The sequence below is a fragment of the Pieris rapae genome, chromosome 18, assembly GCF_905147795.1.
Source record: "Pieris rapae chromosome 18, ilPieRapa1.1, whole genome shotgun sequence".
NCBI lineage: Eukaryota > Metazoa > Arthropoda > Insecta > Lepidoptera > Pieridae > Pieris > Pieris rapae.
Window position 1 is genome coordinate 7399263 of NC_059526.1, and position 72089 is coordinate 7471351.

Below are 72089 nucleotides of genomic sequence, written 5' to 3' on the forward strand. Positions count from 1 at the left end.
TCAATTGCTGGATTATTACCAAATTGACAGGATAAACGGTTAACCGTTGTGCGTGTATGAATTCAATATGACTCCACAACAACACGCGTGTTCAGTGACTTAGGAAAATGACAGCTGACAGTAATCAGGTTTCGCGTATGGTGACAATAAGATTAAGTTCCTAATTTATAATTTACCTTTATCTAGGTATCAGTGTAAAATTATGAGATAAATATATAAAAGATCGGCTTTACACACAACTAATTTATAGCAGAATTCTATGTTTAACAAACCAATCATTTAATTACGTCTTGATATAATACAACTGGGCTTTTTTTAATATTAATTATACTATTTACCTCGGAAACTGTTCAGGTGTTGTTCAGATTAATAGATGCAGCAAGTTTCATCATCGGACATCAAAGTGATATGGATGGAGTTTCGTCGTGCCACAACTGAGCGTTTTTTAAGGCAGATTTGCCGCGCACCTCCACTTTGTAGAACGGTAATGTCACTTGGTGGGCTTCCTATCTATTAGGCCCCTGTTTTATTTCTAAATTTAAAAAAATATGACTATATAAGATACACTGGTTTCCTCGCAATGTTTTCAGACCATTGGATATATTATAAAAAATATATATAAGACACTTAGAAGACTGATCACGTACTGATCTATGTCTAAAAAGTGATCAATTAATGGGTGTAATCTGAGGTCCAGGCACACACAAAGACATAGATACACACACAGTGAAAAATCACTTATAGAATTGCGTATTTTTTAACGTCTCAGATATAATGGTCACCCTACGAAGATAATAATTCTTATTTGTACATGATTCGCACAGTTAAGCTGCATAGCGCTAAGGCGGAATTTATTCCTCCCGTTCAGTTTATTGGCGTATTTATACATTCGCTGTAACGAAATCATATTGACTTGGAATATTATGGGGTTTTCTTTGTTATCTTTTGCGTAACGATGACACATTAATAAGGTTATTGCCACTAGGCGTTTGCTTGTGCCATACAAAAACGCACAAGCTTGTGTGGTTTTGTGTACCTAATCATAAAAATTCATATAAGAAACTTATCGCTTAGTCTTTCTTGCGTACGTCAAAAATGTTAAAAACATTTGCCGTGACATGAAAATATTTTTTAATCGTCGTAATTGTTTTGCACATATTAAGACATTGGTTGGCTCAGGGTAACGCTCACAGAGTGTCATTGCAGATAAAAGACCTACTTAAATCTTGGGTTTACAGTTGAGTTCAAACCTACTAGCGACGGACATCCGATATCATTTTTCAATACAAAACGATCCAATGCACAAACTAACGATTGAGAATCGCTTGGCAAACTGGACAAAGTAAAAACAACTTGATATATCACGTTTTAGTAATTGTTTATGACTATACTACCATATTAAAATAACATATTAATTTAAACAACAAATATCCGATTTATGTTAAAGAATCGATTCATTCATAAAAAGCATTTTTTCTTTTCAAAGCGGAATTCAAAGCATTGCATGTTTGAGTCATAAAACCGCCAAAATTGCTCGTACGAGCTTTAAGTTACAATATGAAGCCATGCTGCAAACGTGCTCGCGGTAAAACATTAGGGTATATTCAGACGAGACGCGGTAATTCTGCGTCCCTATATTTTTTATGATATCAAGTGCTTTTCTTCACAAGTTTTGGGTAACGCCACTCGGCTAATCAAATAGGAAAATCCTAGAAGGGGTACGAAATATACTTATTTAAATGCTTTTAAGACAGATTAAAAAGATCAAAAAAATATTGTACAATATTAATAAATTATAATTGCCCATTGAGACAGTTGTCTACATAGAGTTTGATTGAATATACGGCGTACTTGCTTGCCTTTGCTATTTATATTAACTCCTTATCTACTCTACATCTTCATTTGCACGTCGATAATCTTTGAGTCCAATGAGGTTACGCAAACCTTAGATTCTATAAACACTGATCTGCCCAAAGTAGTTGACGGCTTTTTTCAATTTCTCCTTCTGTCATTTTTAGACTACACTGTTTTTGCAGCAGCCTGAAGGTCACGCTCTTCATATGTTATATTCCAACCCTTCTTAAAAACTTCTTCTTATCAAAAAGAACGATTTTAACTTGAGCTCATAGTAAAAACTGTTATCATGGATAAAAAACGCTACCAATATGAAATTGCCTTACAGATAACGTTGAAAGCACGATAACTAACCTTAATAACTACCATAAATATTCTGCTTTCGATTATACACAGCGTATCTCCTTTATGTATTCAATATCTTATGTCTACACTGTATGGTAATATAGATTAAGCATAATCTACGTAGGTATTAACAAGCTGATAAACAAACGCTTGCTTGGGACGTGACTGTGGTCCTGTGGTTCGTCCATGCATCGGGTTGTCTCTCTCCCTAAAGTAAGCCGATGGCTTGCCATGCGTCATACTCGTGAACTGGGCCACTCGTACCAATAGTAGTACCACCTTGTGGTGACTGGTCCGACTTGAATTGTCTTGCCAGGTGAAGCGTGAGTGCGGTAAAAACTAAGAAATACCGCTTTTTCATATTGATTTTTTTTATTGAAATCCATTAACTGTGGTGATAATTTTGCACCAGTTAGCAAAGAGGTAACGAGAATTCAAAGACTTCAATGAATGAAATTGATGATTGGCGGATTTCTATATCTACGGTGGTATGTGTTTGGTAGAAGCTATGTATAGCTACTGAGAGTTCTGGAACACGGGCATAGTTCTATTTTCAAAGTATTCAAAAAATATAAATCTTTGCGTGTCACTATTTTAAGCACAGGCATGTCATTGTTTTGATAAACATGGCCGCGTTCTTATGGCGTTTTCCTTTAAGCTAGTGGTAATTGCACAAATAGATAAAACAGGTGTACGGACGTACTACAAACGTCCTTAAGACGTCCTTCTTTTAAGCCCTAATTATAAGCGTACAATTTTTAATCATACGTTACACGTTAACTCTTCTCATCTCTATATTAGGTTTCCCTCATTTGTAACACTTTTCTGTGATGATATATAAGATGTTAATTTATAATCAGCTTCAAAAAAAACGAATTATGAATTGGTATTTCTGGGAAGTTATAATTCGTATTGTAACTTTGACAGGAATCCCAGAAATACCCTACTAGAATTTTCATACCCCTTTATATATTTAATCCTCTTACAACCAATTAATACAAATTAATGCTATAATTATTTAATACGTTTTGTAAAAAGCAATTTATATTTAAATTTGGAATGAGAATATATAACCGCTAGTCGGCCGCGGCGCACGCAATTTCGTCTCTGGTCTACCGCAGAGGCTTTTTCGTGAGGAGAAAATCTTTTTTGATCTTTTTAAGCAATCCAAGGCCAGACACTAATTAAAATTGGTTTATCAATGACAATATGGTTCTGTTTGACGTGTTTTAAATAAAAAGTATTATTTTTGGATTAGTTTTTAACTTAAAAATGGTAACAGTTAAACGTAAAGTGTCTTAAACGGTTAAGTTATATTCGATTTTTAAAGTGAATTTTTTTATTGGCTGGCAATACCGTTTCAAGATAAAGGAATTGAAATGGTAATACTGCAACAGCTGTACGTATGCAAATGCAGTGGACTATTTAAATTTCGAACACTTCAGTCGATGAAGATCTTGTTGGTTAAGGAATTATTTTGAAGTGCGATTAAAACGGTTCCGTGCCTTGAGGGAAAGCTTTCATTTGTTAGGTATTTTATGATAAGAATATAAGATAGATTTTTTTTATAGAACAGTGGGCAAACGGGCAGGAGGCTCACCTGATGTTAAGTGATACCGCCGCCCATGGACACTCTCAATGCCAGAAGGCTCGCGAGTGCGTTGCCGGCCTTTTAAGAATTGGTACGCTCTTTTCTTGAAGGACACTAAGTCGAATTGGATTATATATTTTTAGATTTACAACGAATTTAGGAGGCAGTTCATAGAAATGTCACTTTGCGTGGTCACTTCAATAATGCCACTGGGTTCCTAGACTTTAATAAGTTTGACAGCAGGCGTGGCCGAATATGTTCTACACACATGTCACACAGCTCATTTGCTATTGACACGTCACAAATATGACTCACGCTAAATTGTTAACTATAAACAAGAGCTAAGACATTTCAATATTATATAGTTAATTATCCCAAGAAACTAATATCTAAGAAACCGTAGACTAAAGAGCATAATATTTCAAAGTCTCAGCTATCTTCAGTAATTGTTCGCATCTTACACACGATACAGCACGCTCAAACTGACTTAGTCAATGTTTCTATGTAATGAGCCCGCATACAATACGGAACAAGGCAATCGATTTAATGTCTGAGTAATCTGCGAATTTTTAAGCAGAGTTTGAGACGATAGAGTAGGGAAATTATGTTATATTTATTTGTGATAATGGGTTCGTTATACGCCTCTGATTTTATTTTTTTATTAATTGTCTAATACCCATTAAAAATGTTAATATAACATACTAATATATAGTCTACTATCTTGATCAATCGTGACTTGTGTAATTCTTGTATTTCCTTTGAAATCATGGAGCTACGAGGTGTAACTCTCTTCTTGTATATGGTAAGATTTCTTCTTTTTCTTCCTCAACAGGTAAGCCATTATAAGCTAATTAAATATTTACTATTATCTCCTACTGTCTCTTATTTGTATGCACCATCCAAATTCCAACAAGGAAGGCAGAGATAGCGTGCGCGAGAATTAATTAGCCAACTAAAAACTTAGCTCATTTTGGCTAATACCATCTGAGAACAAGACGAAGGACCACTGTTACTTGAGGTTGGAGTTTTAAATTGCCCAATTAATCGTCGGATTTTGAATGACGAATGTCTCAAACTCTGTTGGCGTGTTAATTTTAAGGATTATTTAAATGTAAATGCTAACACTACTTATTCAAACGAAAAAGAAGGTATTAGAGAATTCGACTTAGGGTTCTTCAAGAAAAGAGCGTACAAATTCTTAAACGGCCGGCAACGCACTCGCGAGCCCTCTAGCATCGAGAGTGTCCATGGGTAGCGGTATCACTTAACATCAGGTGAGCCTGCCCGTTTGCCCCCTGTTCTATAAAAAGAAAAATTGTGCACAGATGTCGTTAGGTGGTTTATTTTTTTATTACAAAAATATCGGTCGGTAACTTTAGCCCTTTTCTGACCCTTTAATTTGATTTATACATTTTAACTCTTCAACTTAGTAAAGTTCTGCTTAACTCTATTAAGCTACGGTAAAGTTTACGATAAAGATTGTGAAGTTCTGTGACCGCGATTTAAAAGTTTATTGTAATAAAATAAACAGTAGGAACTTTGTTGTTAACTACCTGCGCTCTGCTGTTCTACTTGAATTAATTCGGTCGCAGCACGATGATCTTGCCGATGCCTTAACCTTTTCTCGATAAATCAAAAATCATTTCATTTATATAAATAGGTAGGTAGAAATTTGTTTTTTTTTTGCTTTAAGAACCAAAAACATTCTCTGAATTTTATTTCATTGTGTGCTTATCTTATATATTATGTTTTAGTTATTTAAAAACTTATGTTTACTTTAATTGCTATACATTTTAGATGGAAAATTTTGTAAAATAATCAGTAGATTAAGTGCTATGTATGTCGTAAACTTAATAAAAAGAAACACTGTGTATATGAATTAAATAACATAATTACGAGATTGAATTGTTAAAAAGGATACATGAAAAAAAAGATCCACATTAATCACGATATTTTTAAGTCAGTTTCACATCAGTTAGTACTAAAGTACAGTATGAAGTACAGTACAAAGTACTAGTATGAGCTGTAGGACCCCTTTATAAATAATACATAGAACTTGCTTGCTCTTTACGATTTAGTATAAACATTAAAATATTTTTGTACCAACTGTTTATGTTATACTATGTCCGATATGAACTCACCAAATATTCTCACGTCTGGAGACTGGCGGTTACTAAGTTTTTATGCAAACGTGGAAGTCAGAGTTCCTTTGAAATAAGTTTTCTAAGGTAAGAATTGTCGAAGTTTTTAACCTGACCGGCATACTGTCAATAGGAAACTTACGATAAGCTCACTAAACTATGGTAATTTAGTTCGATTTTCTCTTATAAGAATGGAAAAAAATGTAGTAAATTAATTTGGAGTTGGAGTAATAAGTATAGTATGTTATGAACCTTTTGAGCAGTATTCTAGAATGCTATTAAAACTTAAATCTAGTAGTGAATTAGTGAGTAACCTAACATTAACTAAATTGCATAAGTATATTTTAGTTAATAATATAATAAAAAAGCTATTTGATATGTTTTAAACATAGACATGTATATATTAATATTATTTGTACGGTTTTATTTACTTTATTTGGTTTATATTGATTATGAAATATGAGTGTAAAGAGCGAAGAGATTGCATTCCATCCGTCGCCAAAAATCGATTGTCTTCGTAGGGTTTGGTTATTGGGATGCAGATAGGAGATCGATCGACTGTCACGGTCTGATCTAAGATTGGTTTTAATCTGAGATTGTGGATTAATTATTGGGTTCGGACGTAACAGGTAAGTTTACGACAAGTTTAAGGCATCTTTCAGTCACACACGCTGTAGATTTATTTGGTCTAAACTATGTCAACATTGTCCTTTGTCAAGGTGCCTGTCAATTAATATTCTTATATAAGTGTATTTTTTATCTACATATAAATTATTCGTCATAGTGATATCTACTAACTATCCAAATATTAATTATTTTCTCATTCCAGTAAATAATTGTCTTTGAGTATGCTAATATAACGTATATAAACGCGAACATTATTTCTCGACGTTTCGAGTGCTTATTAGTGATACTCAGCGAGACATTTAGTTAACAGATGACATTTAGCAATGTCATTGTAACGTTATACGCCATCTATTGTCGCGTTTCGTACCTACTCTACGTTTATTCGTCTTTTGTTATACACACACATATATATAAATACAAACCCCATTATCTAAAATGACAACTCGTCTTTTTGCAACAGTTACATCAATCAGGACTATTGACCCCCTATAAAATATATGTATAACAAATTACCGGAAAATTTGAAGAACGCAACAAAGAACTTGCGGTTTAAAAAAATGTTAAAGGAGTTTTTATATTATAAGAAATGTTGTTACACTGTTACATCTGAATGATAGATTTTAATTTATTTGTAGAAAGTTTATTAATAATGTTAAATACACTCCCCTTCCGTAATGTGAAGACAAAGCAAGTCAAAAAAATAATATATCTTGTAAGAAAAGAAATATATAACTATTGAGGAAACATACCCTCTTACAACATTGCTGTGCCCAACCAAGATCCTTACTGTAATAAATAATGACGTGTCACGTGTAAAAATTTAATATAAGGAATGCAATAAAAATGTGAGTTTGAGTTTGCCAGCAACACTGCCAATAAGCAAACCGGCATTCCAACACATAATTTTTAAATTTTATTATGAAATACGTAATATCTTGGATGTCGCGGATTGCAGGTTGTTCAAACACTTAGTTGCATTGAATCCAAAATAACTACGCAAAGACGCTTTTCTGTGTTTGGACAGATTAAGCAGTTCATTTATTCCTTACGCTTGATTTCGATCGCATTCTGGTTCACGATAACACTAAATAGTAGGAAATATGACGTTTTTCTAGTCATAGATGTAATTAACGTGATATCGATAATACATCAGGCAAATTCTTTATGTCATTGTGATTTTTTTATATTTAATTAATATTGTGCCAGTCATAAAATTAATGCCATATTCCTGTTCCAATAGAAACCTTGGTGCAATAAATCATTTGAAATAATTGCATACACAGACAATAATTCTTTATTCCACTGACCAACACGCGCAATGCATTGTCGGTGTATTTAAAAGATTTATTATCTGTCCATGTTCTCTTTTTGAAATTTTAAATTATAGAAGCAAAGTAGTTCAACTTAGCGTTTTCCGAAGAGGTTTTATAGGGTTAAACTTAGTCCCATTATACTTTGTATTGTTTCTGCCTTCGTTGATTTGTTTTTTTTTAATTTAGACGGAAAAAGGGCATGGTCACACTGTCAGGAGTATTGCGTGGGCGTTGCCGGCTTTTAAGCCCTTTACATTTAAGTTAGTTAAAATGCGTTAACCTATGTGGTATATTGATTAAGGCACATGAAGGTTCAGGGTTAGTTTGTTTTATACTATGTAGTGATTCAGTTCATAGTTGGAAAGCAAGCTGGGTAACTTTAAATTTTACATACATAACGTTAAGCTACCTCATTATATAATTTTAATTAAACGTCCGACGGTGCTATGAATAAATTTCGCCTTTTCAACACTTGCCATTTGCATAACGTAATAACTTCACTCTATTTTTGATACAACTATTACAAGCATTTATCAAAAATAATCAGCTAGTAACGGGTTTAACATATAAATACATATACCTATATATCTAATTATATCTAAAAAAGGAGATTGTTCCTTTCCATTTTTCGTCATAATTTCATGAAGTAGGGAGAATGAAAAATTGTATGGTGGAGTTGGGTAGTTTATGTATCCATTTTTAAAGGTACATGATTTAAATAACTTCGCTTGATAGAAAAACATCCAAACATAGCCAATTTAATAATAATAACTGTCAAATGGTTTTTCGTAATGTACCCGTTTCTTCTACTAAGTGATCAGCAGACCCATGCCATCGATGTTTCGATTAGATTCAGTTTCCTTACGATGTTTATTTTCAGCGTAGCAGCAAGTACTAATAGCGCACATAGAAATAAAATTCAATTTGTGCACAGCCGTGCTTCGAACCTCAAGATGAGGGTCGCCATCTTAAGCCACTACGCCACCACTGTTCTTGTGCTTTAATTATTCTTATTGCTTCTTGAAACTCTGAAATTTCTAGCAATCCAATGGAAATTATAAATGGATATAATATTCACAAGGGGCTAACGAACCTGTTTCTAAATTATTATTTAAGCAGTAGATGCGTTGCCTTCCCTTGAATATGGAATACGGTATTTTTAACAACTGATTAGATTTCTTGACAAGACTGCTACTGTGGAAAATGGAATGATTTTGAAGCCTGTTTCTGTATTATAATTTAGGCGGTAGATGTGTTGCCTTCCTTTGAAAGGGGGATCAGATTTCTACTTTGGAAAATGCAAATACCTAAAGAATCAAATCATTCTTTCTTATAATAAAATCTTCTTAAAGTTTCGTTGTTCGTTGATTTGAGCGATTTTCTGGCGTACCTAATAATTATAAATTATTATCTTATAAAATTCTCGTGTCGCGGTGTTTGTGGTTAAACTCCTCCGAAACGGCTTTCCCGGTTCTCTTGAAATTTTGTGTGTATATTGGGTATGTCTGAGAATCGGACAACATCTATTTTTAATCCCCCTAAATGTTAAGGGTCCCCTAAATATTTTTTTATTTTTATTTTTAGATTAATTTTTAATTTTTCATCAACTGTATAAACAGCATTAAAAAATACATACTTTTTTTTAACCCTCTGCGATCAACCCCTATTTTTTATTATAAATGATATACATGGCAAAACGACGTTTGCCAGGTCAGCTATATATTTATAAAGTAGTTCAAATCTATTGAAGTTACTTTTATCGTTACAGAGAGACTAAATATTTTCCTCCATTTTCCATTTGCTTAAATATAATTCGTCCACGTTAATTCCATCCGGTTTGCCCGTTTTAATATACACATGCAAATGAAACTGAGAATACTTAGCAACTTATGCATTAGCATAATCGTGGGATTGTTATGCCGTAGTTCTCTATTTTAAATATCTTATCATTTTAAATGGTAAAGTTTGTACCGGGAAACAGAAATTTAAGAATATTTCTTTAATTGTCAGTGAATGAGTTTTATGTTTAGTTCCCATGCGTGGCGAAAAGGGGGCTACACGGAAAAAATTAAGAGGAAAAGTTGTAACGACGAAGCTAGCGACATCTCTGTGATGGAACGGAACTTCTTCGTAAAAAATTACATGGGTCTCAATAGATGTTTTCAGATTTATTGACAAAATGATAAAAAAAATTCAGCCTACTAATTAAGATTATATTACATGTTATTATTTAATTACAAAACAAATATTATTATAACTTGAAAAAAACGTTTACTGGGGCTTTTACTAAGTAATAATTAATTTACAAAGAAGTTCCCTTTGACATGTGTAGTTTGTTCGCACGCACTTTTAATTTTATTTGTATATTATTATTTGTTTCCAGCTCTTCAATTTAACATTATTTCAGCTGGATTACGTATAGAAGCTTACTTATTCGTAAATTCCAATGACCGAGCCTTCCTCGTGTGAATTGGATGCATTAGAGGCGATTAAATCGAGTGTAACTAAGCAATAAAATTGGCGCTAACACTCCGAGTGACGTGAAGTGGCGCGGAAAGCGATAAGAGATATTTATGTGATCGCCACTGGTGGGATTAGTATGTTTTGGGACGCTTTTGTAATGAAACGTTTCACCCAAATTGTGGATAGGTAAAAGATGTATGCGAAATATATATTTATTTATTAACACTTCGTTGCATTACAATACAAAAAATTTTACATAATTAAATGAACTGCAACTGGCGGCCTTATCGCTTCGAGCGATTTCTTCCAGGCAACCACTGTGATTAAAGGAAAAAATGTATTAAATTACATAAGGTAGGCAAGAAGTGCAAATATACATTTGACATATATATAATAAGAAGAAAAAAAATAACAAGAACAAAAAAATAAACTAAACTGATACAGGACACTAAAAAAACTAAAAGTAGAAAATGCACATGAATCATCATAATTTAATTCAAGATCAGTCTCACGTCAGTTATTAGTTAGTACGCAGGGATATGACGTGGACAGATAATGTTTGTACAGCAGAAATTTATTTGTCAACGTCAAAATGTAAACACGAAGGTAACTTAAAGTTGCGGACTTAAAAAAAATACAACAAAGACATAACTTAATAATAATCATCACTGTGTAATAATAATCATCGTTTAATACATTTAATTATCTTGGACAATGAATTATCAATAGAAATAAGGATATTGTTATTTAATACTTTATAAAAATATTTTATCAAATAGATTTAGATAATTAAATGCAATCATTTACTTTTATTCAAGCAAATCATTTACAACCTATTTCATCATTATATTGTATGAAAACTCGTAACTAATCGAAAAGGCTCTTGTAGACTATATTAGAGACTTTACTATGTAACTTCCAATAGTGATAAAGAAAGCGTTGACAATATCAATAAAATGTATCGCATACCTACAGATGACAACATAAATTACCAGCAAATCGATATATCTAGACTAAAAAATTCTTAAAGAAATATTTAAAAAATTCAGGTATATTTTACTAATAATTGCTTTGTTTGTTCCTTCATATTAAATATATATTTTAATCTACAAATCAATCAATCTTACAACTGTGTTTTGTTAAACTGTTTTTTATGTTTCTGTTTCAATGTGTATTCCGTTTTGGCTTTTTGTGTGTAATGTAATTGTTTGGATATTGTTTAGTGATTAGCTGTACGAATACTTAAATAAATAAATAAATAAAATAAAAAATAAATATCAATAACTAGGTATTTTGTACGGCGAAATCGACATCAATCAAGGCGACATCAGGGCTATGGATATAACATACACAACACAACATCAGGGCTGGAACACCTAACTGCAGGGCCGTATTTATCTATAAATTTGGTCAAAGTAAACATGTATAATATTTGTTCGTAAATTCAAGCGAGTCGCTGATATCAAACGTTTTGAATTCCCAAGGAAAACAGAGAGAGAAATTAGAATATAAAGCTGCCGTGAACATTATTATCACCAGAAAATTCTGACCCAAAGCACTACTTTCAAACCGTCATAGCCAGAAATGGATGACCAAATGTCAAGTTACCAATAAAATGACTCTTAAACCGGCATAAATCTCAGATATTAACAATTGAGAAGAGCCGAAGCCATGACTATTGGAGGACTCTTTTCGCCAGATGTTGGACACTTAAGGCTGCCAAGCTATTTTCAGTTATAAATTATGGACATAAAGTCTAAATTAGCGCTAGTTTTAAATGTTAGAAAAATGAATATTACCTTTAAATTCAATAGAGTAGTATATTTTAATTTGCATATCTGGGTTACTATACTTAAACTATCTACTAAATATTAGAGGTAGTTTAATTATGTAACGATTTTCTTTGAGTGCTTATACTTCTGTTTTCTAACACATACAACTGTATTAAATAATAAAAAATAAAAAATCAGTGGCGCTACAACCTCTTTAAGTCTTGGCCTCGGATTTATGAATCTGTTTCATAATAATTTTTAAATCTAATAGGCAAGTAGGTGATCAGCCTCCAGTGCCTGGCACACGCCGTCAACTTTTCTGGTCTAAGACGTGTCGGTTTCTTCACGATGTTTTCCTTCACTGTTCGAGCAAATGCTAAATGCGCACATAGAAAGAAAGTTCATGCCGGGGATTTAACCAACGACCTCTGGTATAAGAGTCGCATGCTGAAGCCACTAGGCTAACACTCCTCTGTATTAAATAATATGTCGATGTTAATCCGCATATAGTGGCACCTTAGGCACCTTTGGTATGCTGAAACTATACTCTATGGATGCCGAACCACTCGATTCTGGTGATTGTTAGCTAAGTGGCTTTGTAATTAGAAGCATGGGCTCTAATTCCATTTAAACACTCATTTATGTGCGCAATTCAGCAGTCGTTTTTATGACCCTTTTTTACGGATATCTTATGAATGCACGTATGTATGTTGTAGGTACTAGGCCACACATTGTATGTATTGTCATAATTTGTATAAAAATAAAATATATTTATTATGGAATATAAGATACAGATATCACTTATTCCACGTCATTCAACTTGTTTTGGCATACCTCTACTCATTGGTAAAGAAGACAGAGGGTGTAGTCCGAGAGAAAAAGCCGGTGTAAAAAAATCTCTCGGTTTAAAATAGGAAATCATCAAACAAAATGGCAAACAACACTTATTTTAAAACAAATATCGCATATCAATTATTAGTAGCCTGTCAAGTACTATTCCCAGGGCCAAGTCAATTAGATAATCGTTAACTTAATCGTAAGCATTTCTACACATATTTTCTTTATAACTAATTTCTTTCCTTTTATCGTTTTTTGTATTATGGCTTTGTTGGTGCGGCTACAAATTAATTAGTGTGCACGATCGTGAGGCCCCAAAATCTACAGTTTTTGACATAGATAATTTATTATCTGTATGCCAAAATGCAATATGTTTTTGACCCACGGAAATCTTTATGTCTCGTTTCTGAATCTTACCTTCTTAAGTAATTTATTATGTTAGGCTTTAGCCTACTTACTTATATCTAATTGTCAAAAAAATACTACATCAATTAGCACTTGAAGTGCTTAGAATTGTATCAAACTCTTTAGGATTGAGCAGAAATAAAATCAAAACGGTCAGTTTAAAATTACGTAACAGTCTTAGTAAACCTATCTTATACAGCCCTATATTTGGACGAGAAGCAATTTGCGATGCGGTTTTCCCCACAGAGCCTAATTTCAACGCGTAACGCTAGCCGCTAGAGCCTTCCGTTTGTGCAATAATTACCCATTCGCACAGAACTAAAACAAAGATTTATGTATCTCCTTATTTCCTATTTTGTACAGTAACTTAATACTAATACAATAGAAAACTAAGCTAAAAAAAATACAAACATAACAAATAAAAATTTAAAACCTTAACCATTTTATTACTACATAATTATAAATATTATTAAATTCGACTTAGGGTCCTTCAAGAAAAGAGCGTACCAATTCTTAAAAGGTCGGCAACGCACTCGCGAACCCTCTGGCATTGAGAGTGTCCATGGGTGGCGGTATCACTTAACATCAGGTGAGCCTCCTGCCCGTTTGCCCCTGGTTCTATAAAAAAAAAAATGCAATTCTTGTGAATTCAGCCAGTGTGCAACTAAATACGTCTGTTTCACACGTAATATTTAGGGTGCGCAGGACACTTACAAATGGTGCTTCTCTGTATGTTTGTACGCGCCAGAGGCACTGCCAGCAATTGAGATCGCTTACAACGAGTGTGGATTTTTGGCACACGCAACCCCAGTCTCTCTAACATTTATGCATTATAAACTTTATCTCTAAGGACCTTAAGATACATTTAGATAAGGTGAGTTCCCTAATATAAGATGAGCCTCCTGCCCTAATAAAAAAAATATGAAAAACAGAAGCGTCGTTACGCTCTAAAGAATAAATTGCCCTTGCTTTTTATTATGTTTCTTATTAAATTTCTTGTTAAATATGTTTTTTCATAGTTCGTAACAGACCAGCTTTCTTTGCCAATTTCAATTTCGAAATTTGGGTGTAAATTGTAATGTTCTATAAAGAAACACACATGTTGAGCTGATAATCGCCTGTTTTTATTTATTTTTATTTTTAATTATTTAAGTTTTAAAGAAGGTGGTACATCCGGGTTTTAAACACCTTAAGAGTTGCAAAATAAACCACAGGCTTCTAGAGTAAACTGTTCACTTTATGATGTTAACAGATTATTAGGAAGTTTGAATTGGCAACCCGCTGTGCCATATCGGCTGTTCCCCAGTCTGCCAAATTACGGAATAATCCCTCGAGTGTCGGCATTCTGGCTTCGAAGCCTGATTTACCACGTAAAGGCCACTCTGTGACACAGTAACTTATGTAATGCCCTGTGAAATTTCAGTTCCTGTGGTTTTATCGATGCTTTAAACGTTTTTTTAAGAATGTAGGGTGTGTGTCTAGTCCTCATTGGAATGGACGAATAATGTATGAGGTTAAATATAATGTTTAACTTTATTCCTCATTACAAAAAAATATATTTAATATATTTTCTACAGAAATGTATAACATATAAACGAACTAGAAGCACTTCGCTATCAGACAGTCGTCCTAATTTTAGTCTACTAGCCTCATTCTGCTGTATATGTTTAGTGCCCTTTAAATTTTTTAAATTGATTAAAAAGGCTAATACTATATATAAAAAGTTGTCAAAACAATTTGAACGCTGCTAATTATACGGAGAAACATTTCAAAAATAGGAAAAAATACTTGGAAAACAAATATGGCCTGTTACATGGGGGCAATGTAAATTTCTGACGCTGAAGTATTCTTTTAAATCTCCTTCACAGTAGCGTAAATAATTGCAAATTTCCTGTTATATAATATCATTTCTACCTAATGTTATGTTTTTTTTATCTACCAAAATATTTTCAGTGTTCATAAAGCTATATAATTATTTATATATTTTTATTCAATGTAACTGGTCCATTACCATTTTTCTCTGTTGTGTTAACGGGTTTTTTTATCGTGAGTCGTCGTGTTTTGTTTTTCACTCGGTCCTGAATTTTCAGCCTTGGAATCATTTAAATAATATTTCCGTTTTTATTATGATTAAGCACTTCAACGGTAATGTAATCAATTACGTGTAAAGTATGTAATATTATCATAGATTATTTTGTATATTTATAGAACTGTAACAAATTTATATGATCTGTATCTGTGTATAATATATATGTGTAGATAATATATAAAAATTATGAATTCTTAGTTATTCAATCCAAAATATTCAATAAGAAACTGTTATCACAAAGTACTTATTAGGGAACTTTTTAGAAGCAAAAAATTAAGTTAAAAACAATAAAATACTTAGAAAATTTTTAATGGTTCATGGTCTCAACTTTTGTATCTGGCGTAAGTCTTTCACAATTGGATCATCCATAAATTTTCCGAATAATTATCATAAAATTTTTGTTACCTAAGCGATTGTAACGTTTAGTAAGTATAGATAGAGTAATTATTTAAATGAATAAAATAGCAGTATTAGTGTAATCTATGCGAGTTATACCGAACCATAAGTCGCATGTGACTTCCATGCAATCATGCAGATCTATGGCCGAGAAGATAAGCAGCAAAGGATTGTGAAATCTCTCCTCTCCTAAGGGACTTTATTTACCAACCGGCGACAACTACTCCGGATATCCTCATGATATTTATGGGCGAGTTTGTCCGATGGCCGCCTGTACTATTCATCTTGCAGACATATTTGACAATTTTGTGGGAGAATTTTTACAGCTGTTCTTCCGGACGTTTTCGTAAATATTTTTTTAGATATCGATTGTTTTTATTTAAAAAGTTATATCGCTAAGTCCCATCTTTTAATCGTTCTTTAGTGATACTCCAATATGAATCCGTGCCTTTGAAATACCGGTTGCATGTTCTTACACACAATTAAGTTTATATTTATCATATATTTTATTATTAGTTATTTGTATTTTTGTTTATTTTGTGGCCGTTTCTTTTGTTTTTCATTTGATATATTGCTTAAGTTCTAATGTAATTGATGTATATGTGTAAGTGTGTTAAATTTGTGATGTCATATTATTTTCTTGTATTTTTTAGGCATACACATTGTTTTAGAATGTATATATAAATAAATAAATAAAAAATTAAGTCATACACGCAATCTTTAGGTCAAAAATGCTGATTTAATATTAAATAAAAATATAAAGTTTCCCAGATTAAATATTATAAAGTTAAAGATTAGGAATGGATCTCATATGCTTCATTGAATCAGTCAAATAAGAGAGTCAGTAATCTCTATCAACAAATTTGATATAAATCAGCGATAGTTATAATGCACGTTGAATTGGATGGACTTAGTCCAGATTTTCAAGTATTTGCAATATTTAAAATAATCATTAATTAGATTTCTTGTTATTTATTCAAATTTTGACGCTTGATAATAATAATGCATCCTGTTAGTAAGCGATAGTCATTTTAAGTCCCGTGATTACTTGATACCGAATGAATCATTGCCGGGAATTCACCCGAGCTCCTATAAAAAGGAAAAATATTATCTGCTATATTTACTGTGCCTTAGTAATTGTGTGTAACCAGTGCTTTTTTATTACAAAGAAACTTATAATCAAGAAAAAAAATATTTAATAAAAATGTCACTTACGGGAAATGCTTCAGAAAATTCGGATAACACGAAAAATTATTCAATAACTGGTATTAAAGAAAATGGTAACAATACCATGACAGCTAATGCATATGTTAATGGATATAGAGATACCCCAGACCCCACTAAATTGGGTGTCCCACATTACTCTGTCGCTGGAGGAAGCCTGACTGTTGAATCGTAAGTACATGTTGAATCGTAACAACTGTGATCTTAAATGAAGTAGGTATTAGTCACTACGAAAAGAAATGCAATTGCTCAAAATATTTACCAGGCGCTATTTTTTTTCCAGACGTGGTCATTCAGCAGGTTTAGCAGCTCAACATATATAGCCCAGTCATATTAGGTAAGAAAAGGGGTCAACCTCGGAATGAAAGATAATAAGCTGCAAATTGGTATGAACCTTTGTTTTGTCATTCTAAATGTTGTCTCAAAAGTCACAATCGTTATCGTGTCCGCGTCTTAAGATATTCAAGGTCAAAGGTCACAAAAATCGGTTTTTCGCGAATATCTGGCTTCCTATCGGTTGAATGAGATTTGCATTTATTATAAAAGTTGTAGGTTATAAAATTCCCTACAACTTTTGTTTAAACTTTTTTTTCATACAACCAACCGTTTTGAAGGTAGAGCGCGAAGTGCACATCGTACAGTCATATACGGCCTAATGCAAGGTCAAGCGTGAGTTATGGTTATCAGTACGTTATAAAGTCAATTATTTACTTGGAAATTATAATTATTAAACAATGCCTATTATTTATGTACTAACTATTAATTATTTATATTTAATTAAAGTAAGTAACTTGATTATTTATATATAATTATTCATATTTAACTATTTAAGTATAAAATATTATTAATTCTGGATTATATATTTTAGTTTTATTTGCGCTATTTAAAAAAGGAAAAAAAACTGTTACTAGAGCATTGGAAAAAATTCCTGATTTAGATAAACTGGTGGAAGTATTTCAACAAGAAAACTGCCCAAAACAAACATTATTAGAAAATGGAGTGCGCATCTTGTTGGCATTATATAATGCTCCAAAATCTGAGGACAACATTGATCATTTCCGCTACACGCAATTCATCAAATTTACAAAACTAAATAAACCTGTACAACTGTCAACACTTCCACCAACAAGTGTAGCAGCTCATCAACACATAAAACGTGTCTACTACCAGATTCAAACGTGGTTAGGGAAGGACTTAGAACCTCAAGAATGGGGCTGGATGCTTGAAAATGAAATCCTGGAGCCCATACGAACGTTATTACCTCCAGCACCAGCCGAACTACTAAACGTAATATTTTGCAATTGCAAAAATGGTTGTGGTTCCCGCTGTGGATGCAGAAAATCAGGGCTACAATGTTCTTTAGCTTGCGGCCAGTGCAACGGACAAGCTTGCCTCAACGCTTCACTGTATCCAAGTAATCCCGATGAAGAAAATACATATGATCCCGATATTCTGGAAGGTTTAGAGATGAACATGACAGATAATGAGGATGATGACAATGAATCGAACATTTTTGAGCGACAAGAAGAAGAAGAAGACGAAGAAGAAGAAGATAATTAGCTTCCATTTCCAATTTCATTACAATTAAAATCAACAAAGATACTTTTGATATTTGAACTCACATTTTGATAAATGTATATTATGCCGTATTTAATAATAAATAAAAATATGTGTAAAATATATACTCTTACTATCATTTTAACTTAAAATAAAACTAAAATATATAACCCAGAATTAATAATATTTTATACTTAAATAGTTAAATATGAATAATTATATATAAATAATCAAGTTACTTACTTTAATTAAATATAAATAATTAATAGTTAGTACATAAATAATAGGCATTGTTTAATAATTATAATTTCCAAGTAAATAATTGACTTTATAACGTACTGATAACCATAACTCACGCTTGACCTTGCATTAGGCCGTATATGACTGTACGATGTGCACTTCGCGCTCTACCTTCAAAACGGTTGGTTGTATGAAAAAAAAGTTTAAACAAAAGTTGTAGGGAATTTTATAACCTACAACTTTTATAATAAATGCAAATCTCATTCAACCGATAGGAAGCCAGATATTCGCGAAAAACCGATTTTTGTGACCTTTGACCTTGAATATCTTAAGACGCGGACACGATAACGATTGTGACTTTTGAGACAACATTTAGAATGACAAAACAAAGGTTCATACCAATTTGCAGCTTATTATCTTTCATTCCGAGGTGAAAGCCCTAATATGACTGGGCTAATACCCAACTTTGGCGATAGAGTGACTGGTTCAGCAAATTTAAACCTAATGAATTCCGAGACACATAAATTGGATGCCCATGCTTTTAGCACCCAAACGATACCAAAGGCTCATCCGAATTTTGCAACCCATGGCGGAGGAGTCGATTATACCTATATGTAAGTTATTTAAAGTTTAAAGATTTATTCCGATTAGTTCACACATACGCGACCGGAGAAATTGTTTCACCGCTATGTGGAAGCAGCTGCCCACTGAAGTATTTCCGAAACAATTGGACTTGGAATTGGGTCCAGCATGAAAAGAGAGTACCATTTCTAAAAAGGCCAGCGAGTCCGTTCGCGAGCCTGGTATTGAGAGTTGAAATTAATTTGGATCAGATGAGTCATCTTTACGTTTGTCTTTTTCCGTCAGTTCTCCCTATTTTTAATTCGTTATTCTTAGAAACAATTCAGATTTTAATTACTGACTCCATAAGCTGTATCTATCGATGAGGAAACCTATTTCTGTAGATTCAGTCATAAACCAGTTACATAAATTAGAAACACTTTTATAATTTTATAAAATTGTAAAATAAATTTTGAAATAGGTAATTGGATTTCGAATTGATGAAAATTTATAAAACTAAATCAGTGGCGCTACAACCACTTTAGGTCTTGGCCTCAGATTTCTGAATCTGTTTCATTATCATTTTTAATTCTAATAGGCACGTAGGTGATCAGCCTCCAGTGCCTGACACACGCCGTCGACTTTTTGGGTCTAAGACATGTCGGTTTCCTCACGATGTTTTCCCTCACCGTTCTAGCAAATGTTAAATGTGCACATAGAAAGAAATTCCATTGATGCACAGCCGGGGTACACACATCGAACTCGATGAAATTTTATCTCGCAATATCGCTGATATTTTTCCAACATGATAGTTCGGTTTTGGGTTTATTTCATTGTGAGAGTATTTTGATCATCAGTTAAGACAACGATTATAAATATTATCTGTTCTTATTATTATGACACATCCATATCTACTATCTATCTCGTATTTTAATATGTCGGATTGTGCGGTTTATATATTATGAATCAATCTGAATCATATGACCCGTCAAAGCCACCGAATTATCAGTAGCGACACTTTTGCGCGTATTTAACTTTTTCCTTTACAACTCTCCAAGATGTGAACCCAGGACTTATATCAATAGATAATGGTCTGCGCCAAGAGTCTGTCCTTATTAAATAAGCTTTGATCTCTTTCAGGAACAAACACGGTGCAAGTGCATCTGTGACTCATACCCCGATGTTTAACAAGACAGATCACAATGTGGGGACACACTTTAATCTCCATAAAACACCTACTTCTTCCCTAGACTTCAATATTGGGGCATCAAAGAGCAAATCTCCCTTTTCAAATGGTAATTGGGACAAACAGGGTTCGTTTATATTCAGAAAAGATTTTTAATATTAAAAGTGTACACGTACAATAATAATTCTTGCTTAATCTTTTTATTTCTATTAAAAAACAACTATAAACACCCATTAATTATACATAAATTGTAAAGAATTAAATGCATTTTATTTTCATATAAGTTTTTTATTTATACGTTCTTTAAAAACATGGTTAAAAATAAAAATAATATGGTCACCAAATTTACACACATTAATTAAATTAGAACATAGAAATCACTGAGCAAGGAAAAGACGACAGACAAGTAAAAACTAAAATTATCTATCTATTTAACTAAAAAGGGATGATTTGATATGTGTATTATAGTATTATACAAATAAAGCTCAGAAACCTTACACCCTCGTATCCTCATGTTGTAATATAAACATAGCAATAAATATATATATATACATATATACAATTTGATTGGCGTGCAAATAAATTAGAAGCACAATTTATATTTTTTGCCATGTTTATATTACATACATACATATTATATATATGTTACGCGAAGTAACGTTTCTCTGTACCCAATAGTAAAACGTTTCTATACCACCCAGTGACTCATTTAAACTAAAAGTTGCCATTTACGTGGTGTAAAGTATAAGATTAAGGATTTTTTTGCTTCTTAAAAAATTTATTTTATCCTTTGAAATTCAAAATGCAATGTCTGTCATGATCACTGAAGAAAAAATTTAACAAATACTATGTTTATATACGATATGTAATAAAATATAAAAGTATCTCAGTAGTATTATGTTTATTTCATTTAATCCAATAAAATATAGACACTATAGTATTTAAATGCAATTAAATAGTATAGTTATTATTTATATTTTATCAATTATACGTAATAACGTATAATTATACTAAGCTATTTTAACCTTCTTGGAGAATACAACTTTTTGCATACACAGATACAATAGTCCTATCATAATGATAAAACCGATTGCAATCATTATAAATAATTTAAATATAAATTCGATTTCATAATATTGCATCCTGGACATATTTGCCCCGGCCGCTCGGAGATGTTTCGCCCCCTTATGTCTTAAAACATATTCCGTCCACCAAACGGCTCGATCTAATGCACTCACAGGCTGATCAGCCATGATGCTTCGAAGTCTTATAATGTTCTCTTTAAAACTGTAACAAAAGTATGAAAGTCAGATAAAATTACCAGACAACAATTGCTAATAGATAAGTAATACGAAGGATTTTTAAAAGAATAAATGCATGCAGTAATAGTAATATATATAGTAAACATTCAGTGATACAATGCGATATTAACTTTGAGCAAGTAAAGCTGTTGGTCTAATGTACGCATCTGACCAGAAATTTATAATTTCTTTTTCTACAATTAGTAAGGAACTATCCTTAGTAAATATAATTAATCTATTGCAATTCAAAACTGTCTAAAACTAGTGAAGAAAGCAACATATTTTAACTGAGCATATAAAAATTAATACTAGTGAATATTGTGAATATGTTAGGTTTACCTTGGATCGTTTATTACGGTTTTAATCGCTGCACTAAAAACACCTTCAGTTATTGTTTCCATATCAAGTCGAACACCAATTCTGTGTTTCTCAAATTTTTCAACATTGTACCATTGATCTCCAAGCATAGGTATACCTATGAGAGGTACCCCAGCAGTTATGGCTTCATCCGTTGATTGGAGACCGCCTTGAGTGACAAACAGCTTAACATTTTTATGCCCTGAAAATGTGTCTGATTAATACAATGTATATACAAACTAATTCTATATGTAAATGCAAAATATTTCATATTACATTTCATTTTGTAATTGCCACAAGGACCGAACTTTTGAAATTTGTTTTAATTTACTTCTTATTAATTATTTTTATTTTAACGATGTAGGTTAATAAAATTGTTAGTACTAAGTATTTAAGTGTTATGACTATTATTTTTTTTGATATAAAATTAACCTGAAAAATTGCAATAAAAAAGATATCCCTATGACTTTCATGAAAATATACTGACTCAGTAGGTCTGATTGTGGAAGCCATTTTGATATTTTAATATTAGTCGATTTTCCTGGCATTTCATCTGCTTCCCACTTCCACAAAACATCATAGGGAAGTGTGGAAAATACTCTTATTAATGTTTGTATAAATTCTTGTGGTAAAGTTGTCGAAGGAGCATTAGTTCCGAAGCTAATGTAGATCACGCCATGTTTCGAAGAGTCCAGATATGTCTCAAGATCCTTAAAAAACAATTTCAATATGAATTTAAAAAAAAAGTCAAAATTTATTTATTCATATAGGTAACATAATGTACACTTATGAACGTCAAAAAAAAGAAATATTAAATGAATCTAATTTTACATTTACTGCCAGTTCTCAAATCAAAGGCGTAGAACGGAAGATAAGAACTGGCAATAAACTGTCCGCCACTCTTTTTAATCGCCAAATTTTTTTTACACAATGTTAGTAAGAAGCTGTAACCACTACACCATGTTCCATTGACATATTGAGTAATAAAGAATAAAAAAATAAATTAAAAACAAAGATTTGTCTTATATCAGCAGGAGGCATGGTGAAATAGGAGCACGCACTTACATACTCGTGAGAACAACACTTTAGTTTTGTCATTTATACCATTTAATTACATTACTTTCGATTTTTCGATTTTGATGTTGAATTTAATTTCAACGTCAGTCCTGAATGTTATATTATATTCTAAAGATTGTTTGACATTGTTTTTCTTGATATAAGTCGAACGAACACTTTTTTGTCGAGTGATAGAAGATAACCGAAATAACCGTTTCTGTTTAAAGTGAGGTGTAATATAATCATTTCAAGCACTTACTTTTGGTAACGATTTCTCAGGCTTTTTATGAATACCCCAAATAGATATAACATTTGCTGGCAAAGGTTGATTATCAATCCACATTGTGTGTATATTCAAAAATAACATATCAACATTATTTTTCAATTCACAATATTCAGGTAAATCCGGACCCAAAACTTCACGAAAAGCATTAATTTCCTCATTTTCTTTATTATACCATAGCCTTTTAAACCACCAATATTTGTAGAATTCGTCTAGTTTCTCCCAAAACGTCAGATTATATAATCTCTGCTGAAGTGCTAAATGATATAAAATCGGATGCGATTGAATTCCAAAAGTCTCATCAATTTCGATCATCATCCCATAGGAGCTCACTAAAATAACCGGTGCCTTAAATATATAGGAATATACTAAAGACGGCGTCGTCCACGCTTCCACCAATAGAATATCAAATTCTGCAGGATCCGACATCAATTTTTGAATTTTTTCATGTTTCAGATGCACCACAGTTAGTTTACGTATTATATTCACAGCTGCCTCAATTTGAGGATATATTGTACTTTTTTGTCCAAATTCTAGCTTATACACAAAGTTGTCTCTCCATAATTTATAGGAAATATCATGAACATCTATTTCCGTTAAATTTTCAGTTGTTCCATTTTTAAAAACTGGGTCCGCCGTCAATACTGTAACCTGATGGCCCCGCCTGGCTAGCTCCTGAGTAAGAGGCCGAAATACTACCTGGTGGCTCACAGATGGCGTCGGAAAAATTGCTAATATTCTTGCCGATTCACATACTGTTATTATAAACAAAAAACTAACAAGGAGTGGACTGAACATTATGAAAGTATTTAAAATGAAAATGAAATAATATCATCTATCGAGTCTTAATAAGTATATATCTAAACGATAATTGATGATGACTTTCAGTTAATAATTATAACTGAGATCGAGCAATCAAATTTAGCAATGTTAATAACACAAAATTACTTCATAGTTATGATTCCATACGTCTGTTACATGATAAAGCAAAACTATAACTACATTTTCTGCTTATTAATACGGATTAAAAAGAATATACAATAAATATTACAAAGGCTTTATTCTACGTAAGAAAATATTAATGATAGTTAATTATATATTATATAAGCATTAGAAGCTTAAGTATAAATTCCACTTCATTCCACACACATAGAACTCAAACCAGGTCAAATTAGCACTCGCGGCTCGAAGATGCTTTGCACCACCATATCGCAGAACATATTCCGTCCACCAAACCGCGCGATCCAATGCACTCTGTGGTTGATCATTTAAAATATTTCGAAGCTTAAGTATGTTTTCTTTATAGCTGGAAATAGAAGAAAATTGTTTGATACTTCACCGAAATGACACAAAACCTTTTCTAGATTTAAAACGCGTCAATTGATAGCATGCTCAGAAAAAATCTTAGCTACGACTAGCTCAATATAGAATATAATTATAACAATTGTATTTATGTAACAATATCAAAAGAAGAATGGCAAATATTTACATACAATTGTAACTTATCTTTTATAAGTTTAGTGAGAAAATAAAGATTATTATTATTATCTTTATAAAAGTTTCACAGAAAATGTCGGTATTAAAATTTGATACTAAACTGGAAGCAAAATCGCATTTGTCATTTTTACAACCGAACTTTAAATAAAATCTTGCCTTCAATCATCACATTATTATGATAATAATACTAAATGTGTCGCTGTGATACGTTTAACAAATAACTCAAATACCTTTGGCACTGATGACTGTTTCGATCGCTTTTAATAGTTTTTCTCTCGTTTTTTAGGATTTTGTAGAATTCTTGCCCCATTCCATTTCTGGGCAGTTATCAAAAAAGTCCATAGTATTATCCTATACCCACAGTGCCCCACGTTATTCTGTCCCTGGAGGAAGCCTCACTGTTGAATCGTAAGAATATGTATATTTTTTATTATTGCCTCGAATTATGCGATTATTTTTCAGTGGTAATCAATTGGAATTTTTAATAACAGGAGTACCTCCCAGTTCTGTTCTGTAATAAACAACAGTTATCTTAAATTAAGTAACGGGCAAAAGGCCTGATGCTAAGTGACACCGCCGCCCATGGACACTCTCATTGCTAGAGGGCTCGCAAGTGCGTTGCCAGCCTTTTGAGCCGCTTGAAGGACCTTAAGTCGAATTGGTAAGGAAATACTTCAGTGGGCAGCTGGTTCTACAAAGTGGCAAAAACTGCCTTGAAAAACGCTCAGTTGTGGAACGGGTCCGCCACCGCCGTAGAGATGATAGGTAGAATTTCGTATTCTGCCCTCGACGTCCGATTGTGAAACTCAGCTGCAGGTAATTATCCGTACAACTCCTCTGAACACTCTCCATGGTAAATACGGTAGAAGATGCAGAGTGACCCCACATCTCTACGCAACGCCAAAGGATCAAGCCGCTCGGAGAAGGATTGGTCGTCGATTAGTCTTCGAAAACAAATGCAATTGCTCAAAATATTTACCAGGCGCTATTTTTTTCCAGACGTGGTCATTCAGCAGTTGTAGCAGCTCAACGTACACCCAACTTTGATGATAGAGTGACTGGTTCAGCAAATTTAAACCTAATAAATTCCGAGATACATAAATTGGATGCCTATGCTTTTAGCACCCAAACGATACCAAAGGCTCATCCGAATTTCGCAACCCATGGCGGAGGTATCGATCATACCTATATGTAAATTAATTAATAGTTTAAGGAATTATATAGCATGATACTGTCTGGTCAATATATTTTTGAAGATTTGTTTTATGCACAAATGGTGACTTTCACAGTTTCGAAAGAAAATTGTAAATACTGTATTTTTGCTAGTTACAATCACTAACAAACCTAAAAGAAACTTAAACCTCAACACTTAATAAACAAAAATGTAAGACCGAGGCTTATTCACTATACTTATACACAATAATAATTAACCATACGAATAATATTTAAATATACATGTCAAAAGCTATTTGATATGTTTTAAATGTAAATTTAAAACATATCAAATAGCTTTTTAAATATTTTAAGAACTGGTGTAAGTTAAAATCTTAAGATAGGATATTGGCACAGTTGAACTGCCATTTTCATACAGAGGTCTATCCACATACACCTATTCGACCTACCATAGATAGCTTGTATCGGCAGATGGCTAGTCCATTGGTTTTTGGCACACTTATAGCAATATTTGGATTAAGATGTCTATCTCAGTTGGTCAAATATAGATTGAGATAGGTTATTGGATTTGGACGTTAATGTAGCAGATGAGCGAGGCGTAGGCACCTATAGACTTTAATTCTAGTAACCTTAGTATTACAAATAAAGGAAAATTTAGCAATTACATCCGAATGTGTATGAAAATAAAGTATTATATACAAACAGTTGGGAAACCTTACACCCTCGTATCCTCATGTTGTAATATAACCATAGCAATAAATATAAATTGTGCGTCTAATTTATTTGCACGCAAATCAATTGACCTTTTTGCATGTGCCTTACCCTCAATATTTCTGTGTGCAATGTATTTGATTATATGTCGGTAGCGTGTCCGCGATTATGATATAATAAAATCCACTAAAATCCATTAAAATTCATTCCAAATACACAACTGTCTGCTATACAGCGTCGCAGTTTCAGTTGATGCTTGAAAACATCTCATTACAAAACCCTGTAAAAAATTCGCGAATATTTTTTTATCTAGATATGACTTGAATGAAGGAACTAAATTTGAAAACAAAAAAATATAACACGATTTGTAAATTGAGAGAGTTTTGTCCTTATCACGAATCAATTATGTCACTACATTTTAACAATGTGTAGTAGATTTTATATAGTAATTAACTGTTTACGTTGCAAATAAATTAAAACATCTGCTTCTTTATTCATCAATACTTATCAATCAACGATGGTCAAAAAACTCATTTGTGATAAATTTCTCATCACAGCTAATTAAAAATATTTTATATTATTTCAACATACACCGATATTTCTACAACCAAAATACATTTAAAAAAAGTTAAGCTATCCTATGATGAACTATTTAATTCTTTTATGTTCCGAGGATCATCTACCGCTACATTACTATTACCCTCTCATAAGATGATATCACTTCAAAAATATATATAATATGCATACATGTTATAATTAATAACATAAAAAGCGGCTCTTGTGAAATCAGTGTATATGTCGCAGTAAAGATGTTTAATCAGAGAGTAAATGAATCTTTAGACAGTTAATTAAAGTTCGATATTCAATTAACCAGTTTCCTAATTATTACTAGGCAACAAGACTATTCTAATCCATTAACAATAAAACAAAACACGGAATTTCGAAGCTCTCATTTCTTTACGATCACACGGAAATAATCATGGCGGAGTCGACAACATGTTTACCAAAGATCACAATTTGAAACAAAAAACCACTGACACAATAAACCAACGTTTGCCAAAACAAATACTCTAAAAGTAATCAGGTGTTGTCCTGACCGCCATCTTGTTTTACATTATTGAGCAACACGTTGGCTTTCGGTCATATAGATAGTTAAACGTTTTCGAAGCTGCTTTATTCAAATCAAAATACTGGTGACTTGATTGAATATCGATCTTTAATTAACTGTTTAGAGATTCAATTAACTCTCTGATTTAACTACTTTACTGCGACATATAAACAAATATCTACATCAATCTCAGATCTATATCTATAGAAATCTTATTTATTACAGTATCGCTAATACATGACGTAATAAATAAGGTCCTTATTTATTACGTCTACTATACTTCTAAGTCTCGTATACTTAATAAGACCTTACCAAGTCGTAGTAAGTGTGTCGTAGATCCAAAAGTTGTCACTTCCGCCCCATGTTCTTTGCTTGTAACCCGTACACCCATTTATACGTTTACATATTTAATAAAATATCAAACAGTAACCTTTATACAGTACAAACACTTATGTGTACATACATATATGTCATAGTGTTATTTATCTAACAGTAGCTTATTATAATTTATGACAATCAACAATAGATTACGGACCTTGAACTTATCTTGAGCAAAAAGATATAGACGCAATTATTTAGTATTAAAATTACTTTATATATTAATGTAGTGAAATTTTAGGCTTAAAAGCTTTTATTTATTGCAATTGGGGCGATTTTTGACCACCCCCCATGTAACGCGAAGAAACGTTTTTCTCTACCCAATAGTAAAACGTTTCTTTACCACTCAGTGACTCATTTAACCTCAAAGTTGCCATTTATGTGGTGTAAAGATTAAGATTAAGGGATTTTTCTGCTTCTTAAACTTTTATTTTATCCTTTGAAATTCAAAATACAAAGCTGTCGTGACCACTGAAGAATAAATTTAACAAATATAGATGAGGACCTATATATCATAATTATTTTCTATACGCAGTGTATATACTATGCTTATATACGATATGTAATAAAATATAAAAATAAATCAGCAGTATTATGATTATTTAATTTATATCCAATATAATCGAAACACCATACTTTTTAAATGTAATATATATGTTATCTATTATACTATTATTTAATATTTATATGTAATTACGTATAATTGTACTATGCAATTTTAACTTTCTTGGAAAATACAACTTTTCGCATACACAGATACAACGGTCCTATCATAATGATAAAACTAATTACAATCATCATAAATAATTTAAATATAAATTCGATTTCATAATATTGCATCCTGGACATATTTGCCCCGGCCGCTCGCAGATGTTTCGCTCCCTTATGTCTTAAAACGTATTCCGTCCACCAAACTGCTCGATCTAATGCACTCACAGGCTGATCAGCCATGATGCTTCGAAGTCTTATAATGTTCTCTTTAAAACTGTAACAAAAGTATGAAAGTCAGATAAAATTACCAGACAATTGCTAATAGATAAATAATACTTAGGATTTTGATAAGAATAAACCCATAGTAATATGTATAGTAAACATTCAGTGATACAATGCGATCTTAACTTTGACCAAGTAAGGCTGTTGGTCATGCGTCTAATGTACGCATCTGACCAGAAATATATAATTGCTTTTTCTATAATTAGTAAGTAAAAACTAATACTATTGAATATTGTGAATATATTAAGTTTACCTTGGATCGTTTATTATGGTTTTAATCGCTGCACTAAAAACACCTTCAGTTATTGTTTCCATATCAAGTCGAATACCAATTCTGTGTTTCTCAAATTTCTCAACATTGTACCATTGATCTCCAAGCATAGGTATACCTATGAGCGGTACCCCAGCAGTTATGGCTTCATCCGTTGATTGGAGACCGCCTTGAGTGACAAACAGCTTAACATTTTTATGCCCTGAAAATGTGTCTGATTAATACAATGTATATGCAAACTAATTCTATATTTAAATGCAAAATATTTCTTGATAGGACCAACGACACAAGGACCAAACTTTTGAAATTTGTTTTAATTTACTTCTTATTAATTATTTTTATTTTTACGATGAAGGTTAATAAAATTGTAAGTACTAAGTATTTCATTGTTATGATTATTATTTTTTTGATATAAAATTAACCTGAAAAATTGCAATAAAAAAGATATCCCTATGACTTTCATGAAAATATACTGACTCAGTAGGTCTGATTGTGGAAGCCATTTTGATATTTTAATATTAGTCGATTTTCCTGGCATTTCATCTGCTTCCCACTTCCACAAAACATCATAGGGAAGTGTAGAAAATACTTTGATTAATTTTTGTATAAATTCTTGTGGTAAAGTTGTCGAAGGAGCATTAGTTCCAAAGCTAATGTAGATCACGCCATGTTTCGAAGAGTCCAGATATGTCTCAAGATCCTTAAAAACAATTTCAATATGAATACCTTTTTAAATTAAAAAAGAATTGGTTGCCGGTATACGGGCGAAAGTTTTACGTGACAACGACTTTGAGTGGTAAAATAATTTTAATGTGATATTCATTCGTATAGTAGGAAGAAGGATGAATCACTTTTTATGTCTGTCTCTCTCGCTCTTAGGCGGGCTAACCATGCCCGAGTGGAAGGGACGCGTGCCTCTCACTCGCTCTCATTGTGAGCGCATAACGTGAGCGGAGCGTAACGCAGTTTCTTGAAGTGTCACCCGGCAAACCAATTTATAAGACGTTGTCACGTCAAAATATATTTTACCTGAGTGCAATGACTCCATATCTCTAAATTGGCATGTTTTATCATGTAATCAGTGTTACAAGTATTTAATTGAATACTATTTTAATTAGGTTTATAATTTATACCATTTAATGACATTAATTAAATTTGTTAAAATTGAAACACTTTTCATGTTGAATTTAATTTCAACGACAGTCCTGAAGTTTATATATTCTAAAGATAAAAAACAAATTGTTTTTCTTGATATAAGTCGAACGAACACTTTTTTGTCGAGTGATAGAAGATAACCGAAATAACCATTTCTGTTTAAAGTGAGGCGTAATATAATCATTTCAAACACTTACTTTTGGTAACGATTTCTCAGGTTTTTTATGAATACCCCAAATAGATTTAACATTTGCTGGCAAAGGTTGATTATCAATCCACATTGTGTGAATATTCAAAAATAACATATCAACATTATTTTTCAATTCAGAATATTCAGGCAAATCCGGACCCAAAACTTCACGAAAAACATTAATTTCCTCATTTTCTTTACTATACCATAGCATATTAAACCACCAATATTTGTAGAATTCGTCTAGTTTCTCCCAAAACGTTAGATTATATAATCTCTGCTGAACTGCAAAAGGATATAAAATCGGATGAGATTGAATTCCAAAAGTCTCATCATTTCCCATCATCATTCCAAAGGAGCTCACTAAAATAACCGGTGCCTTAAATATATAGGAATATACTAAAGACGGCCTCGTCCACGCTTCCACCAATAGAATATCAAATTGTGTAGGATCCGACATCAATTTTTGAATTTTTTCATGTTTCAGGTGCATCACAGTTAGTTTACGTATTAAATTCACAGCCGCCTCAATCTGAGGATAAAGAGTATTTTTTTGTCCAAACTCTAGCTTATACACAAAGTTGTCTCTCCATAATTTATAGGAAATATCATGAACATCTATTTCCGTTAAATTTTCAGTGGTTCCATTTTTAAAAACTGGGTCCGCCGTCAATACTGTAACCTGATGGCCACGCCTGGCTAGCTCCTGAGTAAGGGGCCGAAATACTACCTGGTGGCTCACAGATGGCGTCGGAAAAATAGCTAATATTCTTGCCGATTCACATACTGTTATTATACACAAAGAACAAACAAAGAGTTGACTGAACATTATGACAGTTCTATTTAAAATGAAAATTAAATAATATCATCTATCGAGTCGCAACAAGTATATATTTATACGTCGTATTTGTCAACTATAATTTATGATGACTCTCAGTTAATAATAATAACTGAGATCGAGCAATCAAATTCAGCAATGTTAATGACACAAAATTACTTCCTAGTTATGATTCCATACGTCTGTAACATGATAAAGCAAAAATATAACTAGTTTTCCGCTTATGAATACGAATTAAGAAGAATATACAATTAAGATTCCAAAATTGTTTATTTTTAAAATTACATTTGTTTGGCGTCACAAGATAGAAATCTTTTCAAAAACTTTATTCTGCTTAAGAAAATATTAATGATAGTTAATTATTTATTTGAAAACGTGCTCAGGAGAGCAATCTAATACGAGTACATCCATACGTACAAATAAATCGTTGTAACAATTTGTAATGGGCTTTTGGCATGTCATTAAACATTTTAAAGAAGTGAATCTAACAGACAATAAAACGATAAAAATTACAATTGTTTTTTGTCTATCGACTCGACTTTATGTGAATACATAAAACATCGCAGACGTCTATAAACAAGGTGGCTTGTTATTATCAATACTAATAAAGTCGCGCAGATAAGCATTAGAAGCTTGAGTATGAATTCCACTTCATAGAACTCAAACCAGGTCAAATTAGCACTCGCGGCTCGAAGATGCTTTGCACCACCATATCGCAGAACATATTCCGTCCACCATACCGCGCGATCCAATGCACTCTGTGGTTGATCATTTAAAATATTTCGAAGCTTAAGTATATTTTCTTTATAGCTGGAAATAGAAGAAAATTGTTTGAAACCTCACCGAAATGACACAAAACCTATTTTAGATTTAGCTACGACTAGCTTAATATACGATACAATTATTACCATTATATTTATGCAACAATATCTTTATATATTATCACAGAAAATGTCCATATACAAATTTAATACTAAACTCGAAACAAAATCGCAATTTGTCATTTTTACTACCGAAATAAAAATAAAAGCTTGCCTTCAATCATCACATAATTATGATAATAATACTAAATGTGTCGCTGTGATACGTCTAACAAATAATTCAAATACCTTTTGTCACTGATGACTGTTTCGATCGCTTTTAATAGTTTTTCTCTCGTTATTGTTTCTATATCGAGACCAACGCCAATTTTGAGGTGTTCGTAAAACTCCACATTGTACCACTGATCAGCCAGCATCGGTATCCCAATGAGTGGTACCCCAGAGTTGATAGCTTCATCGGTAGACTGTAGACCTCCTTGGGTTATAAATAGCTTCAAATTTGGATGACCTGTAAATAAAAATAATTATATCCCAAACGATTTATATGTATTTTAATATTAACTGTAAAAAAATGTTATACATAGTATTGTCTTTTTTTAACATAATTTTTACATATTTAAAGAAAAACACTTTTTTATGGATTATAGTTATGTATTATTGTATTTAGACATCATTTTAAAATTTAAAATTATGTCTATATATTATATGTATTCATTATAATCTAATACACTATAATCCGTAAAAAAGTGTTTTTCTTTAAATGCGTTTTCTAAAAATTACATATTTAATGTGATAATATTATTGAAGGTTGTTTTAATATAATATATTTAGTGCCCGAATCAAAATCTTACCCTTAGAGCTTAGACAAGCCGACTTCTGTAAATAGCCCATATATTATAATAGTGGATTTTTTGACAAGCTAGTCGTCTCAACCTCTACCAAAAATCTATATTTATATTGAGCTTTATTTCTAATGTTATACATAGGATTTTTGTGATAACGCAATAAATAATTTCTCTCAATACAGTACCTTCTAAACTAATTAATGGTTTTGATTTACGAATTAATATTCTCATGTGTTTAGAACAAATAGCGCCCAAAATCCAAACAAATAATGTATTTTAATAATCGTGGGATAATGTGATATTATTTTAATATAAAAGTCAGTTTTAGCGGCATTGTTTCGTTAATAAAACTGAAAAATAAATAAAAATAATTGCCAAATTTTTATTCTAACTAAAACGACTAGGAGGCTAATTAATATAATATATCAAAATACATTTACAATATGACTTGTCTAAATAACTGTTATTGTAAGACCCATATGATTATCTGTTTTATTCATTTTGACAGTCTATATTCATAAACTTGTGATGAAGTCCACTCCAAGTTCATTGCCTGTAATGGATATCAGGCGATGGTCAGATCCACAGTTATGGTTTCACAATTCCCTTTTGAAAATGAGCATATTAAAAACATAAGGAAGTGTGAACGCCGCTATATCTAAAGATGTATTAACGTCATAACGATTAATGGTCAAAGTATTAAAAAACAAATTATCAGAAATAAAATTGTAATATTAATCTCATACATACTACACTAAGTCAAGGTTTTCTTATCAAAGCACTCAATGTATCAAATACTTATCTAAGATAAGATATGTATATATGTAGTTCGTTTTATATGCAATTAACATAAACTATCTATTTGTGAAAACGGTGAATGAAAGTAAGGTTTAACAGAACAGAACAGATCATTAAATTACTTCTATTTTTATGGAGTTAATAAAATCTTAAAAATTAATACACCTCACAAGATTAATCTCAATTAAAAATCCCAGACAATAGCTAGGTAGTTCACAATTTATTTCTAAACAATTTTTATTATTATTAAAACATATAAGGCACGTAATATGCATGCCTACCTACCTATAATGTATAAAATACAATATAATACCTATGCCTCTATTGTAAGTACATTACAAATAATTATTATTACCATAACGCGTGGCAATAAATAAATAAGTAACCGATCCAATAGAATACACACACTATGAGCTGCTTTAAAAGATAAAAATGTTAGTTGAATAAAAAAACTTTGAGATTAAAAAAAGGCGGAGAGTTTATTGCCGGTTCTTCTTTTCCGTTCTCATCCTTGATTTGAGAACCTACCTTTAAATTAACCTACATTAATAAAATATGATTTTTGATTCATTAACAACATAATGAATTTTTAACATAATTCGTTGATGAACAACGAATTTTGTTAATTATATATATCCGTTAAAAATAAGAGTTCTTTGACATTAAAAACAATAAAAGGCGCCTGGTAGAAAATACCTAAAACCTGTACTCTTTTCATTAATTGCACATGAAAACAGATATCCGCGACAGAAAACATATCCCACGACTTTTAAACTTTCCATTTAAATTATGTTTGATTTAGTATAAAATAGTAATGTACTTACGCAAGAGATCTGTTTGAGGTAACCATTTTGATATTTTAATATTTTTCGATATACCAGGTAGCTCATCTTTTTCCCATTTCCACAAAATATTGAATGGCAATTTTGAGAATACGTCGATTAACATGTTTATTGTATCCAAATGTAACATTGTCGACTGAGCATTTGATCCCAAACTAAAGTATATAACACCATTTTTGGAAGAGTCCATGTACTCTTGGATGGCCTGCAAATCAAGATAATAATCAACAATATCACAGGTAAAACATTAATATAGAAAAAGTTTAGAGATGCTGCTATAACATCATATTTATAACAAGTTAGGGTAGGTAACATTAGTTACTACCGTCATTTGTTTTTAATTGACCTAAACAAATCTTATAAATCGTAAACAAACGATTTCAACACTAATATCATACATTTCTATTTACATTGTTATAAAAAATTGCGCATATATACAAATAGATAAAACGATGAAATATTTTAACAAATTCGACAGCACAAATCCACAGATTCAAGACGAAAGGTTTGACATTTCAATACTGTTTGTCCTTGAAATATCATTAGTTAGTTGAGTTGGTCGAGAATGCTAATTAATAACTCATATGAAATCCCTTGTTGCTCCACACAACAATGTGTACGAATCACTAATTATTTCTTAAAAAATTAAAAAAGTAATATTTTCCACAAAATATTGCTTTTTCTATCAAAAGTTTGCTATAAACATATTTCTGCAAATATCGGGTCTAGGCTCTGAATATGATTTTGTCATATTCGGTGTCGAGACCCTTGGTCCGGGGGTCCTAGCACGATAAGGCTTTTTATGGAATTTTCAAATAGGTTAGTCTACATCACAGGAGAACGAAGAGCTGGCAGCTACCTTGCACAAAGAATTAGTCTAGCTATTCAAAGTGGGAACGCTGCCAGTATCTTCGGAACCTTGCCTAATGAAGGGACTGCTTTTAGTAATATATTTTAAATATTAAATTTTAAGGTTAGTTATTAGGTATGTTAGAATTACTATATGTACAATTTGTTTAAATAAATATATGTACTTATTACCAAACTAAAATCACTTATAGACAGATTTTGGCCCAAATCAAAATGTATTCCTCAATCCTTCTGCATATAAAGTAAGTGGAATTTGGCTTCCTAAAACTTTGTCAAAATGTTGATAGTATAATTAGCAAGTATAAAAAATATAAGTACCTGAGGTAAGGGCTTTTCTTGATTCTTATGAATTCCCCAAATTGAAATAACATTGGGTGGAAGTGGTTGATTGTTTGTCCATATAGGATGAATATTCAAAAATATCATATCTATATTGTTATTTAGCTCTTTATAAGAAGGTACGTTATTACCAAAGTATTTACTTAGTGCTTCATGTTCCCTGGTTTCACTCATATGCCAATGATATGCAATCCAATAATGCAAGTACAATTCGTATAACTTTTCCCAAAACGTGAGATTGAATACCCTTTGGCGCATAATTATTGGGAACAATATTGGATGTGTAAGAGCACCAATAACTTCGTCATTTCCTAACATGAAGCCAAATGAACTTATCTGGATAACAGGTACTTTAAATTTATGAGAAAACATTAATGCTGGACGTACACATGCCTCGATAATTAGCAAATCAAATTTACTATCATCGTTAAGCAAAGCGTGTATTTCTTCCGTATTGACTTGTAATTCGAGTATTTCTTGAAGAAACTCTTCAATATTCTTGACTATTTGAAAAACACCGTTTCTTTTACCAAAACCTGTGTCACGTTCATCGATCCCATCTCTCCAAGCACGGTATGAAATATCATGTACATCAATTTCAGTTAAGTTTTTTGGTCTATTATCCTTAGTAAATACTGGGTCTGCTGTGATAACTGTAACTTCGTGACCCCTTCGGGCTAATTCTTGTGTGAGCGGTCGAAATACAACTTGATGACTAATAGATGGCGTGGGAAAAATCGCCAAAATTCTTGCTGCATTTATTTGAGAAAGTAAAAATATAATATTTAATAAAACTGTTGATTTAATCATCGTATACAAAGCTACCAGTTAGAAGATTGCACAATATACTGACTGATATAATAAACATGCACTTATATAGGATAGTACTTGATATTATATATGTCGGTAGGTATACATTATTATGAAAACTACTTTAAATAAGGTTTGGTTTGCAGGAAAATGCTCGTCATTGTTACGTAGACTTAACTATTAAAATTGGTCGCTAACAAACAGGAAAACGATAAAAATGCTACCGTTGTTGTTATGAAATAAAAATTCATTTTCGATAACTATACCTTGGTGTCTATAATCTATATCCAGTTATCATAAACAATCAGATACAGAAGCCTACACCAAAAAGGTTGTAGTGCCGCTGGATTTACATGTATATATTTTGTTTGACAAACCAAAATATTTAAACAAATATACAGTATTTACGATTTTCATCCTACAGAGTACCTTGGTATATTTTAATGTAAATTTCTATTATTATAGTATAAAATTGGAAAAGTATTATTATAATCGGATTTACTTTCAGATATAGACAGAAACAATTTATGTTTAATACATATTTATTCTATACACGGTATTTTCAGGCGGATATATTGCACCATGTAAATGTTTACACTTAGAATAGAGTACATATTAATAACAAAACGTAATTATGCCAGTCACCCAGTACTTCAAAACAAAATAAATGAACCTCTAGACTACGATGTTTTCGATTTGCTTGAAGGTAAGTTACTTGGTACAACGATTCTGAATAGTCTATACATTAAATACAAAATAATCGCAGCAATTGAAAACACCAATGAAACTAGTTTTAATAAAAATTCTATCTCATAATATTCAAAGGAGGAAATATTAGCTCCAGCGGCTCGAAGATGTTTCGCTCCACCATGTCTCAATACGTACTCTGTCCACCAAACAGCACGATCTAAAGCACTCTGGGATTGATCATTCATAAGCCTATTGAGTCTTATGATGTTCTCTTTGTAGCTGAAAGATATCATCCATTAACGAAAAACTATGTGAAACTGTGAAAAATAATCTATATAGATTTTATCTAAATATTAAAGTTTAGAAATTTTATTTAATATATTAATTTTCCTTGTTTGTCCTAATTAGATTAAACGATAAATGATAAGTGAAAAACATTGTATCAATAGATAAAAAAATGCTTATAGAAAATATAATTTACGAGTATTAATCGGATATTTGTGGCAACTGCTCTTTATTATATATTACCTCCATTATTCGAGTCAATAAACAATTTTTCAGTTTAATAGGCTCAGAAGGTATTACCTATCCACATGACGCGTCTATCATTTATTGAGGCAAATAAAAAAATTGTCTGACTCATATGAGTTCTCCTAATAAGAACGCAACAGACTCATTTATTGTTTTATACGTACACTTTCTGTTATTATTTCATTACCTCTTATCATTTATGACTGTTCCAATAGCTTTCGTTAATTGCTCTTCAGTGATAGTATCAAAGTCAATTTGGACTCCAATTTTATGATACTCAAATGACTCAACATTATACCACTGGTCTCCAAGCATTGGTATTCCTATAAGTGGTACACCGGCATTCATAGCTTCATCCATCGACTGAAGTCCTCCCTGTGTGATAAATAACTTAATATTTGGATGACCTGAAAACGCAAATAATAATATATTGAATGCGTACTTTCATCAATATAAGATTTACACTAAGCATGTTACCTATTTTCAAGAAAATGAGATAAAATGTTTAATTATTTATATTATTTATATTATCTTTGTACTAGTTTTTTTTATCACAAACGGAACTAGCTGATATAAGTGTATTATTAAAACCACCACATTAATATACTTACGTAGCAGATCTGATTGTGGTAACCATTTTGCTATTTTAATGTTTTCCGATTTTCCGGGAAGTACATCCGTCTCCCATTTCCATAGTACATTGTAGGGCAGTTTAGAAAATACGTTGATCAAAATTTTTATTTTCTCCGGTGGCAGCATTGATGAACGAGCATTTGATCCGAAACTAATATATATGACGCCATTCTTCGAAGAATCTAAGTAAGCTTTGAGGTCCTAAAAGTAACACAGCATTAACAACGTAATTCAAATATCTTACATTATTTTATGGGACAACTTGTTATTTTAATCTTACTATGAATTAGTTTTTTTTAACTAATTAAATAAATTAACATTAATATTACTTGCGGTAGAGATTTCTGAGGGTTCTTATGAATTCCCCAAATTGAAATAACATTTGGTGGAAGAGGTTGATTATGACTCCACATCGGGTGAATATTTAAGAACATCATATCCACATTTTTATATAATTCTTTATAGGAGGGTACATCATCGCCACCAAAGTATTTCTTTAACAAATCGAATTCCTTATTTTCAGTCGATTCCCACATATTGAGGATCCAATAATGCTTATAGAATTCATTAAATTTCTCCCAAAACGTCAAATTGTGTAGTCTTTGATGCATCATATTTGGATACAAAATAGGATGAGAAGGTGCCCCAACGAGATCTTCACCTCCAAAAGCCATTCCAAATGAACTTATTGCAATAACCGGTGCTTTATATAAATGAGAGAACATAATAGCTGGTCTTGCACAAGCTTCAATTATAATTAAATCATATTTTTTACTTTTATCATTAATGAGTTTTTGTACTCCATCAGTCTTTAATTGTTCTTCTATGATCGTACCAAAAAAGGTTGCCATTTCTTCTGCTACTTTGAATACACCAGATTTATCACCAAATTCCATACGTGTGTCTTTTATTCTTTGTAGCCACATATTGTATGAAACATCGTGGACATCTATTTCCGTCAAATTTTCTGGGCGATTGTGGTCATTAAATGCTGGGTCTGTTGTAATGACGGTTACTTCGTGGCCAATTCTAGCCAATTCTTGAGTCAAAGGTCGAAACACTACTTGATGACTTATAGATGCCGCGGGGAACACTCCAAGAATTCTTGCCCCATTCGATTTCTGGGCAGTTATCAAAAACGTCAATAGTATTATCCTATACATTGCGAATCTATAGTAAGACTAAAATAGATCATCATGAAACCTACTACAAATATTTAAAAGAAGTCTTATCGATTTTATCATAAATCACATATAACAAAATTGTATAAAACGTCCGTATATTGAATAAGAAAATATGAAAGGCATCATTGGTCACTGGTTTTTCTTGTTCGACTCTGTAGTTGATTCAGTTTTGAATAAACGAGTACACGAAATGTCTTGAAACTTGTTTATCACTAAGTCGGTTTCTTATTAATACAGGCACTGGTTCGTACGGCCCTTATGAATTGTGCCCTTCTACAGAAGAAATGTCAGCAATTTGACGATGTCATCAATGACAGGATTAAGACGTTAGATGCTTTGTCAACAATTGGCTTCTGTCTCTGCCTTCATGTCGATAGACGACAATATTTATATTCACTAATAGTCATTTACTGCCCTGATCCTTGACCTTCATACGCTATTGTTTTTCATTACTGTGACTCTTCGTCTTCAATCTATCTTCATTACACTCCGTCATTTATAATTAATCATAAATAATCGTAATATACAAATAAAAATATTACTTATACCAGTGGCGATGCCAGCATATACGTAGATCTCACCTTTTGGGTTTTGTACATTATTCAATTTTATTTAATTACCACCTTATTGTAACTTACCTTATTAACCAAGCAATATCTTCCATACCATGAAGACAACGAGGAACATATTATACATACTAGGATTGGAAAACCTCAAATGTAAAAAAAATAAAAAATAAGCTTGTTATTAGAAACGACCACACCGATAGAGGACTACAAAACTTAAAGTTCACATATTAAAGGTTGTTGTTAATTTTTTCTTCAGTTTTTACAGAACATAGTCAGATTTTTATGGTTATTATGTGTGTATTATTTATTTTTATCTAAATAATATTATTGATCTAAGCAGAACTTTATTTTTTAAATCAGAGATTGGCATGTGCAGTCACAGTATCTTTTATCACAATTTTGCTGTGATACAAAATTATGACTTGCAATTTTTTTTTACCTTTTGTGACTAATAACTTTATCATGTTTCTAAGCTAACTCCCATTCAGAATTTAGGATTTTCCTTTTTGTCATAAGGATAAAAGATAAAATAATTATTGTACATGATAAGCCGGATTATCTTAGAAATACTATATAATTAATAAATAATTTAATTATAATCAGGCAGTCGTGTATATCACGCCTTGAGACGGGAAAATAAAGTCTTGATTAAAGTTACGTTATCAAACGTTACGTTGAGAGAAATGTAAATAATAATTGTATTATGTGACATCCAGGTTGATGATTTGGTAAGGGAATAGTGAAGCGGGAGACCGGTGCAGACTTGTTTTAAATTTTATAAACAATATGGTAAGTGGCGCGGCTGGCTGCCTGCAAAGCTCGCAACATCAAACAAGTTCTAGTACTAGTTGGTACATATTAATTAAAAATGATTTTATATATAAAATCTACGTTTCCTTGAAACGTTTAAAAATTTAAAAATAATATTGAACTGGTTTAGACAATGATGTTAAAAAACTTGTCAAATGTTGTTGTGTATAAACGAACAATATAATCAATACCGAAAAAAGCCGATTGTTATAAGTGGCACGGCAAATACTGCTTTTCAGAAGATGTTTTTAGATCTACTTTCAGGTCCTACTAGCAATAGTTTTATGTATGTCCTAACATTGCAATATGAATTAACAAAATACGTAGAGGCATCCGTTGTTTTTTGAGAAATCTCAAGAAGTGGCAATGTGAATAATTTTCTCCTTATATATGAAGTTCCGAGAAAGTTTCAACTTACAAGGAAAAATAATTTTTTATACTTTGTATATAATAGAAGAAAGAAGAAGAGAATTTAAGAATTTTACGAAGATTTACTTTCAGACATTGAAGGAAACAATTTATTTTTATTATATATTTATCTATTCAGACATAATTTTACTCATAAACATAATAAAATTCTTAAATATATATCATCAATCTTAATATAATATATTACTAAAATAATACTTCAAAATCATTAATACAATATATATATAATAAACCTCTAGGTTTATTTATTTTGTTATACATATTTTGTCTATATAATAGACATCCCAGAGGAACTACGATGTTTTCGATTTGCTTGAAGGTGAGTTACTTGGTACAATGATTCTTAATACTCTATACATTAAATACAAAATAAAAGCAGCAATTAAAAACACCAATGAAACTAATTTCAATAAAAATTCTATCTCATAATATTCAAAAGAGGAAATATTAGCTCCAGCGGCTCGAAGATGTTTCGCTCCACCATGTCTCAATACGTACTCTGTCCACCAAACAGCACGATCTAAAGCACTCTGGGATTGATCATTCATAAGCCTATTGAGTCTTATGATGTTCTCTTTGTAGCTGAAAGATATCGTCCATTAATGAAAACACGATTTCATTTTTTTATGATTGTCCTGATATGTCTTTATTCAATTACATGTCGAAGATAAGTAAGTAAGATAAGTAAAAAATAAAATGAAATGTTCAGAAGAGGACTATATTCTTCCATATAGAGAACCATATTTTTCCTCGATTTATGATGTAAGTTTATTTTAATTACCTTTTATCATTTGTAACTGTTTTAATAGCTTTTGTTAATTGCTCTTCAGTGATAGTTTCTAATTCAATTCGGACTCCAATTTTATGGTACTCATATAACTCAACATTATACCATTGGTCTCCAAGCATTGGTATACCTATAAGTTGCGACTGAAGACCTCCAAAATAAGCAGTACGAAACTTACAAATGAAACTAAATATTGAAATAGAAATAAATGATATCAATAAAAAAACTTACGTAGGAGATAAGTAAGTTACATAGGAGGAAACGTTTTAAGTAATATAACTTGTAATATACAAAATATTTAACACTTATTACAGAAATGTGCAACTAGGAACCAATACAAATAAGGCATAATTTCATCATAATAAAATTTACAATATTTTTTTTAAGCAGTATTTAACTTAAAACTGGAACTAGATATTGATATATAAATAAAACATATCAATAAAGAAACTTACGTAGTAGATCTGATTGTGGTAGCCATTTTGCTATTTTAATGTTCTTCGATTTCCCGGGAAGTACATCCGTCTCCCATTTCCATAGTACATTGTAGGGCAATTTAGAAAATACATTAATCAAAATCTTTATTTTCTCCGGAGGCAACAATGATGAGGGGGCATTTGAACCAAAACTAATATATATCACACCATTCTTTGAAGAATCTAAATATGCTTGGAGATCCTGAAATAGGTAAGCTTACCTTTAAAACCGTTACGTAAAATTAAAAATACGCTTAGTAAAACAACAATTAGATATTGTTGAATCATTCGATAATAAGTCTTAAATAAGTTTGTTAAGGTAAGTTTTAAAACAGTACATAATATTATCATAAAAAGTACGTTAACATTTAAAAACAAGTAAATGAATTAACATCGATTTTACTTGTGGTAATGATTTCGGAGGACTCTTATGAATTCCCCAAATTGAAATAACATTTGGTGGAAGAGGCTGATTATGACTCCACATCGGGTGTATATTTAAGAACATCATATCCACATTTTTATATAATTCTTCATAAGAGGGTACATCTAATATTGCAACCAACTGTGTATACCCACTGTTAGAGGAAAGCTCATACCGGCGAGCAGAAAATACTAGTATGAGATTTCAGTCAGCAGACCCTAAATCAGTTGCAAACATAATTCAATCATTAAACGACAAAAAATCTCCAGGCGCAGATAGAATACGAGCTATAGACATTAAAATGTTATGCAATAAAATAAACGTAGCCATAGCTAATCTTATTAACACGAGCATTTACACTGGACAATATCCTAATCTATTAAAAACAGGCATAGTACGACCAATATACAAAAATGGTAGCAAAAAAATCTACAATAATTATCGTCCAATAACTATATTACCAACAATTAACAAAATAATAGAAAAATACATATGTGGACAAATTCAAAGTTATTATAAAAAACACAATATTCTCTCTAACAAACAATACGGATTTCAACCAAATAAAAACACCACACAATTACTATCCGCATTCACAGATCATATTTATAAGCACTTAAATAAAAAAGATCATGTCCTTGTAGTGTTTATCGACTATAGTAAGGCATTCGACACATTAAGGCACGGCGTAATCCTACAAAACCTAAATGACTGCGGAGTACGAGGAAACTTACTCAAGTGGTGTGAAAACTATCTGCAAGATAGAACTTATCGTGTTAAAGTGTGCAACGAAGAAAGTTTCCCAATATCCATAACAGAAGGCACGGCTCAGGGCTCAGTTATTGGACCTTTACATTACCTTACCTACGTTAACACATTACCTAACATAATAAAGTATTGCCAGATATTCCAATTTGCAGATGATACATGCCTAGTAGCCACTGGGGCTAACATCCAAGAAGCAGAAACAAAGCTACAAACTGATTTCGATACATTGGCTAAATGGTCCCACGATGTGGGACTTGTACTAAATTCTAACAAAACAAAGTTTATGCATATACGATCCAGTCACAATCTAAGCTCACATACACCCCACCTAATGTTACACAACCACACTTGTGCACATTCCTATAACTCGTACCCCATCAACTGCAACTGCAACGCCTTAGAATTAGTCCGTAACCACAAATACCTGGGGCTTACAATAGATGACCGAATGTCCTGGAAAATGCACATCAATTCTGTCTGTGAAAGGCTAAGAGCGATACTTGCCAAATTCACTATAATAAAAAATAAAATACCTCTGAAAACTCTGTTAATGCTATACAAAGCACTAGCCGAATCCACTATAACATATGGACTCTCAAGCTACGGGAGAACATGCAAAACTTATCTAAATCAAATATTTGCATTACAATTACGTATTTTAAAAACTATTGCTCCCATAAAAATAAAATCACAATATAAAGAGGACTACAGAAAGCTATTTGCATTTTTCAAAATTATACCTATACTAGAGAAAGTGCAGCTAGTATTATTAAACGAAAACTACTTTACAGAAAATTATCTTAAAACAATTAAAACTCACTACCACTATTCAACACGTAGAAAATTAAAAAATGCATTTCTATTACCCAAATACAATAATTTATATGGGAAAAAAACATTAGACTATATTATTCCAAATTTAATAAACTCGTTACCAGCTACACTATTTACTAATATAACTAGAAACAATATTAAATTTAAATTAAAAAATTATTACATAAAGCAAACAATTATAAATTACGCATAACAAAAATCAGACTTCGTCATTTAATTCATATTTAAATATTAGAACACATCCTGTAGTCGATTGAGAATTCTTGTCAAGAACAGGTTTCTTGCATCGGCTATGTATGAAGCGGCGGTGTTTCGATTGTTTTAGTGCGTTGTTTGTGCAATTTTTGAGGGTAAAGGTGTTTTGTTGTACATTATGTCACTTTATTAAGTTAATTATAATTAACTATATATTTTCGACGTCCTGGTGGACAGAAAAACTGTGTCCAGTTTATGTTTCCACCACACAAACTACTACAATTTAAGATTATTTATACAATAAAGAAAATAAAATAAAATCATTGCCACCAAAATATTTTTTTATTAAACGGAATTCCTTATTTTCTGTCGATTTCCACATATTAACGATCCAATAATGCTTGTAGAATTCATTAAATTTCTCCCAAAACGTCAAATTGTGTAATCTTTGATGCAACATGTTTGGATACAAAATAGGATGAGAAGGTGCCCCAACGAGATCTTCACCTCCAAAAGCCATTCCAAAGGAACTTATTGCAATAACCGGTGTTTTATATAAATGCGAGAACATAATAGCTGGTCTTGTACAAGCTTCAATTATAATTAAATCGTATTTTTTACTTTTATCATTAATAAGTTTTTGTACTCCATCAGTCTTTAATTGTTCTTCTATGAGCATGCCAAGAAGGGTTGCCAAGTCTTCTGTTACTTTGTACATGCCAGCTTTATCACCAAATTTTAAACGCTTTTCTTTCATTTTTTGTATTCAGAGATTGTATGATACATCGTGGACATCTATTTCTGTCACATTTGCTGGGCGATTTTGGTCATTAAATGCTGGGTCTGTTGTAATGACAGTGACTTCGTGGCCAATTCTAGCCAATTCTTGAGTCAAAGGTCGAAACACTACTTGATGACTGATAGATGACGTGGGGAAAACTGCTAGAATTCTTGCCCCATTTGAATTTTGGGCAGTTATCAAAAAAGTCAGTAATATTATCCAATACATTGCAAATGTAAAGTAAGACTGAAAAAGATAATCATAAAAATTAAAAACAAGTCTTATCGATTTTTATCATAAATAATATAAGTATAATAAATTATATACAACGTACGTATATTATAAAAATACTTTGACAGCGAAATATGCGTAAATTTCACCGTATACAATGTGAAAAGTCTGTTTTTGTTTAAGGTAAAAATATATTATATATTTTAGCATGTATATCCTTTAAAGAAAAACACTTTTTTACGGATTATAGTTATGTATTAAATACAATAATATATAATAACTTATGACTATTTAAATATAATTTTAAATTTAGCCGACGTTTCGCGGGCTTTACAGCGTGCGTGGTCACGGTGACTGAAGACAAAGGTGTTAAATGTCAAAAAGTGTCACAGCTGTAGAAAATGTTGTATTATGTGTATTTATTTTCCTGGAGTTGGTATCGACCAAAAGATGTAGGTTTTCTGCAGAAAATGCTCACGGTGTCCTCCATTTTCTATGTCATATTTATTTTTTTATCTACATATTATATCCTTTATTCCTTAACTAATTACGATCTTTCGTTGCTGCGTTTTTAAGTGCCAGTGGTTTAAACCTGTAAATAATCCGATCCTAAATCATTGTCTCGTGTCTACCTTAGGGGTTTATTGTCAATACCATTTATACCCTCTTCATTATCTCAAGAGGTAGATATTAAATGTAAACAAAATGGTCTACTCATCACGGAGTCTTTTGCTCGTAGCTGTAATTGGATTAATGTCTTCCATTAATAATAAATCTAGTCAATTTATTAAGAACCCCTAAATACAAATAAAAGTTGGCAGACATTTTACTTACTGACTTTTACCATTACAGTGCGTTGATCTAAGGAAATATATTAAAGCTAGTTAAAGCGATTATACGTAGTATAACCATTTTTTCGTATTTTTAATTGACCTGCGAACATCATCAAAAAATTCAAATGGTCTGCTTTGGGGATAACAGTGTCTTGGGTGTCTGCCTCATTTATGTTTCTCTTTAAACACAGTCATAGAGGCAGTCACAAACATTTTTAAAGCGGTTTTAATAGAAACCACGTCACTATCATAGTGCAGTCTAGTTTTAACTTTTAAAAAAAAATCTTCTTTCATTTTGACATTTTTTCATGCAATTATAGGCATACACAAGAATCTGATATAGTATGCCTGTTTTTTTACATATCTAAGGAATGTGTGAATTGACAACGCAGCGCTACTTTGGTGGTAGACGTAGTCCTTAACATTTCTTATCGTATAATTATGGCTATGTACTATAAAAGGCTACGATATGAGCAATAGTTACAGATATTTTGCTCACCAGTTACCTAGCTAAAGTATGTACATAGTAGGAAATTTGCATATCGCGGAATTGCTTAAATAGGAGATTTTTGAAAGATAATATAATAGAATATATATATATAGATATAATAGAATAATAATAGTTATATTTTTTTTGCTTCGATTTCTCCAATGTATTCTCAGTTATCCATATCTATTCCGATGCGTCTGTATTTTTGTGACGTTTCGAATTTAATATTTAGAGATCATATTCATCATAGTATCTTTCATCAAAGTAACTCACGTACAAATAGATAATACTCCTCCGTAATTTTAACCTTTTATGAATCATAGTTTTATCGCATTTTTAGCAAATTTACAAACTATTTACGATAGTGTCGCTTATCACGCCGTTATCACACGTCAATGGCGTGTCTGGTTGCCCCGAAATTCACAACATCACGTGCTATGACTAGTCGAATGACCTTCGTCCTATTGTCTCTCTCTCTCTATAAATAATAAAGATAAAGTTACATTGACACTGACACATTCAATCATTAATTAACAGGTACTTTCTGGTTTCCCGGTATGGAGAAGATAAACGGTACCATCCTGTGTATCTTGTCGAAAATCGTGACGACAAATATACGTTTATGGGGAAGACGAACTGGTCAATGGGACAGTCGCACGGATTCTGGATATTTTCGTGGCAGCGGTCTGAAGTCTGTCCATGTTGAAGTTTCTGTTATATAGAGAGCGGTATAGACCAGTGTCGATAATTTTTGAAACCAAAAAAAATTACAGTAGGATGAAACCCATCAGAAATGCAGGGGAATATGATCAAAATGAAAGGAAAAATAAATTACGGTCGATCCGAGTTCGGGAAGTGGGAGGGGGGTGACTTTTAAGGGGGAAAAATTGTTTATCTTGATTTCCGGCGAAACTACCAGTCCTATGGAAAAAAGTTAAATGGCAAAGTTGTAGGTCATAAAAAGATCTACAACTTTGGTATTTACAATTTTTTCACATAACCTCAAAATTTAGGTGAAAAATTCAAAAAACCAAGTTTTTGGTTTTTTATTTATATCTTTTTTAAAAAGTTTTTTTTTTCTACGAAATTTGGTGAAAACTTACCTTATTATGTCCCAAATATACTGTAATTTATTTGATTAAAAATATTTATTTTTTCGCCTCATTTTAACTTAATATCAAAAAAGCACCCTAATTTTCAATCGAAAATTCTGACGTCAAAATTTCAGCTTTTTTCATAAAGTTTAGGGGCTTTTTGTTCGTTGAAATATCTACTTTCTGATGGTGTAAAAAAAATTTACATTACTATAGGAAATATTATTAGAAAATGCGAAAAATTGAAAAAACCTCAAATTCGAAAATTTTCTATTAATTATGTACAATTTTGAGGTATTTATTAAAATTTACACTTTAATTACTCAAAAAACGTAAGATTTCATGCTTCATTGATAAACGAAAAAATTGCAAATTAAAATATACTTCTATAATTAACAAACAAACAAGTTAATAAAGTTAATATTTAATAAGACATCTACAATATTTTGAAAAAGTTGTAGAATCTTCTGTAAATAATATTTGTAGATGCCTATTTATTGCTGTTTTAAGATAATTTATATACCTGAGTGACCTTCGGTGAATTTTAGCCCAGTGTAAGTTATTTCATTGAGAAGTGGGGATGGACCTAGGAGGGTCTGGGCCTTACTGCTACCTGCTATTTCGTAGCAGCTGTAAAAACCGTTAGCCAGTATTCGAGATACAGAGTAGTGTACAACATCGTTTTTAAAAATACACCTGCAGGCTGAGTTACTCTAAGTGATTTGTGAGAAATTTACTTTATTCAAAGAAAAATTCAAAATTCACCGAAGGTCACTCAGGTATATAAATTATCTTAAAACAGCAATAAATAGGCATCTACAAATATTATTTACAGAAGATTCTACAACTTTTTCAAAATATTGTAGATGTCTTATTAAATATTAACTTTATTAACTTATTTGTTTGTTAATTATAGAAGTATATTTTAATTTGCAATTTTTTCGTTTATCAATGAAGCATGAAATCTTACGTTTTTTGAGTAATTAAAGTGTAAATTTTAATAAATACCTCAAAATTGTACATAATTAAAAGAAAATTTTCGAGTTTGAGGTTTTTTCAATTTTTTGCATTTTCTAATAATATTTCCTATAGTAATGTATATTTTTTTTTACACCATCAGAAAGTAGATATTTCAACGAACAAAAAGCCCCCAAACTTTTTGAAAAAAGCTGAAATTTTGACGTCAGAATTTTCGATTGAAAATAAGGGTGCTTTTTTGATATTAAGTTAAAATGAGGCGAAAAAATAAATATTTTTAATCAAATAAATTACAGTATATTTGGGACATAATAAGGTAAGTTTTCACCAAATTTCGTAGAAAAAAAAAACTTTTTTAAAAAGATATAAATAAAAAACCAAAAACTTGGTTTTTTGAATTTTTCACCTAAATTTTGAGGTTATGTGAAAAAATTGTAAATACCAAAGTTGTAGATCTTTTTATGACCTACAACTTTGCCATTTAACTTTTTTCCATAGGACTGGTAGTTTCGCCGGAAATCAAGATAAACAATTTTTCCCCCTTAAAAGTCACCCCCCTCCCACTTCCCGAACTCGGATCGACCGTAATTTATTTTTCCTTTCATTTTGATCATATTCCCCTGCATTTCTAATGGGTTTCATCCTACTGTAATTTTTTTTCGTTTTTTACTATTTTTGAAGGCTTCGGCACTGGTCTAGTATCATTGTCATAGTGGGCTAGCTCCACTTTGAAGGTTTCGAAATATCGCAGGTGAACAGCGTGAAGAGAAGAAAATTGACAAGAATAGACAACAAATTAATAAAATTTACACAAGAAACAACTAAACAAACTTTTACAACAAAACTAAATTTTAGGAATAAACAAACACAAAAATAAGTATAGTGCGTATAATTTTTTGTATTACCATAGTGCCTATATACCCATCAGAACAAATTGATGCTACGGCTGAAAGAACTGCAGTGCTGCCAAATTACTGTCCCTGCTATGTTACAAATTTATTATGGACAGTGCAATAACTACACTACAGAGAATGTGCATTTTATGGCGTTATAGAGAATTATCGTTAATGGAGAGATGAAAAATCACAATTAGAAAAAGTTTGTTTCAGATTAGTGTTAGTATTATTCATAAAATAATTAATAGATATAATAACTAATATTCATTTCATAAGTATTTAAAGTTAAAATATACAAATTTTCAAAATTTATACTTAAATAAATAGAAGTTGCATGGTTCTGCCAGGCATCCTCGAATATATAATGTATATACATAAGTATCAGTTATATAATAATACAAACAATATTAAAAGTACATAATTAACAATGCAAGGTTCTAAGACCTAAGATAGTTGTTTAAAATGTCTAGTCGTTTTTCATCACAGTTTTATTGTAAGCCCAATACAATCTGTTAACTCTATTAAATGTTTTGACGTGATTACAAAACACACTATGAGACACGGCGGAGTGTCATAAGTCCATTGATACAGATATATTTAACAAAATAATATATGAGGTTAATTATAAAAACTATTATCAATATGTGTCAGAAGTCATTTACCAATGTTACTTTTAAAGATAGTACCAAATATATGTATATGTTCTTGTGTATGTTATCTATGTTTTAAATCTTAGCCTAAATGGCTTATATCTAGAGTGGAGCTAATTCAAGCCTCCAATTTTAGGTGAAAACAAAATTAAATATAAATGGTTATAACACAAAGGCAATGAAGGCAAGTGTGTACATGTATCAATAATACAAAACTCTCACCTTACAAGGGTTTCAGGCTAAGTACTATATAATTAGAACTCCATGCGATGACTTGGTGTCCTTGGAAACTTATACATAATAGTTTTAAGTGATGTCTTTATTAGTAGTCATAACAATCAAATATACAGTATTTATAATTTTCTTAACCTACATAAAAATAAATAAAAATTGAGTTTGGTCGGTGGCTCTCGAGTTGGGGGTTACTTGTATTAGTGTAATTTTGTATTTCGGTGTGATTTGTTTAATATATTTCTATGTATGCTGTAGAATTTCGTTGCGTCCCTTTGATTTTCTATTTCTTTTTATTAAAAAACCATTGTTGATCGTTTCTTTCATACTTAGTATCCACTGTGAGTGGTCTTAATTTTTTTTCAATACTGTTTTATTCTAATTCCTGATCAGATCTCTTAATATTGTTTATAGAACTATTTGTAAAGATTTATAATTGGCCCTCAATGTTATATGTATATATATATATATATATATATATATATATATACATCTATTTCTGTATTGTGCTGTGAATCTTCTGAATAAATAAATAAATCAATTTTTTCTTTTTTATTCATAGATTTTCCTTCTATTAATCCAATCCAATATACTTATATGCTAATCCCTATACAAGGACCCCTTATAGCCACAGTTGGGTTCCATTATTAAAGAGCTTATCCATCGGAGCCAGTTTGCCATGTATCCCTAAATTTCTTATGTTTGTCAATAGAAGATGATGATGAACTTTATCAAACGCCTATTGAAAATCTGTATTAATAAAGTCAGATGTTATTGATTTGTAAGTTAAAAACCCGTGCTAATTAGGGATTTTTACTAGCTTATTTATGTTTTGAAATATATCTATATACAACGCGATTGAAAACTAAACAATGGAGCTGAGTTTGCATACTAGCCTATTACTGGGAACAACTGTTTCCCCATTTGTGTTTATGTATTAATGTAAGGACATTTTCATTCCTTGGAAAAGGTTTTAGTAGAGAGTGATATTTCAGACATATGGGTGTAGTAGCACTTTTTATTTTTGATAAAGTGAGACGGACCCGGACCATTGCTAGGATTTAGTGATTTTAGAATATTTCTAACTTCATTTCTACTAACTTAGACGTCATCAAGGTCTTCCTTAGATTAGTAAGACTCATGGAACTCAAGTTGCTAACTTGAGTAACAATTAGATATCAGATATAAACGCACCATATTCATAGATAAAACAATCAGAAAATACCTGAGATACCTTTACTCCATCCGCTACAATAACATGTTTAAACTTTTAAGCAGATTTAAGCTTTTCCTTCGTAAATAAACGTCGCGAAACAAAATAAATTACAACCAAAACGCCGAATATAATACTAAGCAAAAGTGATGTTAGCTTAAGTGCAAAATCAATCTCAAAATATTCCGTCCACGGCATATTCGCTGCAATTGATCGAAGATGCTTCGCTCCACCATGTCTTATCACATACTCTGTCCACCAAGCGGCTCGATCCAATGCACTCTGTGGTTGATCGTGTAATAGTATATTAAACCTTCGGATGTTATCTTTATAGCTGAAATAAGATAAGTGTATTTTCAGAACGTATTTTTTCTTGCTTACTATAAAGGTTTGATTTTATAGGTCACCCTCTTCAAGTATATATATTTTGGTAGACTTTTACTCCAGACATCTCATATATATATTAAAGGCTTATAGCTTATTACACAATTACTAATTGTTGTTTGAAGAACTGTCTATAAAATATGATGCTATTAGAATAATCCAGGATCGTGGTAGTCCTTTCTGTTAATAATGAAACAGTTGGATTTAATTGATACACAAGTCGAGTCGGAGTTCTTTAAGCTTCATGTTAAAAAAAATGAACTATTATCAAATAGTCGTATTTAATAAGACGATTATAACGTACGTAATACAAAAGCAAAATTGCAAGTAATTCATTACTAATTATTAAAGCATACCTAGTATCATTTATAATAGTCTTAATAGCGTTTTCAAGTTCGTCTTCAGTAATGGTTTCCATATCGAGTTTCATTCCAATTTTATGATATAAATATTTCTCTGCATTAAACCATTGATCTCCGAGCAATGGAACAGCTATCATAGGTACTTCAGCTGTTATAGCCTCATCGGTTGACTGCAAACCTCCTTGGGTTATGAAGAGTTTTATATTTGGGTGTCCTGTAATGAGGTAATTATTTATTGAATCACATAAATTGAATAGTGGGTCCGGGACTATAAGTAGATTTTATAGGTCACACTATCCGTAATCGTTTTCGTCGCATATTGTTTATTATTTTATAAGTCATTAAATTGACATAAACTAAAATAAGAATAACACTAAAATAAGAAAGAGATATTTTTTAAACGGATAAATACTTAACCAATAAAGTTTTAATACCGGCCAGATATCTCTTTGGAGATAACACAGGTTTTTCTTTTTCAAAGCTTGAACACGACTTCAATTTATATAAAATTGAATTTTTATATTTTTTTTATATATACATATAAGTTGGTGCCTGTTAGATATTACTGGTAACAGAGCTAGTGCTTTCGTCACTCATCAAATAAGTATCGCAATACACATTGGGGCTACTTAATTTGATAAAAATTAGACTTGCAACGAATAGTATATTTGGCAGTATACCGAATACCGAATATTCGGCGAGGTCCCTGACCGAATAGCCGAATATTAGGCAAAAGTATTCGGCTGGATTTAGCGCCAAAAACTTTTACGGACGTGATTGTTTCGCGCTCCTTTGTTGTTTTAATGTATGTAGTAACGGTACTCATTGCCCGCGCGCCCGCTGTATGCTACTCTGCGCGGTATATTGCTAACACACAGCATGACTACTGAATTAATGATTATAAAAGAAATGAGAACCTTACCCTTCTAAATTTTGATTACCATAGCAATCCAAATACATAGAATCCTGCATTTTTCCAATTAAGAAGATGATTATGTACCAATGACTACTTAAATAATTATAACAGAAATGAAAAAATGAATACTGTACATGTAATCATTCGAATTTAATTTTTCATTTAACCACTTATTTCTCTGTAAAAATATGTATAATATTATTTAAGTATTCGGTATTCGGCCGAATATAATAAAAGCAGCCGAATAGGCCGAATACCGAATAGTAACCGAATATTCGTTGCAAGACTAATAAAAATGTATTTTTAGTAAAAAATACTGTATTTTTTTTATAGTTATGATTGCTATTCGTAACGTAAGTAAGAGTAACTGAAAAGGTTTTAGTGCTTAATAATGCTAAATCTTTGATTCTATTTCGACAGGTTTAATTTTTTTATAGAATAGGGAAGCGGAAATATAAATGAATAATTGTTGGGATGGTCAGGCTCAGATGACTAAAATCTTATGACACTAAGGCTTCAAAAATATCAATAAAACTGATGCAAAAACAGACAATATTCTACCACCATTTAAAAACCCGTAACCACCTATTGGTGTAATGTAATACATTTTGTATAATTGTTGACGGATACAATAGATCATTATTAATAAAATCTATCACTCAATATATTCAGATATCCAAAGAAATGCTATTACTTACTTAATAAATCTGACTGCGGTAACCATTTGGAAATCTTTATATTCTCCGATTTCCCCGGCAGTTCATCAGTCTCCCATTTCCATAAAATGTCGTATGATAATCGGGAAAAAACGCGCACAAAAACTTGTATCTTCTCTGGAGATAAAATTGATGAGAGCACGTTGGAACCAAAACTTAAATAGATTACTCCGTTTTTAGATGAGTCGAGATATTTTTGAAGATCCTGAAATATAATAGTTATTTTCAATAGGATTAAGTACAAAATTAATAGCTACTAGCAGACTCAGCCAAGCGTTGCTGTGGCTAAGGTTGTTGTTATTACATGGTAGTAAACTATTCAAGGGAAACGGTAGGAGAACTTGTAATGTTAAAGGTAGATAGATAGCTGTCTGTGTCTGTGAAACGTTGGTACTTTAAATAATAAACAAATAATTTGCAATAAAATAAAATTGCGACTATAATTTGAGATTTAAACTATCCTATCTCTCAAGTTGGATCGAACTGCACATGGTGTGCGAATTTTATTATAATCTGTAAAATGGTTTAGGAGTCCATCGAGGACAAACATTGTGACACGAGATTTATATATATTAAGATAGTAGGCCTCGCAGGTTGTTTAAATTCCTTTAGCATCCATACTGTGCACTGTAGAAACTTTTAGCGCATAACCATGCATTACAATCATTAATAATTCAGAACGCAATTGGAAGCTTTATTCCTTACTAGCGATTTCATCTTATTCATCCACATTTTTAAGTAAATAAAAATAGTAGAATGAAAAACATTGGAAAAGGAGCAGAATATTATAAAAATAAATGGAAAAATAATTTACCGGCGATTCAAAAAATCAAGTTTTTGGTCTTTTATTTTTATCTTTTACGAAAACAATCCCACGAAATTGGTTAAATATTTACCTTGTTTTATCCTCAATACGCTGCAATTTATTTGATTTGAAATATTTATTTTTCCACCTTATTTTGATTTAATTGGCCCTAATTGAAATTAAATGAAACGATGCTTAAAAATGTATTTAAAAATTTAGAAGCACTATTGTTCAGAGGTTGTTTAAATTTTGTGATTTGTTAAATACTCCTATTGGTGAGATCGATTTAAAAAAAAAGTTCTTTAAAAAGTTGAGAGGCGTTAGAGGAGTTTAATGATCTACTATGCCTGACGTGATTAAATGCTAGTACAAACATTTTTTCTATGTCTACAATCACATTATCACAGGACGCCAGGTTCTTTAAACAAAGGAGGAAACGAGATTTCTGTGACGTTATCACATCGACGACGAACTCTTGTGATGCTATATCATACCTGGTTCACCAACGTTCAAAACTATAACTTTATTAATTATTTATTGTTTATGGAAATTGAATATTTATTATGTTTTTAATAATTTATTTATTCATTTCAATACATTAAACCAATAAAAAATATAATTGTAGTTAATTCTAATATACCTTATAACTAACCTTAAAATGTAGTAATTAAAATATATTATTAAAAGGAGTCCCTTTAGGCAAGGTTCCGAAGATACTGGCTTCCTCCTTTGAATACCTAGACTAATCCTTCGTACGAGCTAGCTGCCAGCTCAGCTTATTATGTTTTATTTTTTTTAAATGTAAGACTTGAATAAATAAGTAAAATGTATATCTTAATTACTTACATTCGGCAATGGTTTTTGCGGCTTTTTGTGTATTCCCCAAACCATTACTACGTTTGGCGGCAGAGGTTGATTATTGATCCACATAGGATGGGTATTTATAAATAACATATCAATATTTTTGCTTAACTCATCATAATCTGGCAAATCTTTATCAATCATCTCTCTGAAGACCGCAACTTCTTTAGCGTCATGAGCATACCAAAATGTATCAAACCACTGGCGTTTGTATAATTCTTGAATTTTATCCCAAAAACTCATGTTGTAAAGTTTCTGTTGTACAATCATTGGGTAGAGAAAAGGATGTGTAGTTGCTCCTACATTCACTTCATCCCTTGCAAACATCACTCCAAATGAACTCATCAAAATCACGGGGGCTTTAAAAATATGAGAATATATTAAATTCTGACTTAACCAACCTTCTAATATTAAAAGATCGAAGGTTTCTTTACTGTTAATCAGTTTCTGAACTGAATCTTGTTCAAGTTGCGAACAAAAAATATTCATCATCACTTTCGGTATCACTTCGATCTGTGGATAAATATTGTCCTTTCTCCCAAATTCCAAATTCAAAACGACTTGCTTTTTCCATAGTTCATATGATATGTCGTGGACGTCAATTTCTGTAATATTTGGGTTTTTTGATTGTGTAAATGGATCTGTTGTTATGAGTGTTATGTGGTGACCACGTCTGGCCAGTTCTAGAGCTAGCGGTCGGAACACTACTTGGTGACTTACAGATGGAGTCGGGAAGACTGCTAATATTTTAGCTGAATGCACATTTGTTATAACAAATAATAACACAAACGAAACTTGTCTCAACATTGCGAACAACAATCGCGGACTGCATTTTACTTCTGGCAAACAAGTTATTTATTAAGTAGCGTAAGGAGCGTGTGATACATACCTAAGCGTGCCGCTCTTTGTCTCAGTATAATATATATATATATATATAAATATATATATATAGGGAAATTAAATAGAATAACAAGAAATATATTTAAATAATTTTAAACGTTAACTTCTGAATTGTTAGCATACTAAAATAAAGTTAGTCCTAAGCATAATATCATGTCGTACCTAAGCATAGTATAATAGTCTCGACCAACACCCTCTGTCTTCTTTGCCGATAAGTAGGAATGCCAACAGGCTCGAATTTAATGACGTGGAATAAGTGATACCATGATGATCTTATGTTCCAAAATAAACGTATTTTATTTTATTTTATTTTTAGTAAGCATTTGTTTCCGTTTAAGAATTCTACGTTGAAAAACATTAGCTAATGGTAAAGGGTACAGAGCCGACGGCCTTTTCGGCAGTTTTCTCGTTTGTTAAGAATAATATCCATACGCTCATGCGAGCATATCAAACTCAGTTGCACTTAACTCGAGAAGATAGTTATTTTTTTATTCACACAATACGTCATAATTATTTTGTAATATGTGCTTTGTGTCCTGCAGTTTTTCTAGTTGTTACCTCATACTGTGAGAAAATATCACCATTTTTGTGACGCTAATGACAGTATATTTAATGCAATTTAGACTGACAAATATAAAAATATTAATTTTCGCGATTGCGCACCGCTATTTATTTATCATGTTCTGTAGTAAAATAACAATTTCAATTGATTATCGATCGAATAATTGAATGTATTATACGATAGACAATTTATTTATTTAAGAGGTACCATATTGGTACAAAGATGGAGAATCAATATATAAATAAATACAAATAGAGTTCATAGCCTCCACTTTCTTTTTTTATAGTCAGTTGATAATAATAATGATATTGCTAATCAAGAGAATTTATTTAAAAAAAATTAAAAAGAACCAACGGCCTACCTCTGATCATCTTATTTAACATTGTCATCAATACTGCCCAGTTTTGTTTTATTCGATAGTAATATTGTATAATAAATATAAATAAATATTTATATCTTTAAATATTATAATTAATTGATTTTTTATATCCTCGATAAAAGTGTATCGGACACAAATTCAGTTTCAAGTTCAGGTTTTGTTGGCCTTGACCGCCTTTTTGTGAATCATTGAGACTCAATTGCTACCTCTAACGGCTCAGGATTATATTGTTTAAGACAGTCTTTAGATATTATTTCAAACCAACAAACAAAAATGATTTAGTCACATAGGTAAATATACATTTAATAATTCTAATTTTACATTTACTTCCAGTTCTCAAATATCAAATTATTAGGAAGGCATACTCTCCCTTCAACTCTTTTAGTATGACTAACATAAGTTTAGTCATCCTAAACGTCTTTATTAGGCTCTCCAAATATGCTAAAAACCCTAAAAGTAATAATTTTTGATTTTATTTTGATCTCTGATTATATTTTTTATTAATAGCTCAAACGTCCGAGAGATTAATTTTAAGGTCGATGTGTGACAAGGTTGTTTTTTACTATTCTCATACTTCCTTACTGATATAATTTGAGTTTTTACATTTATTTATGCTTTACGTTTTTACGTTTTTTATTTACCAGCGATTCAGTGACTGACTGTGTGAATTAGTTTTAAAATGTTTGGATAAATTTAGTATTTGATAGAGTATTAAAGATTTGAAAAAAAAAATAATAGAAAAGCTTTCATAAAAGAGTTAACTGGGTTTTATTGAAATTCAATCCTTGCAATGTTTGTTTATTTATTATATTATATCTTACTTATAAAAAATGAACTTAATTAAATGATAAGGAGGGCGAACGATCTCAGGCAAGCACTGTGAAAAAAATGTATTAATTAATTGTTTAATGTGAGTTTTCTTGCCATTGTCATCGGAGGCTGCAACAACACAACATTCAACTGAACTTAAAGGAAATAGGAATTCGAAAGTAATATAATATATAGTACATTTATATATAGATAATAATTTAAATCGATTATATTTGATCTTTAAAAAGTCGGCAACACAATGCAACTTTCAAGCCTGGTGTGTCTATGTGCAGCAGTATCACTTAACATCATCTGATGCGCATCTGTGCATCCTGCCCGTTTGCCCCTTCTTCTACTGAATAAAAATACATTTTTAATTTGACGTATAAAACTTTTATATATTTAACAAAACGAATCGGTAGGGTTTAGTCCAAAGTGTTTTTTAAAACAACTTCTCCTACCCCTTGTAAAATCAGTGACGCAATGCTGCGTAGAGAGAGAATCAACTCACCCATCCCTGCATTTGATCAAAATTAAGAAGCTGATTTTTAGGCGTACTGGCCCTGATGGGAACAGTATTCCAGTGAAATACTGCTTAACCTTACCCAACCCACCCACCTTTTTCGAAGCCTACCTTTATCCTTGAGAGCTTGACAGTCTGGATAAAATGAAAACATAGATTTACTTTTAAATCATTACAATATTAGCGCGTTTAATAAATTCTAAATGGTCTAAAGACTCATGTCAGATTGAACATAGTAGACTAAAAATTGGGACGGCTAATGGCGACGTGTATCCCGCTGGTGTATACATATTAAGTTTCTCATGTAAATAAAATACATTTTTGTAATGAGAAATAAATTTCTTTAAACATTACTTTTACATTTATAAGTTTTACTTCAACAAGCTTAGACGATTTAATACTTTTTTAACGCAGAGTATTTGATGATTACCACCTTTGAATATTTTTTCACATTGAAATACTCATAATTTGTCAGCTGACCTTTTCATATATGTCTTATTACGCTATTAATGTGATGACGATTTCTGTAATAAGTCCCTTGCCCCAAACGTTTATGGGAAGGGTAACGTGGCGTAAGTGATTAAGATAGCTAATGAACGAACCGTCTCACATCACAGAATAAATAAAGCAGTTGGTCTTATCCTGAAATATACTTGCTAATTATTATATTTAAACCGGTTTGCAATTCACGGATCACTAGAGAAGAGAGTGATGGCTCCTTTAGGAACCTAGAGTGAACTTTCTAATACTCCACAGCATCACCTCACGTCAAAATAAAACTGACTGTTTCGTGTCATCACCTAACTGAGTTTATACAAAATTAAGCATTAAATGGTCTGATATAATAATACCTAGTACATAGTTATATGAAAATATATACCTACTTATTATTTTTTTATATTTTATAGAACAGGGGGCAAACGTGTGGGAGACTCATCTGATGTTTAGTGATACCGCCGCCCGTAGACACTACCAAAGCCGGCGGGCTTGTGAGTACGTTGGCGGCCTTTGAAGAATTGGCACTCTTTTTACATAGTTTAAACAAAAAAAATCTACTCAATAAAAAATAAGACCTCATTTCCATATCTCAGTTTGAAAAACCTATCACAAACATATCCAGCTCCATTAAAAGAATGGTCTAAAAAACTGAAAGCAGGCCTATTCAGTCTGTTCTATCCCTAATTTTATGTTCATATGCTATTTTAAAGTACTAAGTTTCTCACCTAGACATATTTCTTAAAAACTCAAGATAACTATTCATATAGGTTTACTATAATAGGGTTACATAAGGTACTAATGTGTTAAAATTTAAATGTTAAATGCGCACATCGAAAGAAAGTCCATTGGTGAACAGCCGGGGATCGAACCTAAAATACGTTTATTTTTTGGAACATAAGATCTTCTAGGTATCACTTATTCCACGTCAATCAATTCAAACTTGTAGGCATCCCTACTCATCGGCAAAGACAGAGGGTGTAGGCCGAGAGAAAAAGCCGGCGTAAAAAACTCTCGGTACTCTTTTAAAAAAGCAAATCATCAAACAATATTTAAAACAAATATATCAAATTAATTAGAGGCAGCCTGCCCAGCACTAGTCCCAGGCCCTTTTATCAACTAGATAATCAATAACTTTATAGTAAGCCTTTTTACACAGCTTTTCTTTAATACATTTCTTAAATTTATTAAAAGGCAGAGATAAAAGAGCCTCTGGGATTTTATTAAAGAAGAGTATCCCTTTCCCCAAAAAAGAATTACTAACTTTACACAGTCTAGTACGGGGAAATTGCAGCCTGCGTTTGTTCCGAGTATTGGCATTGTGCGTATGTTCTAATCTAGTATATTTATCACTATTTTTGTATACAAACATAATATTTTCATAAATATATTGCGAGGGAAAGGTAAGTATATTAATTTCCTTGAATTTATCTCTGAGAGATTCCCTACATTTTAAATTATAGATTGCACGAATAGCCCTCTTCTGCAGAATGAAAACAGATTCGACATCAGCAGCGTGACCCCATAACAATAAGCCATAAGTCATTAGGCTGTGAAAGTAACTAAAATAAACAAGTTTAGCTGTATCGACATCAGTCAGTGAGCGAATTTTTTTAACCGCGTAAGCTGCAGAACTAAGTCTCTTCGCCAATCCGTTGATATGAGGGGACCACTGAAGTTTTGAATCCAAGGTGATCCCAAGAAATACAGTTGTATCATCCAGATTCAATTCTTCATTATTTATAGTTGGTCTAGTACCCATAACCCTCGCATTTCTTGCACAAAATTTAATGCATTTCGTTTTCTTAGCATTAAGCAGAAGGTTATTCATACTAAACCAATGGACAATCGAAGAGAGAGCGTTGTTCACATCGTCAAAATTGGTTATTTGTCTTTTGATTTTAAAAATCAAGGACGTATCATCTGCAAACAAAACTATCTGATGTTTTTTCTCTACGACCTCAGGTATGAGAGTCGCACGCTGAAGCCACTAGGCTAACACTGCTCTTGTTCTCTCTACTCATATTTATATTTAAAATGGTTTTATTTAAAACTCAAAAGATCGTAAACCTAAAACTTATTAGGTAAGTTTTCCTCTTACTGTAGTATGTAATCTGTGAAGATTTAATTATGAAATAAGGCTTAGTTAGTGGATTTCTGCCCCATTACTCTTACAGATTTTTCCACTATATTTAGCTATTTTCAAAAATAAAAATTATTATGGGTAATATACCTAAATATCTGCATAAAGTAACTTCTGAAATAATTTCATTTTCTTTGACATTGGGATATAATTTACTATTTAAACATAGCGCAGATAGGTTTTAACTCTTCGTTATGTTGATTTAACGCCTACAAAATAAAACCATTGGGGCGACTTTGCGTCAATTCTTGATCAGGAACAAAAAATATAGTTAATGCTGGGATAGATCGCTGTTTTGTATTTCTTCTCACTTAATTGTGCCATAAAATTTCTACCCACATTCTAGCTAATTGAGCTATCGGCAATCATTGTCCGCAAGCTGTTTCGAAACAAAACAGAATTATTTATATAATCTGTGAGTAATGGCACTACAATATAGGATAGGTATTTAAACTATAAAATATTAATATGTATATGTGTATGTTAAAGAATTTGGTATTAATCGTTCCAGTTTACAAGATTCTTGAAGAGTCAATTCAAATAATCACAGCCAGTGCATTTCAATGACATTTTGTTGTAAGATTTTTATATTCACGCCAAATTTTAGGCAAATTTTGGAATGAATTCTCTTAGCTTATGGGGTAGTACCTCATTTCAGTGTCATTTTATTGAAATTTATTTACACCATAACCTAACACTTTTCTTAAATAGATGAATAGGCCTTACAATGCTTCTGCTTCATTGATATTTTTTTGAATAGGAAAAAAGTGAATTGGTGCACAGCCGGGGATCGAACCTACGACTTCAGGTGTGAGAGTCGCACACTAAAGCCTATACGCCAACACTGCTCATTGATAAATACATATATTTGAAGACAAATCGTAAATAAAATAGATTAATTATCTAATTATAACTTCGTCATAACACAATGAACTATAATGACCGCCTTTGTCATCAGCTAATATGATTATCCTTATTCTGTCAGTCTAGTTAGGGTAATGATATTGAGAACATTACGGATAATGCAACATTAGTGTAAACAAGTATTGTCGCCGCATAATATTCGTTACTTTTGTCCTTCTTGCGTAATAATTGCTATAATTTTATACTGATATCTGTGTATGACTTGATTAAGTTATCCAAATTGCGCTTAGCTGATAACTTGACACATATGTTTGCAATTAAAACAATCAAAAGATTGGTATTTAATCATAAATTCTGCCAATAATTAAGTTCGCTATTAAAAGTAAGTAAGTACTGGTGGGGGCCTTAAGTCATCCTTACAAAATATACAAACATATTATGATACATTTTTTTTTAAATTTAAAATAAAGAAAATTTGTTGTTAAATTAATCAACTTATTAATCAACGTAAATCCCTGCGAAAATTATCCAACAATACAACAATTATTTGACCTCAGCCACTAAGCCTGGTCCAAGATCTTCCTTTTAGATCTGAGGACGTATACCACATCCCTCCTCCACGTGCTGTTTATTTAAAAACTGTTGACATTAATTGGGTTTTTCTTATTAATAATAACTTAAGCGTACCAATAAAGCGATTCTGACCAGACTCGGAAATTGAACTGTCTATGAAATACTTACTGCAAATTATAGCTTAGTTCATACATACAATGGAGATAACGTAGAGAAACTGATCGTGGTAACGCAAAAGGCAAAAGAAGCAGAATATTTCAACTGAGGGTGGCAAAATTTTTATCAAAATCTAAAGTAATAATAAAAAAATCAAACTAATTTATTATATTTTTCACAATCATTAAAGTCTGGAGTACGGAAAAGATGGAACAGTTTCAGTTCAGAACAACGAAAACCTATTTAAATAATTTATTTGCCATATTGTTTGTATGGAAAGAAAACGGCATCATTATAAATACTATATATAAATATAAATGAAGTCTACAAGTCTAAGGGCCTGTTTCACAATGTCCGGATAAGTTCCAAATAAGCTATTTATTACTTATTGGTATGATAAATAGTATTTTTGCGTTTCACGACTGTCAGATAGCGCTATACGTCATGAAATTCAAAGTATCTTATTTGGACCTTTTATCTTTCGAATAATTTATGTGTTGCATAGCTATTTGGTACTTTATCCATACATTGTGAAACAGGCCCTTAACAATCAAAATATTTATTGTTTTTCTTCGTGAAAATAATGTCAAATGTATATAAAATTTACAAGTGTACAAGTTTTAATCTACTACTCTAATGGTAAAGCATTCTTAAGGCCGGAGTGAAATTACCATATTATTATTATTTTTCGACTTTGGGAAATGCATTGAATTTTAGATAGGTGAGGGTGGACAAAGGAGTTGGATGAAAAGTGCGCGGAACTGATTGTACTCGAAATGCAGGAGATAGAGGATCTATATCTAGTAGTGGACGCATGATTTGAAGTTTCCTCCATTCAACCAAGGAACGAATTTGACTAGTAAAATAACAGGACGAATGCTCCTAATATAAAGATCTTTTATAATATGTACTGAGGTCTCAAATATATTGATAGTGCTATCATGCGCGTGGTCACTTCATGGCTTGTTTTGACTGACCCCGTGGAATTTAGATATTAATAAAGACTTCCGATTAGTTTCACAATACGCCCAAGAAGCGCTGTTCAAAATTTCTATACAAAACTCTTTTATTAGAATTATATAACGTATGATATGTTTGAACTGATATCAAAATATTATATAGTTTTATAGATAACACAATTTACTTTTTAAGTACAAAATACGTCTACAATTTACAATGATGGGCAGTTTTAAATACAAGGCCGTAGAAAAGACAACAAACTCGTCATTCTTGCAAATCTAAGTTTTTTTGTTTTCAAATTACATCGTGCCGCAATTAATAATTAACAATAAATAAAAACGAAAACATGGGATAATGTGGTTTTACTAGTTTTTTTAACGTACCAACTTAATAACACAAGACAGTAAATGATGTTTTTAATTTTGACAGAATCAATATGAAGCTTTTGGACGAAAATGTCTTAGCTTTAAGCTTTAATTATTATATTGATTCAATTTCCATTAATTACGACAGTTGGATGTGATTCAGAATTGTTAATTTTAGGTTTCTAAACACTAATAAATACGTTTATTTTGGAACATAAGATCATGGTATCACTGTCCTTAAATACAAAGATAAAGTCCTACGAATAAATTATTTACTACTGAATTATCACATAATTTAAATCTATTTATCGGCACTTTTCAAAGTAGCTGTAATCTAGGAAATCGCAATATTAAATATCTATAGGCTCGAGAAGCTATAGGTCCAACTTCTGATGTCATGAAATTTGGATGTATTAAATATTCCTGTGATAATTTTATTTATCACAGGAATAAAATATATATAATTAATAGCCTGTCTACGCCAATTACAAATTCCAACTCAGATAAGAAGCGTTAGGACTTATACAATATATTATAGATTTGGGTGTTATCTACCTCTCTTTATCATTTATTTTTTCCTTTGTTTTTGTGTAGTGTGACTGTTCAAATGCGAACAAATCAATTACATATAATGTTTTTGTGTTGGATTATGTAACAATAATTATGAATTATTTATTTATTTATTCCACTACGTTATTCTTCCTTAATAGTTACTACTAATTCGATAGAACGCCAAAAAATAGAGTGTATCCGTTTTCCATTGCTTTCCTTCCGATGATGTAACATTAATAGTCAAATTTATTTAAATAATTCTACTATCGCAAAATAATCACACAAACTATGAATGTGTTGAAATCAAGCGTCAAATTCTGGCAAACAACTAATTATCAAGCACTTGAATCTAGTTCACACAAGTTTAACAACTATATTGTTTTAAATTAGATTTAAAACAACTTGGGAATATTTTGACGAACAATTAAACTAGTTAGGTACGGGAATTTTATCACTTAAAGCTTATTTGGGTAAGATTTTTTTTATTTAATTTTCCCTCTACTCCCCTGCCATAGTGTCCAGGGACTTTATATTTCACTGCTATTATTTAACGCGTCGGGAATTACGCCCCGACTACATCGGTAATATTTTTATTAACAATATTCATGGGCGAGCCGGGGCGCATTTGGGTAAGATTCAGAGTCCGGACTTAGAGTGATATATATGTATAACGTTTGCCTTCATAATCGAGTTGTATGACTCAAATTAGTGGAAATCGAATACCCCTTTACCATACGAGAGTTATAAAGTCAGTCTTCGAAATTCCACCCGTTTCACCTCGACGTCTATCGCTTCACCTCTGAGCGTTTTTTAAGGTAGTTTTTGCAGTGCACCACCACTATGTGGAACCAGCTTTTACTAAAGTATGTCCAAACCAATTCGCCTTCGAGTAAAGATCGTACCAATTCTGAGTTTGAGAGTGTCCATGGGCGGTGGTATCACATAGCATAAGGTTGACCTCCTTCTCATTTGCCTCCGGTTTTATAAAATAAGATTTAATATTCGCTTTACGCTTCAGATAAAGAATTTGGTTCACATTATCTTATTACATAATTTCCTTGTATTAATTTAGTTCAAAACTAATCACTGTAGGAAGCTATATAAAAACTACATTATCATGCCATATCATTCTGACCAATGCAAATTAATTATTTCATAAGTATACATTGAATTATGAAATGGTCACAGATTAGAATGACGACATGAATATCTGGATTATAAAAGTTATATCGAGATAGATAACATAACAATTACAATAATATCACAAACGATATCAAATGTTACAGAGTTATCTGACTGTGATTGTCTTACTTGGTAACTGCCGAGATAAGAACAGCCAGAACGGACAAGAAGCGAGTGTTTTACATAAGCTTGCGCAACTGTTGCAAAACGCGTTGTCGGGATGCGCAGAGACGACGACAAGATTCACGACTGTGTTAAATGGGGATCCCATAAAATATGAAAATCTCGAAAATATTAAGGAAGTTAGGCGCAAATCGTACGGAGTCTTCAATATCCTTTGAGGTCTTAATAATTTTCTATCCATTAGCATTTAAACCTTACATGGCATAAACTGTCCTTCTACATTTAATAGACTACGCGGATTCTTGCACTTTAGTTCAAAACTGGATCGTCCCCAAAATGTATCCGTTTTATATTTGGTCTACGAAAGTCGGATCACACCTCTCCGTTCTGTAACCGGCTAGTCTGGTTACGTCCATCTCTTATATTAAATGTTTTTTAATCCTAAAACTCCTTCCTATTTAAAAAACGATTTTGAACTTTTGCGAGCCGATGGCCGTAGCCTAGCTCTTTCGAAAACAAGTCTATGAAATTCACTTCTCGTTCCTATCTTAATCCTAACTGATCTGGAATTATCGTGATATATGTGCACTTTTTCTTTTTCGTGTGTCCTTTTTTAATTGTTGTCCCTTTTTACATAAGTTTGAATTTATTTAAGTTTTGTCTGAGTAACGTTATGTCATATCTAGTTTGAAACTTATTGCACTCACCTTATCTTTTTTATCCTACCGTAGTTGCCTTGAAAAGCGCTCGCGCTATTTATTTAATTATTTTAACAGTTCTATATCTATATACTTTGCGACGAAGTGTTAATAAACGATAAAAACAAAATAATGTATATTTATAACAAAACACCAGTAACACCTAACTGATAGTATGTAGTTAGAAATAGTACTAACTATTTTAGATCAATCATTTTAGGCTTCTATGATTGACACGCATTTTTTCTTCGTTCAAGGATTTGCGCACTTAAAAAGAAAATCCGATAAAAATAGTGGTTAAAACTGTAAATAAACTACCAGTTCCCAAATATAGGGTGCTGATGAAGAGACCATTCGACGCATGGACTTGATTTTGTAGACTGACATCGCTATGATCCGCGTCATTTATAATAAAAATAAAATAAAGCGGCGATTGTTATCTGCGGTAGAGATTACGCCCATTTAAAAGGCCAATCTAACCCCTTGTTATCGTAGTGTAAAACGTGAAGTGAAGTCAGTGACAACAGACTTAGTAACTTCACAATGTATACGCTAACATTTTTTGTATTGTCATATGTTTTGACTGTAGCAAATACAGCAAAGATTCTCGCGGTATTTCCAACTCCATCCGTAAGCCATCAAGTTGTGTTTAGACCATTAATGCAAGAATTATCAAAGCGGGGACATGATCTTACAATCATAACAACAGATCCGATATACTCTGCCGCCAATTCTACAAAGAACTTTAAAGAAATAGATATTCGTGATATCTCATACAAAGTAATGAGGGAAAATTTTACGTTCAATGTTAAATTGGGAAAGAAATCTGATTCGTTTGCGCAGATTGAGAGTTTTGTACTCATGAATACTATGTTGGCATCTGTTCAATTAAGGCATCCACGAATCCAAGATTTAATCAACGGACAAGAAAAATTTGATTTGATATTCGTTGAAGCCTGGCAAACACACGCATATTATTACTCTTATGTCTTTAAAGCTCCAGTAATATTAATAAGTTCATATGGTATGTTTGGAAATGAAGATACTGCTATAGGTGCTCTAACACACCCGTTTTTGTTTCCAACACTAGTTCAACAAAGAACATTTAATCTTACATTTTGGGAAAAAGCTGAAGAGATATACAAAAATTTATTCTTTCGAAGACAGTGGTCATTAATGGAAATAGAGGATCGTAATCTGTGGCGACAGATCTTGGGGAAAAATGTGCCTGATTTCAAGGAAATTTATAATAATATTGATATGATGTTTATGAACATTCATCCAATGTGGATAAGTAATCAACCTCTGCCACCCAACGTCATTTCAATTTGGGGTATTTATAAGAACCAAAGAAAAGCCTTACCTACGGTAAGTACTTGAATATCCCCTAAAAACATACAGGATTATAAAGCTATAGAAGTTTGTTGTTTATGTATATTTCAATTAAAAATAATCTTCAAAATCTCCAAAAAAAAGCTTCAAATTATCCAGATAATTTAAACTGAATTGCAAAGCACTTAACTTGAAGACGGCTCTTCCAATTCATAATTTTTTATAAAGTTAAAAAACCTAAAAACCAGGTTTTATTTCTTAATTGTAACACTTTAATTGTATTATTTTATATTTTACGGTTTACGGGTTACGGTTGCTCATGCAAGGCCGGAGCGAGTCACTTGAATAAAACATTAACAATTCTCTAACAAATACTTATAATTTTCAGGATCTTCAAAATTATCTCGACTCATCCAAAAACGGTGTGATTTACTTAAGTTTTGGTTCCAACGTTCTCTCATCAGTTCTACCTGCTGATAGGATAGAAATATTTATGCGAGTGTTTGCTAGATTAAATTACGATATCTTATGGAAATGGGAAAAGCCAGAACTACCTGGTAAATCGGAAAACATCAAGATATCAAAATGGCTACCGCAAACAGATTTATTAAGTAAGTAACGAAGATTCCGGCGTCTCGTTAATTTTAACTTTTAAACGTTTAAATAAAACCACACCACCACTTTGTGGAACCAGCTGCCCACTGAAGTATTTCTGAACCAATCCGACTTAGGGTTCTTCAAGAAAAGAGCATACCAATTCTTAAAAGGCCGGCAACGCACTCGCGAGCCCTCTGGCATTGAGAGTGGCCATGGGGGGCATGCTCACCTGATGCTAAGTTCCTGCCCGTTTGCCCCATGTTCTATAAAAAACCCTTTTTAAGGAATGTAAAAGAACCTTTAACTTTTGTAATATTTCTTTTTTTGGAAGGAATACGACGTTGCTTAATTATTTAAGTACGTAATATCTCATCGCAATTTCATGCAAAATCTAAATTAAAAAAAATCAGTGGCACTACAACCTCTTAAGGTCTCGTCCTAATCCGTAATCTGTTTCATGATAAATTTTTAAATCTAATAAGCAAGTCTTCCAGGCAACCACTTTTTGCTTTAATAAAATCAATATGTGTTAATTTTATTTTCAATGATATTAGATCAAAGCTATATAAATTATTAATTTCAGTAATGTTCTATGTGTTTTAGGACATCCAAATGTAAAACTGTTCATCACGCAAGGTGGTTTGCAATCCACTGACGAGGCTATAAATGCTGGAGTACCAACGATAGGGGTGCCGATGCTTGGAGACCAGTGGTTTAATACAGATAAATATGTATATTACAAAATTGGTATGAAACTTGACATGGAAACCCTCACTGAAGAAGTTTTAGAAACAGCTATTTATACTGTTATAAATGATACCAGGTATGTTCATTAAAAAGACAATTCTTGTAGTCTTGAGAAAATTTGGGACCCTCACATTTTTGAGCGTTGTATTATTGAAGTGAAACTTCTTTAGAATCGTTGTGATTTCAAACCGGATGCAACGAAAAAGCGACAGTAAAAAGAGACAGAAACATTAATTCATATGATTTAACGTGGGAGAAAATGAGATAGATAAACTTCTTTCGAATCGTCGTGATTTCAAACCGGATGCAGCGGTAAAGAGAGACAGAAACATCAATTCATCATATGATTTAACGTGGGAGAAAATGAGATAGCAGGCATTATACAGCCTCTCTTTACTGCCGCTTTTTCATTTGATCGAATTTCAAACTTTCGATGTTTTAGTTTTTCCCAAATTAAAAATTTATATTAAACTTATAAATTAAAATTTATCATTAAAATATACTGTTTTAAAAGAACACACACATTTAGATAATGGAAAATGATTAATTTATATATGATTAATAATAAAAAAAATGTTTTTGAAGGTTTCACTTCTACCATGTGTGAATTGCACATATGTTTTTTTTTAGTTATTAAAATCTTTATGTACAGCCGTTATAACGAATTTAATATCATATTGAGTAATAATCATTAATTTGGGCCGACCGTATATACATCCTCATAATTCTCTTCTAGTTTCATCAACTTAAAGACATCGATTTAATGTGGAATAAATTTACAGTTACAGGGAAAACACAGTAAAACTGCGGACACTCTTGGAGGATCAGCCACAGAGTGCGTTAGATCGCGCAGTGTGGTGGACAGAATATGTGCTGCGTCATGGAGGGGCGAAGCACCTTCGAGCTGCAAATGCTAATATGTCCTGGGTGGAGTTCTATGAAGTAGAATTTGTACTAAAAGCGGCATCTCTCTTACTGCTTCCATTGGTGCTAGTCGTAGCGGTTTTGTACTTCACATATATCACTTTAATGCCGAAGCAAAAACTTAAAACAAATTAAAGGGGTATTAAAAATTCAGTGAAATACAAAAACTAAATTATAGATTAATTTAGGTATGTTA

General features: G+C 31.8%; 5 protein-coding genes and 1 pseudogene across 5 annotated transcripts in view; 2 read left to right on the top strand and 4 right to left on the bottom strand.

The window, feature by feature from the left end:
• Positions 1 to 16961: 16961 nt before the first annotated feature.
• On the top strand, positions 16962 to 20858 carry LOC111000611 (attacin-B). The gene is made up of 4 exons (XM_045632280.1): positions 16962 to 17228; positions 17341 to 17376; positions 19313 to 19468; positions 20556 to 20858. The coding sequence occupies exons 1-4, from the start codon at positions 17038 to 17040 to the stop codon at positions 20755 to 20757; spliced, it is 585 nt and encodes a 194-aa protein (XP_045488236.1). The 5' UTR covers positions 16962 to 17037; the 3' UTR covers positions 20758 to 20858.
• Positions 20859 to 21527: 669 nt separating this feature from the next.
• LOC123689984 (UDP-glycosyltransferase UGT5-like) lies at positions 21528 to 24406 on the bottom strand. Its single transcript, XM_045632282.1, has 4 exons — positions 23575 to 24406; positions 22747 to 22969; positions 22242 to 22461; positions 21528 to 21888 (listed from the first exon to the last, which is right to left on the bottom strand). Exons 1-4 carry the CDS (start codon positions 24394 to 24396, stop codon positions 21612 to 21614), a joined length of 1542 nt encoding a protein of 513 aa, XP_045488238.1. The 5' UTR covers positions 24397 to 24406; the 3' UTR covers positions 21528 to 21611.
• Positions 24407 to 29110: 4704 nt separating this feature from the next.
• On the bottom strand, positions 29111 to 40272 carry LOC111000601. The gene is made up of 12 exons (XM_045632056.1): positions 39421 to 40272; positions 39070 to 39292; positions 38646 to 38865; positions 37922 to 38206; positions 36407 to 37256; positions 35201 to 35423; positions 33022 to 33241; positions 32425 to 32722; positions 31082 to 31933; positions 30207 to 30429; positions 29712 to 29931; positions 29111 to 29450 (listed from the first exon to the last, which is right to left on the bottom strand). Exons 1-12 carry the CDS (start codon positions 40252 to 40254, stop codon positions 29174 to 29176), a joined length of 4725 nt encoding a protein of 1574 aa, XP_045488012.1. The 5' UTR covers positions 40255 to 40272; the 3' UTR covers positions 29111 to 29173.
• Positions 40273 to 42337: 2065 nt separating this feature from the next.
• Positions 42338 to 46597, bottom strand: LOC111000617 (annotated as a pseudogene).
• Positions 46598 to 52237: 5640 nt separating this feature from the next.
• LOC110999367 (UDP-glycosyltransferase UGT5-like) lies at positions 52238 to 57827 on the bottom strand. The gene is made up of 4 exons (XM_045632283.1): positions 56994 to 57827; positions 55325 to 55547; positions 53705 to 53924; positions 52238 to 53298 (listed from the first exon to the last, which is right to left on the bottom strand). The coding sequence occupies exons 1-4, from the start codon at positions 57813 to 57815 to the stop codon at positions 53022 to 53024; spliced, it is 1542 nt and encodes a 513-aa protein (XP_045488239.1). The 5' UTR covers positions 57816 to 57827; the 3' UTR covers positions 52238 to 53021.
• A 10941-nt stretch (positions 57828 to 68768) lies between these two features.
• Positions 68769 to 72089, top strand: part of LOC110999362 (UDP-glycosyltransferase UGT5) — a 3388-nt gene continuing 67 nt past the window's right edge. The window contains exons 1-4 of the mRNA XM_022268376.2: positions 68769 to 69661; positions 70014 to 70236; positions 70826 to 71045; positions 71752 to 72089. The exon at positions 71752 to 72089 is cut by the window's right edge and continues 67 nt beyond it. Coding sequence (XP_022124068.2) covers positions 68837 to 69661; positions 70014 to 70236; positions 70826 to 71045; positions 71752 to 72028 — 1545 coding nt within the window. The 5' untranslated portion in view covers positions 68769 to 68836 and the 3' untranslated portion in view covers positions 72029 to 72089. The remainder of the gene's footprint in view (positions 69662 to 70013; positions 70237 to 70825; positions 71046 to 71751) is intronic.

Bases quoted from the DNA above. Each gene is read 5' to 3' on its own strand.
- LOC111000611 (XM_045632280.1), top strand. From the start codon at position 17,038: ATGTCACTTACGGGAAATGCTTCAGAAAATTCGGATAACACGAAAAAT. The intron at 17,229-17,340 runs GTAAGTACATGT...TTTTTTTTCCAG, and splicing joins GGAAGCCTGACTGTTGAATC to ACGTGGTCATTCAGCAGGTT. The intron at 17,377-19,312 runs ATAGCCCAGTCA...GACTGGGCTAAT, and splicing joins GGTTTAGCAGCTCAACATAT to ACCCAACTTTGGCGATAGAG.
- LOC123689984 (XM_045632282.1), bottom strand. From the start codon at position 24,396: ATGTTCAGTCCACTCCTTGTTAGTTTTTTGTTTATAATAACAGTATGT. The intron at 22,462-22,746 runs GTCAGTATATTT...ACACATTTTCAG, and splicing joins TCCACAATCAGACCTACTGA to GGCATAAAAATGTTAAGCTG. The intron at 21,889-22,241 runs GTAAACCTAACA...CTTTTGTTACAG, and splicing joins ACCGTAATAAACGATCCAAG to TTTTAAAGAGAACATTATAA.
- LOC111000601 (XM_045632056.1), bottom strand. From the start codon at position 40,254: ATGTATAGGATAATACTATTGACGTTTTTGATAACTGCCCAGAAATCG. The intron at 38,207-38,645 runs GTAATGAAATAA...GATATCTTTCAG, and splicing joins ACAGTCATAAATGATAAGAG to CTACAAAGAGAACATCATAA. The intron at 33,242-35,200 runs GTAAGTACATTA...TTTTATTTACAG, and splicing joins ACCTCAAACAGATCTCTTGC to GTCATCCAAATTTGAAGCTA.
- LOC110999367 (XM_045632283.1), bottom strand. From the start codon at position 57,815: ATGTTGAGACAAGTTTCGTTTGTGTTATTATTTGTTATAACAAATGTG. The intron at 55,548-56,993 runs GTAAGTAATTAA...ATTATATTTCAG, and splicing joins CGCAAAAACCATTGCCGAAT to GATCTTCAAAAATATCTCGA. The intron at 53,299-53,704 runs GTATGCTTTAAT...ATCTTATTTCAG, and splicing joins ACTATTATAAATGATACTAG to CTATAAAGATAACATCCGAA.